Source organism: Perognathus longimembris, chromosome 2 (genome assembly GCF_023159225.1).
Source record: "Perognathus longimembris pacificus isolate PPM17 chromosome 2, ASM2315922v1, whole genome shotgun sequence".
Taxonomy (NCBI): domain Eukaryota; kingdom Metazoa; phylum Chordata; class Mammalia; order Rodentia; family Heteromyidae; genus Perognathus; species Perognathus longimembris.
The window spans coordinates 44,349,728-44,410,294 of NC_063162.1; the positions used below are offsets into that span (position 1 = coordinate 44,349,728).

General features: G+C 43.0%; 2 protein-coding genes across 2 annotated transcripts; both read left to right on the forward strand.

Moving 5' to 3' along the window:
- The first annotated feature begins 407 nt into the window (after window positions 1-407).
- Window positions 408-22,251, forward strand: Ddx21 (DExD-box helicase 21). The gene is made up of 15 exons (XM_048338906.1): window positions 408-563; window positions 2,907-3,320; window positions 5,078-5,153; window positions 5,871-6,049; window positions 7,341-7,458; window positions 9,132-9,317; window positions 10,490-10,635; window positions 11,372-11,521; window positions 11,872-12,033; window positions 13,298-13,417; window positions 14,695-14,768; window positions 16,282-16,441; window positions 17,032-17,166; window positions 19,356-19,400; window positions 20,523-22,251. Exons 1-15 carry the CDS (start codon window positions 477-479, stop codon window positions 20,811-20,813), a joined length of 2,343 nt encoding a protein of 780 aa, XP_048194863.1. The 5' UTR covers window positions 408-476; the 3' UTR covers window positions 20,814-22,251.
- A 2,790-nt stretch (window positions 22,252-25,041) lies between these two features.
- LOC125346401 (kinesin family binding protein) lies at window positions 25,042-40,791 on the forward strand. Its single transcript, XM_048338909.1, has 7 exons — window positions 25,042-25,517; window positions 27,238-27,336; window positions 29,396-29,475; window positions 30,127-30,310; window positions 35,058-35,142; window positions 38,021-38,136; window positions 39,139-40,791. Exons 1-7 carry the CDS (start codon window positions 25,092-25,094, stop codon window positions 40,012-40,014), a joined length of 1,866 nt encoding a protein of 621 aa, XP_048194866.1. The 5' UTR covers window positions 25,042-25,091; the 3' UTR covers window positions 40,015-40,791.
- Window positions 40,792-60,567: the final 19,776 nt, after the last annotated feature.

Here is a 60,567-nt window from a genome sequence, read left to right on the forward strand (position 1 = left end):
AACTGACTGAAAGAACACTCGGGATTTTGGAGCGAGTGCATGAATGAATGTCCCGATCCTACTGAATTCTGGTTCTTATCCTGGATCGGGCGTGTGGCCGTCACCACGAATCGGTGTCCACACACCTGTTTGTACGACGGAGCTGGCAATCTTACAAACGCACTCTAGAGGCAACACGAAAGCAGCTTGACGTCTTCATTATCAGGCAGGTCTAGGCCGGGCTTCCCTCCATTCCACCCTTTGGTGGGCGCCGCCTGGGGCCCGCAAGCTGCCCATCCTCTACACCCAGCGAAAGCCAGCGGCCGCTATTGCCTAGCTACTACCAGGAATTCCGACTTCCTCGTAGACGCTGCCTCCGCCGGAAGTTCTATGCCACCGGAAGTGACGACAGCTGGGTGGGCCTAGGGGGACGTACTACCTCTTCCTCTGCACGCGGTTAAGGAGACCGGTCGTCCTCGGGCAGCTGGTGCTGAGTTATGCCGGGAAAACTCCGTAGTGACGCCGATTTGGAATCAGACGCAGCTGTGGAAAAGATGGAGCCACTGCGAAAGCAAAATGAAAAGGTAATACCGGGGCACATGGGGCAAGGCAGGACTTGGGGCCGGGAACGCCGAGAGGAGCCGGGCCCTGGGGTACGGGACACGCGGAGGCTCGGTACTCCCGGAGGCTGGCGGAGCGGCTTGGCAGGCCGGTGTCCATTAGTGCTGCTGTCCCGGCCCAGCGGGCCCCACGACCTTTCGTGTTGCCGACCTGTCGTGCCGGGTTTTAAACTTCTCTCTAGCCGGGAGGCGGGCTCTGAGACCCTGGAGTGCCGGTGCCCACGTGGTCTTGGGAGATGGAACACCGGCACCTCAGCAGTGCAGTGTTCGCGTTTAGGCCTCAGGGTTGAGGTTCAGCCTTTGCGTCGGGTGTGAGCGGGCACGAAGGGAGTTTGAATTGAACACAAAGCTTTAGAATACTGAGGTCCTAAACTCTCTGCCGCACGTGGCTGAGTCTGCATTGACATTTCTGTTTCCCATAATGAGAGAAGTGGGTTTTGTTTTCGGGTTAGGTAATGGGCTGGTCGCTCACCCCTGTAATCCTATTCCTCAAGAGGCTAAATTGTGGGCTGGGAACATGTGGCTTAGTGGTAGAGTGCTTGCCTAGCATGCATGAAGCCCTGGGCTGGATTCCTCAGCACCACATAAACAAAAAAAGTCGGAAGTGGCCCTGTGGCTCAAGTGGTAGAGTGCTAGCCTTGAGCAAAAAGAAGCCAGGGACAGTGCTCAGACCCTGAGTTCAAGCCTCGGGACTGGCAAAGAAAAAATAAAAGGCTAAATTGTGAGGATCGCGGTTCAAAACCAGCCTGGGGAGGAAAGTTTTGGAGGCATAATTTTTTTTAAAGCCAGAAGTGGAGCTGTGGCTCAAGTGGTATAGCGCTATCCTTAAGCAAATGAAGCTTACAGCTCCGGGGCCCTGAGTTCAAGCCCTGGACCTGACACACACACACACACACACACACCAAAAAATACCTATCTTCTGTGGCAGTGTGAATGTTGTGGTGGTGGGCCCCTACTTTCTTACATAGAATATTAGGGTAACACATTGTTAAGCCTTTTTTTTTTCTTAAGTAGTTGTATAAAGAGGTTTAGTTCCACAAGTAAGATTATGATTACAGCAATGTTGCCCATTTCATCCTTACCGCTAAGTCACATTCCCAGGTCCTCTTTTAAAACTTATTTTTAGTGCTAGGGATCAAACCCAGGGCCTTGCCTTTGCTAAGCAAGAGCTCTTCCACTGCTAAACCCCAAAGCAGCCTTATGACTGATATAACTTGGTTTGAGCCTGAGATAAAGTTGGTGGGTATTCCCTATATTGCACACCCATACAATTCCCTTTTTTCCTGTTTGTGGGTTTTCTGATGGAAGCTCTTACAGAAGTGTTTTGGCCTAGGAACACAGACCTGTTAGTTACAGGTGGTAGGGAGATAATTGTTTCTGGTATACTGACTCATCAGTCACTATAGGATATGTCAGTATATGTCAATTATACAATGCCCAGAAGAGGGACCATACTCCTTTACTTAGGAGACATGAACTCCTGGGACATGAACTCACCCTGGGTACTGTCCCTGAACTTTTTGGCTCAAGGCTTGTGCTCTGTCAGTTGAACCACAGCTCTGCCATATTTGGTGGTTAATCGGAAATAAGAGTCACAGATTTTCCTGCCCAGGCTGGCTTTGAATCTTGATCCTTAGATCTCAGCCTCCTTAGTACTTAGGATTACAGGTATGAGCCACCTGTGCCCGGCTCACATCCATAGTAAATTTTTATAGCATAGTAAGTTTTTATAGCATTTTACTTCATAGTATCCTTATGTTAATCCATTTTGCACTTTTGAGATAGATATGCTTATATGTTTCTCTGTTTTACCTGTTTTTTTACAGGAATTTTAGCAGGGAGAAAAACATGCTTAGCATCTGTCATATATCTGTGGACATATATGACTTAATTTCTCTGTTTGGATTAAATCTAGGCAATATGTTCACTTTGTGAACTATGTAGTTAGGAGCCTATTGGGGTATCTCAAAAACCAATTGAAATGTCTTAGGAAAGTTCAGTTTTACAATGGTTTGACCAGTATGAATTGAGAAGTTGGTAAGAGCCACTGTGGATGGTCCACTCTAATGAAAATGTTTGAAATGTATTTGTATCCATATAGCTAACAAATGGTACTAAAAAGCATTCTGTTTGATTTCTTTCCTTACCACAGTGTGAAAATACAAATGTTGGAATCCCTGAAAATTAAGTTCCTCATAACTACAAGTAATCTTGAAATAGTATAGAATCAGTGGATCATACAAATGGGATAGATGCTCTATTTACTGTTTGATCTTTATTATTATCTTTTTTGTTGTTTTTTTTTAGAAAGCTAAAAAAGAGAAGGCAAAACCCAAGAAGACCGAAGAGTCAGCAGAAATTCAGGAAGAAACTGTGTCCCCTAAAACTAAAAAAAAGAAAGTGGGATCTTCTGAAGTTGATATGAATTCTCCTAAATCCAAAAAGGCAAAAAAACAAGAGGAGTCATCTCAAAATGATAGTATTTCTTCTAAAGCCCAAAATGCTAAAAAGAAAAAAGAGGTTGTTGACAAGAAAGCTGTCTCCCCTAAAACTAAAAAAGTGCAAAAAAGTGAGGAGGATTCTGAAGCTCCTAAGCCAAAGAAAATGAAGAAAAAAGAAGTGAATGGAGAAATTGTAGAGAAAAATCCCAAACTTAAGAATGGATTCTCTCATTCTGAACCTGACTCTCACTCCAGTGAAGAAAACAGTGAGACAGAGCAGGTAAAGTTCCACTGTAATAGATAGCACATAAATACTTTTTATCGTTGCAGAAAAATACATAATTACTACACTTACTGACCCCCACTTTAGTGCTAGGAATTAAACCTTGGTCCTTTTGCATACACATACTAACTTAATAGTAGAAGGAAATTTGATAAGTCAGCACTTTTTTTTTTTTTTTTTTTTTTTTTTTTTTTGGGCCAGTCCTGGGGCTTGGACTCTGGGCCTGAGCACTGTCCCTGGCTTCTTTTTGCGCAAGGCCAGCACTCTGCCACTTGAGCCACAGCGCCACTTCTAGCCATTTTCTGTATATGTGGTGCTGGGGAATCGAACCCAGGGCCTCATGTATATGAGGCAGGCACTCTTGCCACTAGGCCATATCCCCAGCCCAAGTCAGCACTTCTTGAGTGGTAACCTTCAACCTCATGGTGAGACATCAAAAAATTGCAGTTTTAAAGTGTATCATTTGCAAATAATAGGTCTTTTATGTTGTTGTTGTTGTTGTTGGTCATGGGGCTTGAACTCTGCCTGGGCACTGTCCCTGAACTCTTTAGCTCAATGCTAATGTACTTGCACTTGAGCCACAGCACTACTCCGGGTTTTCTGGTGGTTAATTGGAGCTAAGAGTCCCACTGACTCTCCTGCTTGGGCTGGCTTTGAACCTCTATTCTCAGATCCCAGCCTCCTGAGTAGCTAGGATTACAGGTGTGAGCTACCAGCACCCAGATATAACAAATCTTTTTAAGCTTAGGGAAGTCTCACTCTGCTTTATTTGCAAGTCAGAAATTACTAGTAGAGGTCATACACTTGGGTTCTACCACTGAACTATATCCCTAGCCCTTGGGTTGATTTAATTTCTTTTCCATTTTTTGAAACAGTCTCACTGTGTAGCCTAAACTGACTTTGATTCATGTAATCCTGCTGACTCAACCTCTGAGTACTGGAATGATAAGCATGTACCACCACATCTAGCTTCCTTTGGTTGGCCTTTTTTTTTGCTAGTCGTGGGGCTTGAACTCAGGGCCTGGACGCTGTCCCTGAGCTTCTTTTGATTAAGGTTAACACTCTACCACTGGAGCCATAGTGCCACTTCTGGCTTTTTCTGTTTATGTGGTACTGAGGAATGGAACCTAGGGCTTCGTGAATGCTAGGCAAGCACTCTACCACTAAGCCACATTCCTAGCTCCTGTTTGCTATCTTTTGAGGTTGAATATGTGGATTTTTTTCCTCCCTCATAAAAATGGGGTTATTTTCTCTTGTTGGTTGTGGAGCTTGAACTCAGGGCCTGGGCACTGTCCCTAAGCTCTTTTGCTCAAGGCTAGCATTCTACCACTTGAGCCATAGTGCTACTTGTGGCTTTTTCTGTGTGGTACTGAGGAATCAACCCAGGGCTTCATGCATGCTAGGCAAGCACTCTGCCACTAAGCCACATTCCCAGCCCAGACTTAAAAAAATTTTTTTTGCCAGTCCTGAGTCTTGAACTTGAGGGACCCAGGTACTGCCCCTGAGTTCAGTTCTTTCGCTCAAGCCTAGGGATCTACCACTTTGAGCCACAGCTTTACTTCTGGTTTTTTGGTGGTTAATTGGACATAGAAGTCTCATGGATTTTCCTAGCTGGGATCACAGGTGTGAGTCAGCAGCACCCAGCCCTTTGGTTGACTTTAAACTGGTGTTTTAAGAAGAGTTGCTTTACAGTAGGTTTTCTTTGTTTTAACTTGTTTATGAGTTACTGATTTCCTTCTGTGGTTCTTTGTTAGGAAGTACCTGTGGAACAAAAAGAAGGAGCTTTCTCTAATTTTCCCATATCTGAAGAGACTATTAAGCTTCTCAAAGGTAATATTCTTGGAGCTATCATGTATAATGTTAGAAAATATTGGAAAGCATTTGGCATTTTTCTGGACGTGAGCCAAGACACTCTTACTGTAGGATATGTGCATCCATATAGTTATGTAGATGTGTGTATTAACACTATTCAGAAATGTAACACTTCAGCAGTGACGGTAACATGAAATAATTACTTGATGTTATGTCAGTGTTTTCTTTTTTAATCCTTTTTCACTTGAGGCCTATTTAGGTTAAGGATAGCAGACTGACTCAACTTATTTTAGCAACCTATCAACTAGTCAAGTGGTTCTAGATGGCCCACTAGTTGTTTTCTTAGGTATAACAAAGTCTGGATTGCAGCACTAAGTTTTCTAGCTCAAACTGGCCTGTTGATGAGATTTTATGACAACTGACTTACTGTCATTAAAACAATAGATATTTACTATATTTTCATTTAAATAGATTCTCAGTTACCAAAATGCATTTGGAACTGACTTTGTAGATGTGATCAGAGGGAGGAGTTCTTTAATTCCACAGACCAGAAGCATGAGTATGAAGCGTGGATATGCTGGTAGTTTTTTGTTCGTATGTTTTTAACAATTGACATGAGGGGCTGAGGTATAGCTCGGTGGCCAATTGTGTGCTTAAATATGCACAAGGTTTTTGGATTTGAATCCCAAGACCACAAAAGTTGTGATTTAAATAACATGGTTGATTTATTCACAGCCCGTGGAGTGACCTTCCTATTTCCTATACAAGCAAAGACATTTCACCATGTCTACAGTGGGAAAGACTTAATCGCACAGGCACGGACAGGAACTGGGAAGACATTCTCCTTTGCCATCCCTTTGATTGAGAAACTACAGGGTGGGCTGCAGGACAGGAAGAGAGGCCGAGCTCCTCAGGTAATTAAAATGCATGCCTCAGACTTCATTTACATATCCCACTAGTTTATTAGGTTCCCCGTGAGGCCTCCAATTACGTTTACTGTAGATCTTTTGGTACGTGAACATAGGTTCTGGGTGCTGTCCCTGAGCTTCTTTTGCTCAATGCTAGCGCACTACCACTTGAGGCACAGTTCTACTTCTGGCTTTTTTTGGTTACTAATTGGAGAAAGGGGTCTCGTGGACTTTCCTGACCGGGCTGGTTTCAAACTAATCCTCAGATCAGGCATGAGCCATTTGACCCCACTTTTATTATACATCTTCATCTGAGGGTAAACCAGGATAGTTCTTTTATGGTTGTATGCCATAAACTCTGTATGTTTACATATTGCAATCTGTCCCGTGGTTGTTATCACTTGTATTATTCATCACATCCCCTTCAAAAAAAACCAAATGTGCTCAGAGCTGACAGGTTTTTTTTTTTGTTTTTTTTTTTGGCCAGTCCTGGGGCTTGGACTCAGGGCCTGAGCACTGTCCCTGGCTTCTACCTGCTCAAGGCTAGCACTCTGCGACCTGAGCCACAGCGCCACTTATGGCCATTTTCCGTATATGTGGTGGTGGGGAATCGAACCCAGGGCCTCATGTATATGAGGCAGGCACTCTTGCCACTAGGCCATATCCCCAGCCAGAGCTGACAGGTTTGAACAAGTGTCTGACTTGTCTGCCTATATGGCAAAAGTATTTTTATGTTTTAGTAGAACTTGTCTACATATTTTGGAACCTGACCACCTGAGTATAAATCCAAACAGTAAATCTCTGCTACCAACTAGCCTTTTGTTGGTTTTTAATTTTTTATTTAAAAATACTTTATTGTGTCTTTTTGTTTTATTCAAGTTATTTCCCCTCTATATTTACTTCCAAGATGGTGTGGAGAATTGAATCAGAATAATACATATGAAGTAATTAGTAGACTCTAGGAGCAGAGTAGAAGCAGAAATACTAACTATCATCATGAATGTAGTTTCTTGTTAACATTTTCAAGGAATGCTCTTCTGAAAGCCTGCACAGGACCTATAGACCTATGTTTCACGTAACCTTCTGAAGTACTGTGGTTTGGATGCTTACTTCTTGGTGTGGCAGTGAGCTGAGTGTATTTGTCAGGAGCTGTGTTATTTTTATGATCCTTTAAAGCACATTGTAGAGCATATAATGGATGTTTGGAAAATGGATCAACATTATGGTGAATTCTAGACTGATCAAGAAAACATACTGCATAGTACTTTGAGTTCAGTGGTTAGTTTTTCTCTTCTAGGTCCTTGTTCTTGCACCTACAAGAGAGTTGGCAAGTCAAGTCAGCAGAGACTTCAGCGACATCACAAAAAAGCTATCTGTGGCTTGCTTCTATGGTGGAACTCCCTATGGAGGGCAGAGTAAGTAAATTGAAAAGCAAAGAGGTGAAAATGACCTCTTCTAGTGTTTATGCTCATTGTTTTTGTTGTTTGTGGCTCTTACTTAAAGATAATGGTTGGGATCATGGTCCTGAACGATGATGTGTAAATTCTATATATGGTTCTTGGAAGTTTTTTGTCAGTATACCTGTCAATATTTACTTCAAGGGCACAAAGGTAATTTTTTGTGCCTAAATGGAAAGATAGACTCCAGTTTATTTGTTTCTGCACTGTTTTCCATGCTGTAAGCAAGTTTTTGGTAGCTTTCTCTCCCCGCCCCCTTTTTTGGGGGTGGGGGGGGGGAAAGAATGTAGAAAGGTTGTAAAAAGACTTAAGGCATTAAAAGAATTCTACATTGACACACAGACCTTGTGATGATCACTTTCCAGGTTTAATGGTTCTAACTTAGAGTTTCACATCAGAAAAGCCTGGCTTTGAATCTAGACTGATGACATAGTAGATAGTAGTTAGTGACTATGCTCAAGTTGCTAAGTTTAACTTTGACTTTTTTATTTATAACAAGGATTACTAATCTCATGAAGATTGAATTAAATAATGTGTGTAAAGTACCTGATAAAATCTTTAGATTGCAATAGGAGATTTTTTTTTTTTTTTTGGTTTTTTGTTTTTGTTGCCAGTCCTGGGGCTTGAACTCAGGGCCTGATAAGCACTGTTCCTGGCTTCTTCTTTTTGCTCAAGGCTTGCACTCTGCCACTTGAGCCACAGCGCCACTTCTGGCTTTTCCTATGAATGTGGTGCTGAGGAATTGAACCCAGGGCTTCATGTATACAAGACGAGTGCTTTACCACTAGGCCATATTCCCAGCCCCTGCAATAGCAGATAATTTTTGAAAGCTGTGCTTATTATTACCATCTCATCTATTTATATTGAATTCCTCCTTTTCCCTGAGCATTTCTATATCTTGTTGAAATATTTGTTTATCCAGGCTCTTCTGCCCTATAGTTGTTTATTACAAAATAAAAACTTATTCTAAGCTAGGTATGGTGATTCATGCCTATAATCCTAGCACTCATGTTATTTAGACAGAAGACTAAAAGTTTGAGGTCAGCCTGGTCACATGGAAAGACTGCCTCAGGAAAACAAACAAAAACAATAGTTCCTATTTCTTTGAAATTCTTACTTTGTCTGAAACTTTGACATTTTTCACTAGTTGAGGGAGTCATTCTTCCCTGATGCTGACGTGCCCTAATCAGACATTTCCCTTTAATTCACTTAATACACTTGCTGTTGGTTCTTTCTTACAAATTTTCCACACTGGATCAGGAACACCTTGAGTGGTGCTGCCTTCATTAGTTAGCATATTACTCTGGAGCTGTCTAATACATATGGTAAAGTTGAAAATACATTGAAATGGTGTTCCAACCTGACTAGTGTGCTAGTTATTTCTTTGTTTGTTTTGCCAGTCCTGGGGCTTGAACTCAGGGCCTGGGCTCTGGGCTTGAGCTTCTTTTGCTCTAGGCTAGCACTCCCACTTGAGCCACAGTGCCACTTCTGGTTTTTTTTGTTTATGTAGTACTGAGAAATTGAACCCAGGGCTTCATACATGGTAGGCCAGCACTCTACCATTAAGCCACATTCCAAGCCCAAGTGTCTTATTTTAAAACAGCAAAACTTTTTGTTGGTGTTCCCTATAGTTGAGCGGATGCGGAATGGGATTGATATCCTGGTTGGGACCCCAGGTCGAATCAAAGACCACCTACAGAATGGCAAGCTTGATCTCACCAAGCTTAAGCATGTTGTGCTGGATGAAGTTGACCAGATGTTGGATATGGGTTTTGCAGATCAAGTAGAAGAGATCTTATGTGTGGCCTACAAGAAAGGTAAACTCCAAACTTTGATATAGAGAAGGACCAGTGGAAGGGTAGTCTTTCAAGAGAAGTGTACCATTGGGAAATTGGAAGGGCTTAGCTTCAGGAAAAAAACTTGGGAGTTTTTTAAAAGTCATGATTTAGTACCTATAATGAAAACTTTAAAAAGCAAGAGAAATGATCTGTCTTACCAGTTGGTGTACCTTGATTTCTATGTTCTATGTGTGCTAGTTATAATAAATTAACCATATATATTAAAGACTCAGCTTGATATTACATGATTTCCAATACCCACCTATTTCCCTTATTATTGCATGTAAGTCTATTTAGTCATGCAAGGAGATCTCACATAGCAATTTCTAGATTGGTTCTTTAGGACAGATTTCTAGAAGTAGGATTACTAGGTAAAGAGTTGTAAATACTATTCCTCTACGTAATCACATTGCTCTCTTCAACAGGTTCTATCAGCTCATTGCCGTTTAAAATATGAGAATTTTAGTGATAAATTTTACATGAGAAAGGTACACTTTTTATCTGTACAGACACAAAAATCATAGGTGACCTCACAATTGGAGTTCTTTTTACTTGTTTTCTATTTTTTGTGATGCTGAATATATAGGGCTTTGTACATGGACACCTCTAGCCAAGGAATTTTCTTTTTCACCAATACCAAGATTTGAACCCTGGGCCTTATGATTGCTTGGGCACTCTATCACTTGAGCTATGCCTCCAGCCCAACTTTTTCCTACCTATATTGGAGATATCTTGAGCCTGTTTCAAACTGATACTTGGTATCTCAGTCTCGTAAGTAGCTAAGCTTACAGGCATGAGCCATCAGTGACCAGCTAGCTGGGGAATTGTAAATTCACAAAAAAATAATAAACTGGTTTTGTTAGGTTACTTGTTTAGATATTTGTATTTGTGACTACTAGACTTGATGAATTGGTGTTGTACAATTAGTAAGTAGGCCTTACTATATTCCATATATTTCCTTTGAAGAATCCTTTGCATAGGTCTTTCAGTTGTTGGGAAGCTTTGATGGTACATTTTTGTGTCCCCAATGCCTGGCTGGCCTCAAGTGGTTCCTGGTGAATACTGGTGGTGGACACTGGAAGGACTAGGGTGATGTAGAGTGCTCTGTAGGTTTGTTTGAATTACTCATACTGACTTTTTTCCCCCCAAAGATTCTGAAGACAATCCCCAAACATTGCTTTTTTCTGCAACTTGCCCTCATTGGGTATTTAATGTTGCTAAGAAATATATGAAATCTACATATGAACAGGTGGACCTGATTGGTAAAAAGACTCAGAAAACAGCAGTAACTGTGGAGGTAAACAATTTATTTAGTTGCCGGAATTCATATTAAGTCTTCTCATTTGTTTCCTCTTTGATAGTATTAAGACTGGCAAATACAAGTCCTTTGGTCCAAATAAGTACTAAATTTGTATGAAGAGCAAACTAAAGATGCATTTCTATTTGAGTTGTACATGATATCTGTTTGAGTATTTTATCATCTGGTAACATGAATAAAAAAATCACTTGGAACCTAAGTATGCCTGAATTACGTAGACAATGAAATTAAACTTAGGATTTAGCTGGTAGAGAAGAGCAGCACATGCTTTATCTTCAAGCTTTTCATCTTGAGCTCCAATACCTAGATGAATTCATTTCGCCCAAGAAACAGACCTGTATAGTAAATAATAACATTCTTTTTTAAGTGATCAAAGGACAAGACCTACAGAAACTTTTATTGCAATTTACTTGGTTTCCTTTAGGAATCTGAGAGTGGCATTTCTTGTATTTTGTGGTTAAGTGAGAAAAAAGCTAGATACTCTGGAAAAAGGAGAGGCAAGGTGCCAGACCCCATCACATTGCTCTTCACTTTGATGGTGTATTTAGTTTTGTTGTATTCTTTATGCAAAAGTGACACTGTCAGCTCAATCTTGAGAAGTGGTTTATGATACCAAGATATTAATTAGCCAGTTAGAATTGAGAAGATAACTGCAGATTTCCACAAAGCTTGACTAAAAACGTTTTTTTTTTCTTTTTTCTTTTTTCCTTAAAAGCACTTGGCTATCAAGTGTCACTGGACTGAGAGGGCAGCAGTTATTGGTGATGTGATCCGAGTGTACAGTGGTCATCAGGGACGCACGATTATCTTCTGTGAAACCAAGAAAGAAGCCCAAGAACTGTCACAGAGTACAGCTATGAAGCAGGTTAGTCTTTATCATGACTATACAACTGGGACCACCAATAAATCTGCATCTTGTATATATGTCTGTTTTTATCTCATGATTTCCAGCTTTTAAGTTCAGTCCCATCTCATCTCACTGAGAGAAAGGCGACTCAAACCTAAAGCTTTATGACAAAGTAGGACTTATTACTCTTGTCTGAGTTCTCAGCCTTGATGAATGTTTTATATAATTAGTTGATTTACTGACTGAGAATCTGGAGGTAATTTGGAAGTTGCAAGACACGTGTTTGCCTCTCTGTATTATTTTAAGCAGAATCAAAATATGAATGTCTTTACAAGCCATAATTGAGGATGTATTATTGGATTTGGCAGGAAGCCCAGTCATTACATGGCGATATTCCACAGAAGCAAAGGGAAATCACCCTGAAAGGTTTTAGAAATGGTGATTTTGGAGTTTTGGTGGCAACCAATGTCGCTGCACGTGGTTTAGACATCCCTGAGGTTGATTTGGTTGTACAGAGTTCCCCACCAAAGGTATGTGTTCTATACTTAGATTGTAAGATTGGATTTTGTTTCTTTGGGATTCTGAAACAAGTTGTATACTAGCCGTCTCTACAGTGTTATAGGGTGCTAAGGGTGACTTTGAAAGTTAGCCTCTTATGGGTTCCCTGTTGCCCTGGTCTCAGGGCTGACAGAGCAAGAACAGTAGTGGCTAGAATTGGAAAGATGCCTTCTGCTGCCAACGTGCTCTGGAAGTCTTCATGGAGGGCAGGGTAGTATAATTCTTTTTTTTTTTTTTTTTGTCAGTCCTGGGCCTTGGACTCAGAGCACCTTCCCTGGCTTCTTCCTGCTCAAGGCTAGCACTCTGCCGCCTGAGCCACAGCGCCCCTCTGGCTGTTTTCCATATATGTGGTGCTGAGGAATCGAACCGAGAGCTTCATATGTAGGAGGCAAGCACTCTTGCCACTAGGCCATATTCCCAGCCCAGGGTAGTATAATTCTGAGAGGACCTTGAAGTTATGGAGAAGATGAGGTAGATGTAGGAATAAGTAAATGTGCAAGCTAGAAGACAAAATGGAAAAGTCAATAACCTTGTGTTGAAGCTGCTGAGGCTTGTGGATTATGGAACCTTTTAATTGAAGCATAGTTTCATTTTTTTTATTTATTATGTATCCTGAAGATTTAAAAGTTAGTCAATATCATGTTTAATATTAGGATAAACCTATTTTATATAAATAGCATTTTGAAGTGTGAAGACTTGGATGCAGAGTTAATTAAATAAGACATTATAAGTTTTTTCTTTTCAAAGTATATTACGGCTACTTGCAATTGAAATACATGCTTTGTCAGACAATGCTCTTTGCAAATTTGCTTACAGGATAGGAAGGACTACTGTTGAAGAGACATTCTACACCTTCCATAGGCATTTGCTTTGAAGTGTCAGCTGGTTGCTTGCCTCACACATGTAGTCCTCAGGAGGTTGAGGTCTGGGGATCACAATTCAAAGTCAGCCTGAGCAGGAAAGTCCTGAGACTCTTACTAACCACTGAAAAGCTAGAAAGGGGAGCTATGGCTCTCAAGAGATAGAAGTGCTGTCCTTGAGCAATGCTCAGGAACAATGCCCAAGCTCTGAGTTGAATACCCAGGACTGGCACACACATGCAAAAAAAATTGAAGTGTTAAGGGACTTCCTGCCTCAGGCCTGGAGCATGTAACTACACTCACTAGTGTTCACAGGCCTCTGCATAGGGTGTCAGGTAGGTGTCTCTGTTGTGTCACTCATGTTTTTCTTTAATAGGATGTGGAGTCCTACATTCATCGTTCTGGGCGTACAGGTCGAGCTGGAAGAACAGGGGTTTGCATCTGTTTCTATCAGCACAAGGAAGAGTACCAGTTAGCACAAGTAGAGCAAAAAGCGGTAAAATTTCTTTCCTTACTTTGATTTAGTATATGTTGGGTTTTGTTATTTGTTGTTTTTTCCCAGCCTTGGGGCTTGAACTCAGGTCCTGGATGCTGTCCCTGAGTCTCCTTGTGCTCAAGGCTAGTACTTTACCACTTGAGCCAAAGTACTACTTCTGGCTTTTTATGAGTAGTTTATTGGAAGTAAAAGTCACAGACTTTCCTGCCTGGGTGTGCTGGCTTCAAACCATGATCCTCAAATCTCAGCCTCCTGGGTAGCTGAGATTACAGGTGTGAGCCACTGACACCCAGTGTTGTTTGTTTAAATTTATATGACTTGTTTCTAACATGGTGAGTTACAACTTACTACGTACATATTATTTTTGTGTGCTGTCGTGTTATAAAATAGCCCCTTTTAGAACTTTGCATTTGTAAACAGTACTTTCCTTTTCATGTGCTTTAAAAGGCAGTTTTCAGATAACAAATGAGCAAGCACATCAGAAATGTTTAAGCAGATTAAGGGGCACCGAAAGGGGCTCTCAGGATATACAGCCCAGTGGTAGTATGCTTGCCTAAAATGAACAAGGCTTTGGGTTCAGCCTCCATAAAAAAAAGATAAATGGTGAGGAAAGGCAGGCATACCTTACAGAATTTAAATAAATTTTGTAGATTCTTCTTCTGGGGTAGAACTTAACCTACTCCCTTTGAGTAGACTATACTTGGAGATTTATTTAGGGAAAATAGAATACAGTAGAGAGTGAGGACTTTACAGTGGAGAGTCCTCAAACTGCCCAGGCCAGGAAGTCATGGGTCACATCATCTGTATGTGTCCCTGGTACGAGGTGGCCAGATGCATTCACCTCTGAAAATCTTGTTAAATCCTATAACCCTGGTCCCTTAGATATCAGACTTCAAACTAAAATCATTAAGTTCATGGAAAACAAGGAAAGACGTGGAACTCAGTCCTGGATTCTTAGTTCTAACAAATCTACCCTAGTAACGTAAGATGCTAGCTATAGCAGACTTGTGCTCCTTACTTCTGCAACTTTGACTGCATAGGATAAAGCTTATTTAGGTTTATTTGTTCGTGTATGTTTTAGATGAGTATGTAGTAGGTTATACACAGGCTATGTAGCTTAAGCTGCCCTCACCCTTTCTTCCATCCTCCTGAGTGTTGTACTCCTATGCCAGGCCCTGAAAACTTTTTTTGATAACTATAATGCATTTTTTTGGTAGGTATCTATGTGAATACTTGATAGTCATTTCTGTGTTAAATTATGATTCATTTTTGTACAGGGAATTAAATTTAAACGAATAGGTGTTCCTTCTGCAACAGAAATAATAAAAGCTTCCAGCAAAGATGCCATCAGGTATGTTCACCTGTTATTATCAAAGTGTGTTTTAGTGCTTGGTCTGTGTCTTTAGCACAGTAGTGCCTTGATTGATTCCTTTTTATTTCAGAGTATAAACTATGCACACTTTGTATTTAAGTTCTAATTTTTTTCCTAATGCAAACACTGTCATTGTCAACATGTAAAATTAATTTCTTCATTATAAAGAATTGATAACCTACTTATCCTATAAACCCTTAGACTATGCTAAGGTAGCACAGCCTAATCACCCCTGCCCAATTCTGTCCCAGAGAGGAAACCACTGTGAGTAGTTTGGTTTATCACCTCAGATATGAGGGCGGTACTTCTATGCTGTGGTTGATCAGATTGGATCACAGTTTACATTCCACATCTAATTTAGTCCCCCCTTGGCAAAATAAAAACTAATTGTTTAAGTCAGCAAGTATTGGGTTAAGTAGCAGTGGTGTTACTGACCCACTACTGGTGCACGCATGTGCGCACGCACACACACACATGGAGTTTGGGGTCCAGCATGTTGTGAAGGACTTAGCATTCAATATGGTGAGCAGGTCTGCTATTAGAACATTAGGCCAGAGGCTGGTTAGTATTAGTAAATGGTATTACAGTGTTGTCAGGCTTAAAGAAATGAGTTAATTTGAGATGTCACAATATGTGAAAATGATGGTATGAAGGAAACCATAAGAAAAATATTTGTTGGTGTTAGTACTGGCATTTGAACTTACGACCTGGGTTCCTTAGTTTTTTTTTTTTTGCTTAAGGTTGGTGCTTTACTACTTGAGCCATGTTTCCAATGTGGTTATTTTAGAGCTGGAGTCTCAGACTTTTGTGCCTTCTGGGTTCAACCCTCTGTCCTCTCAGGCTCCATTTCTTAGTAGCTAGAATTACAGATGTGAACCACTAGATATATATCAGATTATATTTTGCTTTTGTTTAAAGCTTATCTTGCTACATATAACGATCTCTATTATCTCAGCATTTTAACATGTCATCTTTTTTTTTTTTAATGTCTTTTTTTTTTTGCCAGTCCTGGGCCTTGGACTCAGGGCCTAAGCACTGTCCCTGGCTTCTTTTTGCTCAAGGCTAGCACTCTGCCACTTGAGCCACAGCACCACTTCTGGCCATTTTCTGTATACATGGTGCTGGGGAATCGAACCCAGAGCTTCATGTATAGGAGGCAAGCACTCTTGCCACTAGGCCATATCCCCAGCCCTTTATTGTCAGAGTTCTATAGGGTACCAATTCAGAAAATTTGAGGTTATGTGGCTGAGAAGGAGACAAGAGATGCTAGTGGTTTATAAGAGACAGCCTCCAGTAGCAGCCCTGTCTCAGAGGCATCTCAGTGTGGTTGTGGTCTTGCTCATTCTAGTACTGGAGAATATCTTTCAACTTGGAGACCTGATGGGTTCTATTGCCAAGTTAATACTCACCTCCTAACAATAATATTGTCTCGTAAGTCATCATTAAGTTCTAAATGTTTTCCTAATTGCAAACACTGTCATTGTAATCATAGGCTTTTAGATACTGTGCCTCCCACTGCCATTAGCCACTTCAAGCAGTCAGCTGAGAAGCTCATAGAGGAGAAGGGAGCCGTGGAGGCCCTGGCTGCAGCCCTGGCTCAGATTTCAGGTGCCACATCAGTGGATCAGCGCTCCTTGATCAACTCACAGGCGGCAAGTTTTGAACATATTATAATTTGGGGTTTGAGCAGACTTGAGTTTATTCAAAATTTCCTGTTTCATTTTCTAATGAAGAAAAGGTATTTTTTAAAAAATCACTTTCCTGATTAAGAGCATGCAAATTTATAGATACAAAATGATGATTGGTGTCAGGGAGAGAGTGGAGGAGAAATAGTGACTGCTGCTAGACATAGGGTTTATAAACAGAACTGATTTGCACACTTGAATATGGTGAACTTTATAGTATGTGAATTATATCTTGATTTTTTTGGATTCTTAGGAGCCCAAAAATATATATCCATAAATGTAATATAAGTACATTTAGCAGCATGTATAGATCTTTAGAGGATGTTTGCTTTTTTTTCTTTTATACATTGAAAATTTTAAATTCGAGTAAGATGATTGTAGATCCACATGTAGTTTTAAGAATAATGTACCAATTCCTTGTACACCCCACCCATTTCCCTCCATTGGCAATGTTTTAGAAAAACTATTACCATGACCAGATGTTAACATTGATATAATGCACCAATCTTACTGAATCCCATAGTTTTACTTGTATTAACTGTTCCCTTCTACCATAGGGTTTTGTGACCATGATCCTAAAGTGTTCAATTGAAATGCCAAACATTAGTTATGCTTGGAAAGAACTTAAGGAGCAGCTGGGCGAGAGCATCGATTCCAAAATAAGGGGAATGGTTTTTCTAAAGGGAAAGCTGGTAAGTCTAGGGCCAGTGCTGTGACACATTTTTGTGTGTGTGTGTGTGTGACACATTTCTTAATGTGGTCAGGGATACAGGGTTGTGTTCTACCTCTTCACATTGGGCACACTTAAGCTTTTCAGTCTCTGAGTGATATTTTCCATGACATTAGTTGCCATTTGGTTACTGGTAACTACTGTCTATATCCATTCCAAATCATTCTGTAAATAATGCCAGACAACTCTACATATATTAACTGAGTAACATATATAACTACACCTTTACAATTAAAATCCCATATTCTTACTTATTGTAGACTTCACTGTAACTCTGTGGGAGAATAAGAAGGGAAAAGGCAGGTAATACATAAATACGCTGTGAAAATAGTTTGACTTTGTGGGATCCTTGAAGGGTTAGAGGTGCATGGGAACCAGTTTAGATTTATCCCAAAAGTTATTGTGGACGTGCTTGTAGAGGTAAGCCAGGCCTAGTGAGTTGTCTTCTCATGTGAAGTGCAAGCTGGACCTGTACTGTTGAATGTTTGTCCCACTATGGTGTTCTGTTTTTTGTTTTTTTTTGTTTGTTTGTTTTTTTGTTTTGGCCAGTCCTGGGCCTTGGACTCAGGGCCTGAGCACTGTCCCTGGCTTCTTCCCGCTCAAGGCTAGCACTCTGCCACTTGAGCCACAGCGCCGCTTCTGGCCGTTTTCTGTATATGTGGTGCTGGGGAATCGAACCTAGGGCCTCATGTATATGAGGCAGGCACTCTTGCCACTAGGCTATATCCCCAGCCCATCCACTATGGTGTTCTTAATGACTTTGCTTCTCAACTCTATGAGAAGCTTACCGGCCAGGGTTAGCAAGCATCCATATCTGCACTTCAGCATTCTTAGGATAAAACTTTTATTCAGTTGTTTTTACTTTGCTATGCTTTCTTACTAACTGAAAGCCTAGTGAGCACTGTGGCATACTCTAGGGAAAATCCTGCTTTGTAGTTACTGACTAACCAATGCATGGTGTTCTGTGTGAAATACTTATGTGAGTGAAGAGACCCACTAATGGCAGAATCCATCAGTATTTGGTATACCTGTGTTGGGTAAATGGTTGGATGCAATGAGTGTTTCTCATAAAATTCTGCAGGAGCTAGGCACCAATTGGTCAAGTCTATAATCCTAGCTATTCATTCACGAGGCTGAGATCTGAGGATCAGGGTTCAAAGCCAGCCCAGGCAGACTCTTTATCTCCAATAAACTACTCAGAGAAAGCTACAAGTGTCACTGTGGCTCAAATGGTAGAGCTCTGGCCTTGAGTACAAAGAAATTCAGGGAACAAGCCCTGAGTTCAAGCCACATAACCAGGGAAAAATGCTACAGTAATATTTTCAGTTGTTTTGGGTTTTTTTTGGTGGAGCTGGGGTTCAAATCCAGGGCATTCTACATATTAGACATGTGCCCTACCACTCAAGTCACTCATTAGCCCAAAATACTGCAGTTAAAGATGGCAGGGAGAAGTGTGGCACCTGTACAGCAGTTGTTTAACATCTTGTTCTTGACTTCCTTGCCTGGCAGGCAGGGAAAGCACTTATCAGAGAGTGATCCTGGAAACTATTCTTTCTCACATTGTCTCAGGAGGCTGAATTATGAAACATTAGAAATTAGCAATAGATCTTTTATTTTTCTGCTTTAAGTTTAGCTTGTTTGAGGGAAAATGGAAAGGAGTAGGTGGTAATGATTTTAGAACCTTACAAAGAATGGCTTTTTATTGTTGTTTGTTTGCTTGTTTTTGTGCTGCTAACGTTCACCACTAACACCTAACCACTTGAGCCACAGCTCCAGCCTGGCTTCTTGCTGTTAAACTGGTGATAGAATGTCACAGACTTTTTTGCTTAAGCTGGTTTTGAACCTCGATACTCCAGGTCTCAGCCTCCTTAGTGGCTAGTTTTACAGAAATGAGACACCAAGGCCCCAGCTCAGACTGTGTTTTTAAGTACTGCTCCATTTCACAGCTATGAGCCTCAGTACCATGTAGTTACTAATAGACTTTTTGTGCTGCCTAAAGAGGAGGCCATTCTATGTTCTTGTCATAACTTGAAGGACTGACAATGTCTAGAGTGATAAAATAAACCTTTTCATATATGTGTAGAAAAGCATATAGCTACTTCAGGGGTTGCACAGTATGTTCTGCTTGGAATAACTTTATTTTCTTCCTAGGGTGTTTGTTTTGATGTACCTACTGCAGCTGTCACAGAAATACAGGTATTCGCTCTTAAACTTACAGTTAATATGCCTAAATTGTAAAGTGTTTATTAGAAAATACAGAGTTGATGAGACACAATTGCTAAAATCAGTCCCCTAACTAAAAGACAGTCAAGTTTTACATTTACAATTTTATTTCCTCTTTATTCTGCTATGTATTTGTTGAGTCTGCATTTTGTCCTTCCTACCATTTTGATCAGTATTTCCCCCCCAAGGTTACTCTGGGTTGTTTGTTTGTTTGTTTGTTTTTGCCGGTCCTGGTGCTTGGACTCAAGGCCTGAGCACTGTCCCTGGCTTTTTTTTTGCTCAAGGCTAGCTAGCACTCTACCACTTGAGCCACAGCACCACTTCTGGCCTTTTCTATATATATGATGCTGAGGAATCAAACCCAGGGCTTCATGTATATGAGGCAAGCACTCTTGCCACTAGGCCATATTCCCAGCCCCTTTATATACATTTTAAAATTGATCCATCTTAATACAGTATTCCTGGGACAAGTGTGTCTGTCTATATGTGTCATATTTGGACTTTGGGGGGGGGGTGCGTGCACGCCTGTGTGCACTAATCTTAGGGTTTAAATTCTGGGCCTGGGCAATGACTGTCCCTTATTTTTTGCTCAAGGCTAGAGTTCTGACACTTGAGCCACAGCTTTTTGGTAGTTCATTGGACATAAGAGTCTTACAGACTTTCCTGCATGGGCTGCCTTCGAACCTCAGTCCTCAGATCTTAGCCTCTTGAGTAAGAGTACAGGCTCAAGCCACTGGCACCCGGCCTCATAGTTTTGTTTTATTACTTCTGACTTCCATAGAGTCTTAACAAAAGGCTGGAATATAATGTAGTGATGGTGAAACAAGTGTTTCCAGATGTCATTGGCTTCTGGACTGAGAGAATCATTGTTGCTAGTCTAGCAACCTTTAAAGCACTTGTTATCTCCCTAGTTGCTGTTGTGCGTGTGGGAGGGTGTATAGATGTGGCTTTCTTTTAAAAATGTGTTATTATAAAGATGTACAGAAGGGTTACAGTTATATATTGGGTCCAGTTATTTTGAAAAATACTTTTCTCATGCCTTTTTCAAATTTAGTAAAAACCAGAGCAGGTGAAAACAAAATCTTTTCTCAACAGGAGAAATGGCATGATTCACGCCGTTGGCAACTGTCTGTGGCTACAGAGCAACCAGAGCTGGAAGGACCACCAGAAGGATTCCGAGGTGGCAGGGGTCCACGAGATGGCAGCCGAGGTGGCAGGGGACAGCGAGATGGCAGCCGAGGTTTCAGGGGACAGCGGAATGGAACCAGAAACTTCAGGGGGGGACAGCGGGGTGGAAATAGAAGTTTCAGGGGACAGCAGTCAGGAGGTGGCAGCCAAAGTAATAGAGGGCAGAAACGGAGTTTCAATAAAGCGTTTGGTCAGTGAGGAGAAGTTGAGGACATATAACTATGTTTGACCACATGAACTCCATTTCTCACACAATCCAAAGAAGTTTGTGCTGCCTTTGGTCCCATGTCCAGTCCCCATCCCCTAAAGAGACAGGCTTCTTCCAACCATCCCATCTGACATTACCACTTGCATCGTTATTTCTACCACTTTTCTTAATTTTTCATCTTGAGAAGGAATACAAATCTATTGCAATATATTTTCTAATATATTGCCTGTAGATTATAAGATTGAATCAGTCATCATGTTTCTTCCTGTATTTATAAGTTGGTCTTTTTTCATAATGCTGGGAATTGAACCCAAAACCTTACATATACTAAGTATGTGCCCTTTGACGAAGTTTTATCCCCTGTCCCCCTAAGTCTCTCAATAATGTTCTCTAAAGTAAATATTCCTTGGCCTCCTGCCAAGCAATTCCTCCTAGTGTCCTATACTGTACTTTCTGAGAATTAATAATGAGCAATGTTTTGAAACAAGGTTTCAGACTTAGATGAGTTGTATTATAGTTTATGCCTGCCTCTTTTGAATTTGAGGGATGAAATACACTATGGATTACCCATAGTTTTGCTCATTTTAGTATGCTTAGCTTCTCTTTACAAGGTGATTCAGGCTCCAGCAAAAGTGTTGACAATAGTGTATATAGAAGTACCTTTGAATATAAAGCCAGTGTTTTTAAGATTAAATTCAAATGTATATGATGGCTCCATAGCTTCCTTTGTAAATTAGGAGGCTGGTTAAATGCTGTTTAGATACTTGTACTGCAGTTTCAAAAGTTTAGCATTACTGTGAGGAATTAAGAGACCAAGGGGCCTAGTTATATATTGCTGAAAACATTCTTATGTAAGGAAGTGATCACAACTAATGCACAAAAAAAGGAATGAGTACATGCCAAAGCATTTTTTTAGTGAGTCATGAGTGTTCAAGAGGTTAACTTCTAGTGTGCAATCTGGGTTTTTAGGTAGTAATACAGTCCTAATTTTTGTTTCTCAGTAGCCTAGATCTTAAGCCACAACATAGTATCTACTCTGTTAAAAGTATTTCTCCATCAAGAGGTGTCCACTGATTAGACACTTCTGTTAATGACAGCTCCATGATTATTTTACGTTGTTGCTTCACAGGAACTAAAGAAATGTGTCTAGTGCTGGACAAATGACTTGGACATAATTTCTCTGGAAAACATTCTACATAGCCTAGAACCTTAGTTTCTGGAAATTCTACTGAGCGTCAGAACATAGTCTGTCATTCTCAGCCAGTTAGTTTGAACAACTAAACTCTTTACAGGCTCTTGTTTCTGTATCTGGTTTCGCTAACTGCCTCCTACTTGGTCTTGGTCCCCTTGCAGTAGGAATTCTGACAACCACTTTATCCTGGTCCCTGAGGCAAGTTCCTATCCCATTTTCAGAATTCTCTTAGCTTTTTAAGAAATTGTTATTGTAAAGATGATTTTTACAGAGAGATTACATGTCAGGTAATTAAGTACATTTCTTTGGACAGTGTTGGACCTTCCCTTGCTCTCTCCTGGCTTTTATTTTCTGATCCTCGTGTCAGTTTTCACTTTATTCCTGTGCTTTGTGGCTTCCCATCAAGCTACAGGGAATTAGGAAAGGTGTTTGATAGTAGTCCACATGTGCCTTGTGGTTATAATTTATGGGATTTTGGTTTTTCCCCAAATACTGGTCATGCTATAACAGTAACCAAATATCCAGTCTGGATAAGTTTGTCAAGCAAATTAAAAAGGTTACAGTACCTGCTCTTTGTGAAGGAGTAGCTAAAATAAAGATGTGGATTATGGAATAGCAGAGTAAAATGACCAGACATAAAGAGATTAATAAGAATTTTAAGTATACAACTTAATTTTTTTTTTTTTGGCCAGTCCTGGGGCTTGGACTCAGGGCCTGAGCACTGTCCCTGGCTTCTTCTTGCTCAAGGCTAGCACTCTGCCACTTGAGCCACAGCGCCACTTCTGGTCATTTTCTGTATGTGTGGTGCTGGGGAATCGAACCTAGGGCCTCATGTATACGAGGCAAGCACTCTAGCCACTAGGCCATATCCCCAGCCCCCTTTTTTTTGGCCAGTCCTGGGCCTTGGACTCAGGGCCTGAGCACTGTCCCTGGCTTCTTCTTGCTCAAGGCTAGCACTCTGCCACTTGAGCCACAGCGCCACTTCTGGCCGTTTTCTGTATATGTGGTGCTGGGGAATTGAACCCAGGGCCTCATGTATATGAGGCAAGCACTCTTGCCACTAGGCCATCTCCTCAGCCCCTACAGCTTAATTTTAAGAGAAGTATTCTCCCCCGCCCCCTCTTTTGGTGTTAATACCAGTGCTTAAACTCAGGGCCTCAAGCAAGACTCAGCTTTTTCAATCAAGGCTGACGTGCTACCACTTGAACTGTACCTCCAGTTCACCTTTTTTGCTGGTAAATTGGAGTTAGATTCCCTTGGACGAATTCTTTCCTAGGCTGGCTTTAAACCATAGTCCTTGGACCTAGGATTATAAGCATGGGCCACTGGCTCCTGACCAAGCAGTTTTTTCAATAAATGAAGTTAACTTTTTTTCTAGATTTGAGTTCAAACCATATTTATAAATGTGTAATTCATCTACTATTGGTTTAAATGGGCTTATTGGTCTAAATGGGGAAATGTTATCATTTTGCTACAGAGAAAATATTTTCCAGTTTATGTATCAACTCGATGTACTTTTAAAATTAAACCCATTTTTTTATGTTAGAGCAATTTGTGTAATGGATTCTCTGCAGTTGTACATAAAATGTTTTTACAGTAAACTGAGTTAATGTGTAAAATACTGCTTTAATGCCATAATAAAAAATTAATACGTTATGGGCTTGGTGGCTTTTTTAAATGAAAAGACTTGAAATTTTTATTATAAAAATGAGGTATAAAAAGCTAGTGCCAGCAGTGTACAAATGGCGGGTAATCAAGGCAGAGGATAAGTGGGAAGATTGCCAATTCCAGACGTCTGGGTGCTACACCAGCATGCACACCTGTGAATCCAGTACTTGGGAGCGATGTCAGAAGGATTGAATTTGAGGGGAACCTGGGCTACACAGGGCCAATGGTCTATAGATCTGTCTGAAACCAAACAACCCCCCCTCTCCCCAAAGCTAAACCCATTTGGGAAAGCAACAGATCTAGTGTCAATTTTTCATAAGTGCTATATGGATATGCCACTGGACATTTAACCAAGACCACCAATCTTAGTGGTTCCTATTTTAATTTCACTGTTAAAACAACTGTAAAGTTAATGTGTGAATGTTTGCGTAGTTGTCATTTTACTAGGTTTTGTGTAGATAAAAGTTGTATGGTGGAAGTAAATATGCTTCAGATTTTGGTGCAAATCACTCCAAAAATAATTTATCTCCCTTTAGTTTTTCCCATAGTACTGCAGCAGCAGATTGCACTTGGTGTTTACTAGGGACAAAGTAAAATTGGGTCTTTTTGATTTGGTTTTTGCTGGTACTAGGGTTTGAGTTCAGGGCCTCACACTTGATAGGCAGGTGCACTACCAGTTGGGTCATACTTCCAAGCCCTTTTCCCAGATGGTCTGGAACTTTGTACCTTGTCTGGCCTTGGACACGGTATACTTCTCATGTATCTTGAACAAGCATTGTGGGTGTTCCCATGTCTAGCTTGTATGTTGAGGTGGGACTTGTCAACTTCGTGCTAGGATTATAGACATGAGCGCCCGACATCACCAACCCCTCACCCTCGGTCAGTCGTGGGGCTTAAACTGGGCGCTGTCCCTGAACCCTTGCTCAAGGACAACGCTCCACTAACTTGGGAGTCATAGCCCCACTTCTGATTTCCTGTGGTTAATTGGAGGTTGGAGTCTGGCCGGTCTGGTTTATAACCACCATCCTCAGATCTCAGTCTCCTGAGTAATTGGGATTTCAGACGTGAGCCATAAGCTCCCTGCTTGCTGCCGATCGTTTTTATGTACAGTACACATCCATCTATCCAAAAAACAGTGAACCTAGAAGTCACACTGCAGGGGGTAGTACTGGAGGAGGAGAGGTCCTCATTGGCAGCCTCGTTTCCATGGCCATAGCTGCTATAGAGACCACTATGCCTCCCTATTGGCCATTGCCCAGCATACTGCGGCTCCATTGGTGGACTTCATTGGCTGCCGTTCCACAGCGCTCTCGCTCTGCCTCCGGCCGTAAGTGAAATGTCGTAAAGCAGGCGGAAGGCGGGAGTCCCGACGGCAAGCTTCGAGACAGCCCAGTTTGTGGAGGCCGCTATGGCTACCGCTCCGTGGGCCGAGATCCGCGAGAAATTCCAGGCGGCCCTGGCCCTGTCGCGGGTGGAATTACATAAAAACCCGGAGAAGGAGCCGTACAAGTCCAAATACAGCGCCCGGGCGCTGCTGGAGGAGGTCAAGGCGCTGCTCGGCCCCGCGCCGGAGGATGAGGACGAGCGGCCTCTGGCCGACGAGGGCTTGGGCGCGGGGGACCACGCCCTGGGGCCGCCTACCGAGGCCGTGGAGCCCGAGGGGCCCGCTGCGCAGCGGGCAGTGCGGCTGGCGGTTCTCGAGTTCCACCTCGGGGTGAACCATATCGACACGGAGGAGCTGTCGGCCGGGGAGGAGCACCTGGTGAAGAGCTTGAGGCTGCTGAGCCGGTACCGGCTCTCGCATCGCTGCGTCTCGCTCTACGTGCAGGCGCAGGTGAGAGGGCCGCGGCGGCCGGCCTCCACACCCGGGGCCCACTTTAGAGGCTGCTGGGTAGCCGGGCACCAGAGGCGCGCGCCTGGCAGCCCAGGTACTCAGTAGGCTGAGACCCGTGAATCTCAGCACCAGGCTCTATTGGAAAACTTCAGGGACAGATCCCAGACCTTGAGTTCACGCCCCAGGAGCAGAACGGAAAATTTACAATCTTTCCCATTTTAGTATCTCTGAACCTCCTTATGAGTTGACCAATGCTGTATTACAGTTTTCTTGTTCATACAAAAGTGATGTCCTACAGTTGTGACTTATTTTTTATTTTGTGACAGTATCTCTATAGCTCTAGCTCCCTTGAACTTTTGATCCTGGTGCCTCTGCTTCCCAACTTGTGGGTTTACAGGCATGAGACACCCCCACCTGACAACTGTAATATCTTACTCATGGTAAAATATCAAATTCTCCCCCGATAGCTACGAAGGATTACTTGTGGGATAAAATGTTTGTTTTCATGGGAATTCATGATATTTAACTACATTGCCTCAATCTGTTATCTTTGGAGAACTACCGGACCCACCATAGATTGTTAAACCTTCATCAAGTTCTGGAGGCCTAGGAATAATTTTTCTCTGGCATTCCTTCTCATCTTTGCTGTTTACAATATATACTGGTATTTATCTGTGGTAGCAGAAGAAAGTTGGTACAATGGAAACCAAGCCAAAGAGCTCAATAAGGAAAAGAGAAAGAAGAATCAATAACTTTGATGGATGGGATTTTGTGTGTGTGTGTGTGTGTGTCTGTGTGTGTCTGTGTGTGTCTGTGTGTGTGCGCGCATGCGCGCGCATTAACCAGGCATGGTCCCTATGCTTTTTGCTCAAGGCTAGTGCTCCACTTTTGGTTTTGCTGGTTAATTGGAGATAAGAATCTCACAAACTTTCTTGCCTTGATTGGCTTCAAACTTGGATCCTGGGATCTCAGCCTTTTGAGTAGCTAGAAATATAAATATGAACCATCAGTGCCCAACAATTTTATAACAATTTTAAGAACACTCAAAGCCAGTGGTGGTCATGAGTTTGAGGCCAACCTGGATTACATAGCAAGATTTTGTCACAAAAACCACTCTAAAGTATAAACATGTTTTATTATTTAAAATAATAAATGGATGCCAAAGTATTTTGTAGCCTGATCTTAGTGTGATTTTCTATCACCTCTCCCAAATTGCAGTTTTAGCAGCAAGTCACTCACTGCAGCTCACGCTCATGGCAAAGAGACAGCACAAAGGGTAGGAGCACCAGAAGGCAGGGGTCACTGCAGATCCATCTTAGCAGTTGTCTACCACAGTATGTTTGTCAGTATTATGAGTAACTCATTGTTACTCAAACTCCATTACTGGTTAGTAAGTAGTATCATTAAAATTATGGTTGGTAGGGCTGAAGGTGTGGTTCAGGGATATTGAACCAGCCTAACAAGCTCCAGGCTCAGTCCAAACCCCTCCCCAACCAAAAAAGACCTCTGAAATTACAAATTTAATTTTTGTTTGTTAGCATACATTAGTTATACAAGAGTGAGAATTCATTGTGACATTTCCATATTAAATAATGGCATAATGTACTCCATCAATCTCAACCTCACCTCCTTTATCACTTCTCTGCCCCCTTTCTAATACAATTTGTAGATATTGCTTTAATTGTAAGTCTTAAGTCATCACTGTTTCTCTTCTTTGCAGAATAACCTGGGCATCTTATGGTCTGAAAGGGAAGAAATTGAAACTGCACGGGCTTACCTAGAATCATCAGAAGCTCTGTATAATCAATACATGAAAGAGGTGTGTTGCAAGTCAGATTAAAATTTAAATTTAGGCTGAAAGTAGTCAAGAACTGGTCGAAGAATTCCTCATTCACGATGAGGTAATTCTTCAGTGCACCCAAGAATTTCTCTGGAACTTCTGGGAAGTTACCTGAAAGCTGAAATGACTATATAGTGAAGACTTTGGGTTTGTAAAAATAATACTTGGGTAGGGTATAATGGCAGCCTACACTTGAATGTAGTCATCAAGGAAATAGTTTGTTATCCCCAAATACCACTTGGATATTTTTTGTATTTGTGTTCAAAATTTTCTACTTTGATCCCACTAGAAATAGCAGAGCTAAAAGAAAACAAGGGAAATATGTGCCCTAAAGATTTCAGATACATTGCTCATATTAAGCCACCAGCTCTTGGCGTAATAAGTTTTTTACATGAAAGGAATCATTAGGCAACATATTTCCTTTTTTTCTTTCTTTCTTTCTTTTTTTTTTTTTTTTTTTGCCTGTCCTGGGGCTTGAACTTAGGGCTGGGGTACTACCCCTGAGCCTCGTTGTACTCAAGACTAGCTCTCTATCACTTGTGCCACGTACCACTTCTGGTTTTTTTGAGTAATTTATTGGAGATAAAAGTCTCATGGACTTTCCTGCCCTGGCTGGCTTTGAACCATGATCCTCAGATCTTAGCCACCTTGAGTAGCTAGGATTATAAGCGTGTGCCGTGCCACAGGCACCCGGCTAGGCAACATATTTCTTGTCGATTACTATTTGTTATGGTTATCTGCTTTAAAAGTTGCTTATTAAAATGCTATTTCTACCTGAAAAAAAAAATGTTGTTCTAGTACCAGGACTTGAATTCAGAACCTCTTGCATTCACTTGGTAATTTTGTTTATAAATGCACTCTACCAGTTGAACCACACATCGAGTTCAGCATTTTTGCTGGTTAATTGGAGGTAGCATCTGAATGATTTTTCTGTCTGTATGGGCTAAAACTGTGATCTTCAGATTTCAGCCTCTTGAGTAGCTAGCATTATAGACATGCGCCACTGGTATCCATATGAAAGAAATTTAAAATAATATTATATATGACATAAACAGGCCCATGTTCAATGGTGCATGTCTTTAATCCTAGCTACTTGGGAGGAGAAGATTGGATAGATCAGGACCCAAAGCGAGCCAGCCCAACAAAAAGTTGGTGAAACTGTCTCAGCAAATAAGCCAAGTATAGTATTATAAGCCTGTAATCTCAGCTACTCGATGAGTGACATAAATAGTGGATTTCTGATCTAGGAAGGCCCAGGGAAGAAAATGACCTTATCCAAAGCATAGAAAAATAAAAAGGACTGGAGGTGCCTAACATACAAAAATGTACTTGCTAACCATCAGGATGTATGACTACAAAAGAAACAAAACTCTCATATTTTCCAAAGTAGTGACATTATATTCATAAGATTATCCCCCCCTCCTTTTTATTTTTTTTTTGCCAGTCCTGGGGCTTGGACTCAGGGCCTGAGCACTGTCCCTGGCTTCTTTTTGCTCAAGGCTAGCACTCTGCCACTTGAGTCACAGCGCCACTTCTGGCCTTTTTGTATTTATGTGGTGCTGAGGAATTGAACCCAGGGCTTCACGTATACCAGGCAAGCACTGTACCATTAGGCCATATTCCCAGCCCCTATCCCCCCCTCCTTTTTTTTTGAGGTAGAGTCTATGTAGCCATGTTACCCCCTTACCCCCAACTCATGATCCTCTGCCTCAGCTTCTCAAGTGCTGAGACTATAGCCATACAACACCACACTTAGAAATTTGTAGTTTTTCTTTAAGAACAGTTTACATATAAACTGGGAGTAGTGATGCATGCCTTTAATCTAAGAATTTAAGAGTCTGAGGCAGGAAGGAGGATAGTGTTCAAAGCCAGCATGAACTACATAGTGAAACCTTTTCTCCAAATATCCCCCTCAAAAGATGGAAAAAAAAAACCCCAAAAACGTAACAACTCAAAATTGATTTCTTCCATTCCCCAGAAGAGGGTGCTTGATGTTCACAGTTTGAAATTTTAAAGAGTTTTTGTTGTTTAATCATAGATTGGGAGACCTCCTCTTGATCCTACAGAACACTTTCTTCCTGAAGAAGAGAAGCTAACTGAACAGGAGAGATCAAAAAGGTTAGTTGGTATAGAAATCAACAGGTGTTCCTACATAGTATAAATAAAATGATTGTTTCAAAAGAGCCTGATGTTTGCTGCTTGCAGGTCATCCAAGTGAAACTGTGGATTACCCACCCTTACCCTCTATAGCACAAGGTTTGAACTCAGTACCTTGGGCTTGCTTGGCAAGCTCTTTATCATTTGAGCCACACTCCAGCCCTACTCTGTGGAATAAACTTCCATTTGCCACTTACAAGTGATGTCATCTTGGTTAGGTCTGAGACTCTTTCCTATCATATAAATACATGTACCAAATACAACTCAAGGATTGTTGGGAGGATCAAGAAAACTACATATGAAATTTACTTATAAGCCAGGCACTGGTAGCTCACGCCTGTAATCTGAGCTACTCAGGAGGCTGAGATCTGAGGGCCACTGTTCAAAGCTAGCCCAAGCAGGATAGTTCATGAGACTCTTATTTCTGATTAACCACCAGAAAACCAGAAGTGGCTCTGTGGTTCCAAGTGAAAGAGCACTAGCTTTGAGCAAAAGACCCTGGGACTGTGTGCAGGTCCTGAGTTCAAACCCCATGACCAACCAGAAACAACAACAAAAAGAAATTTACTTATAAATGACAAACCATTATGCAATACGGACTTTTCTTCACAGATTTGAGAAGGTTTATACTCATAACCTGTATTACCTGGCTCAAGTCTACCAGCATATGGAAATGTTTGAGAAGGCCGCTCACTATTGCCACAGCACACTGAAACGCCAGCTTGAGCACAATGCTTATCATCCTATGGAGTGGGCTATTAATGCTGCTACCTTGTCCCAGTTTTACATCAATAAGGTAAGTAATTACCTAAAAGAATATAAAAAGGAGCCAGTTATAGCCCGAAGATACCATCCTTTAAAAGCTAGTGGCTTAGCACAAAGGCACAACAATATTTACCAAAACAAACTCCAGGAAATGGAAACAAGAAGTTTTATCTATGCTACTTTTTCTTTTCTTTTTGTCTTGTTTGCTTATCTGCTTTGGGAGTGTAAGTGGGGGTTCAGAAATGGAGGGAGGGGCTGGGGATATGGCCTAGTGGCAAGAGTGCTTGCCTCGTATACAGGAGGCCCTGGGTTCAATTCCCCAGCACCACATATACAGAAAATGGCCAGAAGTGGCGCTGTGGCTCAAGTGGCAGAGTGCTAGCCTTGAGCAAAAAGAAGCCAGGGACAGTGCTCAGAACCTGAGTCCAAGCCCCAGGACTGGGCAAAAAAAAAAAAAAGAAATGGAGGGAAAAATGGTGAACAAATGCAGCAGTGGTACTCACTTGACACTGTTGAAAATGAACTATACAACTTGTGGGTGGGTATTGGAAGGAAAAACTGGGAAAGAATGAGGGAAGGGGTGGTGTTCTCTAAAGCAAAATGTAGTCACTACCTGACTTACGTAACAGTAACTCCTCTGTACATTATCTTTATAATAACAATTTTTAAAAAGGCTTGTATTTTGTGATGTAAACTAAGCAGAAAAATGCAGCTCAATTTGTTACTTGCTAGTATATTAAGTTTGTAACGTGGGTGTGGGTGCCAATCCTGGGGCTTGAACTCAGGGCCTGGGTGCTGTTTCTGAGCTCTTTGGCTTAAGACTATCAGTTTACTACTTGAGTCATAGTTCCACTTGCAGCCTTTTTGCTGCTTAACTGGAGATAGGAGTCTCATGGACTTTCCTGCCTGGGCTGGCTTCAACCTTGATCTTCCAGATCACAGATTCCTGAGTAGCTAAGGCTACATGGCTTCAGTTCTTTTTTGATTATGGGTGTACTATTTAAATTCACCTTAGTGATAAATTACCTTTTATTGCAAATTTTTTCTTGTGGTAGACAGAATTTTATCTATGTAATGGTAATCTGTAATGAGAATTTATCTGAGGAAGTTGACTGTTAAATGTGGGCTTTGGTAAAAGCATGTGATACATTTCAGTTATTTCTCAGAATGAACTGTTCTGTAGTAATGTGGATATTGTAAATGTCTCTGCTGATTTCCATAATTCCAGGGTTTTATGACATGCTTTCTGGACTGTTACATAGGGACAAATATGTGTTCCTTATTTGTTTAATTCGAATTCCTCAGAATCAATTTGCTGTACTTTTGCAGACCCATTTCTTCTGTCATCCTTCAGTTTCTAATGCTAAGATTTTTTTTTTTTTTTGGCTAGTCCTGGGGCTTACACTCAGAGCCTGAGCACTGTCCCTGGCTTCCTTTTTGCTCAAGGCTAGTACTTTACCACTTGAGCCACAGTGCCACTTCTGGCTTTTTCTGTATACGTGGTACTGAGGAACTGAACACAGGGCCTCATGTATATGAGGCAAGCACTCTACCATTAGGCCATGTTCTCAGCCCTGCTAAGACATTTTTTAAAAAATTCATTAATTAAACAAATTTTTTTGACAAGGTGTTGTGCAAAAGGGGTTCAGTTACATAATAGGGCAGTGTGTACATTTCTTGTGATATCTTACACCCTGTTTTTCTTTCCCTTCCCTAGATCAGGTAGACATATATACATTACACAGTGTACCAAAAACATATACAGTAGCCACATGGCCTATGCCAAAGGATATTCACCTAGGACTTTAAATGTAACGTCAACAATAGAGTTTGCTTATCCTTGTCTTATATGAACATACATACATAGCTTTTGAGCTATTGTGCTCCACTGAGAGGTCTATTTTTTGCCTTTATATGTTGAGTAGTTGTTTGGTTTTAGTTACATAATGTAGGGTCGCTGACCCAAACCTGTGGGAAATACCATTTGACAAGAAGTTTTTGGTTTCGCAGACCTGGTCTCTACTGTCTCCCCTCCCCCCACCTTAACAGTCATATATCAAGGAGATCATGCCCCTTTGTTTTCTGTGTTCTAGGCTTGTCTCGCTCAACATTATTTGTTCAAGTTCTGACAATTTCCCTACGAATACCAATATATCACCATTTCTAATTGCTATGTAGTATTCCATTGTGTATAGGTACCATATTTTTTGGATCCATTCATCTGTGGAGGGGCATCTGGGTTGTGTCCATATTTTGGCTATTGTGAATTGTACAGCGATAAACATGGAAGTACAGATGTCTTTTTGATATCGTGGGACTTGTTGTTCAGGATAGATGCCTAGGAGTGGTATGGCTGGGTTATAGGGTAGGTCTATATTGAGCTTTTTGAGGAACCTCCATACTGCTCTCCAAAGTGGTTGTACTAATTTGCACTCCCACCAACAATGGAGAAGGGTTCCTCTTTCCCCGCACCCTCTCCAGCATTTGTTGTTGCCTGAGTTCAGAGTATAGGCCATTCTAACTGGAGTGAGGTGGTATCTCAGGGTTGTTTTTATTTGCATTTCCTTTACTGCCAGGGATGTTGAACATTTCCTCATTGTTTCTTTGCCATTTTTATCTCTTGTGAAGTCTCTCTTTAGCTCCTTAGCCCATTTCCTAATTGGTTTACTGGGCTTGGAGGGGCTTAGTTTTTTGAGTTCTCTGTAGATGATGGATATTAGGCCTTTGTCTGTTGCTGTGCTGGTAAAGATCCTTTCCCATATGGTTGGCTGTCTTTCTAGTTTGGTGGCTATGTCCTTCGCTGTGCAGAAACTTTTTATTTTGTAGTAGTCCCATTTGTCAAGTCTCTCCCCTATCTGTTGTGCCCTTGGGACTCTATTCAGGAAGTTCCTTCCTGTGCCTGTAAGTTCTCTGCTAAGACATTTTTAAGCTACATTTCCAACCAGATAGTTTAGTCTTAGTAAGATACCTCACCAATAGATTACTTTTTATTATATTTCTCTCTCTCTCTCTCTCTCTCTCTCGCCAGTCCTGGTTCTTGAACTCAGGGCCTGGGCACTGTCTCTGAGCTTCTTTTGCTCAAGGCTAGCACTCTACCACTCGAGCCATAGCACCACCTCAGCTTTCTGTTTATATGGTACTGAAGAATCAAACTCAGGGCTTCATGCATGCTAGGCAAGCACTCTACCACTAAGCCACATTTCCAGTCCCTTATTTATATTTCTTATTCACAAGCCACAAGAATTATGGAAATTCTCTGCTTGTCAGAGTTCCAACTTCTTTCATCTCTCTAGTTATCCTCTGCCTTATACTTAGACCTTTATTCTTTCCAAGATTTTTGTTGTTGTTAGTGCTAGTTCTGTAAATGTGCCTGTCTTTAAAATATTGCTCCACAGAATTTCATTCAGATGAACTATTAGCAGGAGCCAATAAGACTATTTGCAGCATCACTTCTAGGACTTTGGTCTAAGGTCAAGTGTGTAAGTAATACTGCTGTGTATACTCAGAACATCCAGTTAAGCCTAATTCTCATGAATCCGTTTTACTGTGGTCCTTAGAAAACCTGCCTCTGCTTATAGCTTCCTGTTACAGTTATTTGAAGAACCCTTGTTTAGCAGCTTTAAAAGTACATATTCATTATGGTTTAATTCACACTTAAAGCTCCATTTGCGGGACTGGGAATATGGTTTAGTGGTAGAGTGCTTGCCTAGCATGCATGAAGCCCTGGGTTCGATTCCTCACCAGCACATAAACAGAAAAGGCCAGAAGTGGTGCTTTGACTCCAGTGGTAGAGTGCTAGCCTTGAGCAAAAAGAAGCCATGGACAGTGCTCAGGCCCTGAGTTCAAGACCCAGAACTGGCAAAAAAAAAAAAAAGCTCCATTTGCCAGGCAGGCCTGTAAGTGCAGCTACTTGGGAGGCTGAGATCTGAGAATTGCCATTCAGAGACAGCCTGGGCCAGGAAAGTCCATGGGACACTTACCTCCAGTTAACCAGTACAAAGCTGGAAGTGGAGATGTGGCTCAAGTAGGAGAACACAGCCTAGAGCCCAAAAGCTCGGAGACAGCATCAGGGCCCAGGGTTCAAGCCTCAGGACCCACACAAGAAAACAAAACAAGCTCCATGCATGTTTATATTGTTAATACATGTAGATATTAATGTGTGAAGAATCTCCCTTTGAATGGTGGGATATAAAAAGCCCTCTTAACCTAATAAAAATTGAATCTTCTTACTCGGACAGAATATAAGAATTGGAGGGGCTGGGGATATGGCCTAGTGGCAAGAGTGCTTGCCTTGTATACATGAAACCCTGGGTTCAATTCCCCAGCACCACATATATAGAAAATGGCCAGAAGTGGTACTGTGGCTCAAGTGGCAGAGTGCTAGCCTTGAGCAAAAAGAAGCCAGGGACAGTGCTCAGGCCCTGAGTCCAAGGCCCAGGTCTGGAAAAAAAAAAAAGCAAGAATTGGAGTTTAGGATGAGAGTTGTTCCCATCTGTGTTCTGGTTATGGGAAGACAGCTGACTTTCAGTCCACAGTTAGCTCTGTGCCAGTTTAAGTCAGTTTTAGGAGTTTGGCATTGTCATTTTAATCTCTGAGGTAACTTTTTAACATATCACTGTAATGTGCCTTTCATACCTTTTTGCTGTCCAGCACCTGTACAGGCCTCCTTCATAGTGGATCACACCTGATAGTATAGTTTTCCCATAGAAATATTCAAATATCAATTGTAAATAAGACTTTGTGAGACTTATATTCTTTCTCATTTATTTTTCCAACAGCTATGCTTTATGGAAGCCAGACACTGTTTGTCAGCTGCTAATGTTATTTTTGGTCAAATTGGGAAAATTCCAGCCACAGAAGACAGTAAGTTTATGTGTGCATGTTTCCTTATGTAGCTGTTTTCTGAGACAGGGTCTTGCTATGTAGTTCAGGCTGACCTTGAATGCATTGTCCTGCTTCAGCCTTCCAAGTAATGGGACTACAGACTACTAGGTCACTGTGTCCTGGTACTATAAGCTTTAATTTTTTTTAGTTTTGAAATTCAATCTTTTAATATTAAACATTTTAAATTTTAGGAAAGTAACAAAAGTAGAACAAGAAACTATTTTCTCAACTAAACTCACCAATTTTGTTGTTGTTGTCATTGCTTTGATTTTTGGACAGGATCTTACGGTCTAACCCAAGCCTGGCCTTCAAATCAAGATCCTTCTGCCGCAGCCTCTTAAGTAGCTAGAATTACAGATGTGTGCCACCAGGCCTAACTTATTCACTAGTTTGCCTCATTTTCATCCACATATTAAGTTAATATCTAGATGTTACTTTTTTTTTTTTTTTTTGCCAGTCCTGGGGCTTGGACTCAGGGCCTGAGCACTGTCCCTGGCTTCTTTTTGCTCAAGGCTAGCACTCTGCCACTTGAGCCACAGTGCCACTTCCGGCCATTTTCTGTATATGTGGTGCTGGGGAGTTGAACCCAGGGCCTCATGTATACGAGGCAAGCACTCTTGCCACTAGGCCATATCCCCAGCCCTAGATGTTACCTTTTATTGTTGTTGAATGGGGCTTGAACTTAGGACCTGGGCACTGTCCCTGTACTCTTTTGTTCAAGGCTAGCACTCTGCCGTTTTGTGCCAAAGCTCCACTTCCAGTTTTCTGATGGTTAATTGCAGATAAGAGTCTCCTCAACTTTCCTACCAGGGCTGGCTTTGGTTTTTTGTTTTTGTTTTTTTGGCCAGTCCTGGGGCTTGGAATCAGGGCCTGAGCACTGTCCCTGGCTTCTTTTGGCTCAAGGCTAGCACTCTGCCACTTGAGCCACAGTGCCACTTCTGGCCATTTTCTATATATGTGGTGCTGGGGAATCGAACCCAGGGCTTCATGTATATGAGGCAAGCACTCTTGCCACTAGGCCATATTCCCAGCCAGGGCTGGCTTTGAACCGAGATCTCTTCCTCCTGAGTAGCTAGGATTATAGGCATGAGCCACCAACACCTGGCTTAGATGTCACATTTTATTTTTCTTTCTTAACCACTGAGAAGTGATTGCATATACATTTCCTAACAAGAATATCTTCTTGCATAATCATAGAACAGTTAGCAAATTCAGGAAATGAAACATTTGCTACAATTTTTAAGAATCTTATTTCTCTTTATACAATTGTCTCCATAATATCCATTATAGCAATGTTTTGGGTTTTTTTTCAGTCCTAGCTCACTGAGTTTAAGATTGTGATCAGTTGTCACACTGTCTTAGTCTCTGTCCTCTGGAATAGTCCTGTCAGCCTTTCTCTTCCATCATTAACGTTTAAGCAGGATACAGTTATTTCATAGGATTTCATCAGTTGGGGTTTGTGTGCCATTTCCTTTAGCCAAGATTGAATTGATACATTTTTTTATTAGAATACTCCATGCATAAGTGGTGTGAGCTTACATCTATCATTTTTAAACTTTTTGTTTGCTTTACAATGATGGAGATGGAACGTAGGACCTTTCGTATACTATGCAAATACTGTACAATGGACCTACATCCCCAGTACTTAACAGTGTTTCATTTAGCATGCAAAAAATCATGGCTATCATGTATATTTGAGGTATTTAACAAGTTTGGCAATAAATTCAACATCTTTTTAATTCTCTGATTTTGTCACTATCATTGAACAGTCTGCAATCTTAAAGAGGTTTTAGATTTTGAAATACCATGTTTTCTTTACAAATGAATGTTCTATAGCTGGGCACAGTGACCTATAATCCCAGCTGAACAGGATGCATTAGTAGGAGGATCACCCTCCAGATATCCCTGGGCAAGAAACCTGAAGCACTATGTGAAAAATAAAGCTGAAAGGACTGGAAGTAAGAGTATGGCCCAGGGGGTAGAGTGCCTATCTAGCAAGCTGGAGGCCCTCAGTTCAAGCCCCAGTACCACCAAAAAAGAAAATGAGTAAACGTTTTAATTGTGAACAATGCAGAGCCTCTGAAGAATTAGAAAGAATGTGCAGTATTAGATTGAATAGTTGTTTTGTTTCATTTACTTACTATCTTGGATTAATTATAGATGAGTTGAAATTCTAAGAAATTTTATCTAAAAATTAAACCTCCAAGAAGCACCATTTTGCTTTTACTTCTCAAAATAGAAAGCTGTGGGGGCTGGGGATGCAGCTCAGGTAGAAGCTGTGCTTAGATGGCCAGGGCCCTGGGCCTGGTCCTCACTACCAGAAAGCAAGAAGTGGAAGAAGTGACAATGTCTTCAGAACAGAATGCTTCCTGCAGACATCTTAAATATGGTTGGGTAGTGTATCTATTGAGAATTACTCAGCCGTGTTAAGAAATTTAAAATTTTATAAATTCTTTCACATTCTAGGAATTCCATTTCTAGGATTCTATTCTAAGGTTGTAATTCAAAAGCAGACAAATTTAGGCACAAAGACTGTCATGTTATATAGTAAAGAACTAGAAACAATGAACTCCCTATATTAGAAGGGCTAAAGTATAAAATAGCTAATGGTTTTATAATGCTCTACTAAAAGAGCCAAAGGGTTGGTAAGTGTTGGTATAATGTGTGAAGGAAAAGTTGTGTTCAAGGTTGGCTACATGTTATGTCCTTAATTTTTTAATATAGATAAAGCACAAGAAAATATATAGAAAGTAATCTACAGCGATAATAGCAACATCCCCAGGTGCCACTGAATTCAGTACACATTGAAAACCATACTTGGAACTTCTAGCCTATACAAGTCATGTGTGTTTTTTAGCTCCTGAAGCAGAAGGAGATATGCCAGAGCTTTATCATCAGAGGAAAGGGGAGATAGCAAGATGCTGGATCAAGTACTGTCTGACACTCATGCAGAATGCCCAGCTTTCCATGCAGGTAATACAGGCCAGAGTTGCCTTGTTCTCTCTTCATGAGCAGAATATAAATGAAAGCTGACCCTGGGGATTGTGATTCTTGGGTTTATTGTGTGTTAATTATAGAGGTATGTAGTATGTGCTCTCACAAATAATTGTTTCTTGCCCTCATCACCTCCTTTGAAAATCTTACTCATCAAATGCTGGGTACTGTCCCTGAGCTCCTTCTGCTAAAGGCTAGCACTCTTACCACTGGAGCCACAGCACCACTTCCAGCCTTTTCTGTGACTATTTGGAGATAAGAGTCTCATAGACTTCCTGCCTAGGCTGGCTTTGAACTGTGAGCCTCAGATCTTAGCCCCCTGAGTAGCTAGGATTTTAGATGTGAGCCTCTGGCACTGGAGATTTCCTGAATTTTTAATACATACAATTGGAAGAAAGAAGTTTTTTAAAGTTTAATGCATGTGGCTTAGTGGTAGAGTGCTTGTGTAGCATGCATGAAGCCCTGGGTTTGATTCCTCAGCACCACGTAAACAGAAAAGGCTGGAAGTAGAGCTGTGGCTCAAGAGGTAGAGTGCTAGCCTTGAGCAAAAAGAAGCCAGGGACAATACTCAGGCTCTGAGTTCAAGCCCCAGGACTAGCAAAAAAAGAAGAAAAAAAAAACAGTTTAATACTTGGCTGGTGTTCATGCCTATAGTCCCAGAACTCCAAAAAGACTGAGATAGTATGATTGAGAGTTCAAGGCCAACTTGAGCTACGTGGTAAGATTGTTTAAAAAAAAAAATAAAATAAAATGGAAGATTCTAGTGCCTTCAGTGGGCTGGTACTACAGCTTAGTGGTGGAACATTTGCCTAGTTTGCTCCAGGCCTGTGGTTCCACTCCCAGCACCAAAACAAAATAAGTTATAATTTCTCCCTCAGCTAGGCTGGGAGGAAAGAGTTTTCTTTATTTTTAGTTTTGCTTTTTAAATTTTATTGGACAGCAAGAAATATCCTATTTAACTGTAGCACCTTTTACTTTCAGGACAACATAGGCGAGCTTGATTTTGACAAACAGTCTGAACTTCGAGCTTTAAGGAAAAAAGAACTAGATGAGGAGGAGAGCATCAGGAAGAAAGCTGTGCAGTTTGGAACAGGGGAGCTATGCGATGCCATTTCCGCAGTGGAGGAGAAAGTGAGGTATTTGAGACCTTTAGACTTTGAAGAAGCCAGAGAACTCTTCTTACTGGGTCAACACTATGTCTCTGAGGCAAAAGAGTTCTTCCAAATCGATGGGTATGTCACTGACCATATTGAAGTTGTCCAAGACCACAGCGCTCTGTTCAAGGTCCTGGCCTTCTTTGAAACTGACATGGAGAGGAGGTGCAAGATGCATAAACGCAGAATAGCTATGCTAGAGCCCCTCACGGTGGACCTGAATCCACAGTATTACCTATTGATCAATAGGCAGATTCAGTTTGAAATTGCACACGCTTATTATGATATGATGGATTTGAAGGTTGCCATTGCTGACAAGTTAAGGGATCCTGATTCACACATTGTAAAAAAAATCAATAACCTTAATAAGTCAGCCCTGAAGTACTACCAGCTCTTCTTAGACTCCCTGAGGGACCCAAATAAAGTATTTCCTGAGCATCTAGGGGAGGATGTTCTTCGCCCCGCCATGCTTGCTAAGTTTCGCGTTGCTCGTCTCTATGGCAAAATCATCACTGCTGATCCCAAGAAAGAGCTAGAGAATTTGGCAACCTCATTGGAACATTACAAATTTATTGTCGATTACTGTGAAAAGCACCCTGAGGCTGCCCAGGAAATTGAAGTTGAGCTAGAACTTAGTAAAGAGATGGTTAGTCTTCTCCCGACAAAAATGGAGAGATTCAGAACCAAGATGGCTCTGACTTAAATGTTTTTTTAAAAACAAGAAATGTGCACTACTGGTGATTTTTTCCCCCCAGTATTCAGGCAGACCCATTTCCATTGTGATGCTTCCCTACAGAGCAGATGAGTGCCGTGTAAGGGGGGTACAGCCAGACCACCTCGGCAACAGAAAGTTAATAATTTATACCTAATTATGTAAATTGTCTTGTTCAAGTGACATGTGATTTGCACTCTAGATTGCTTGTTTCCTATCTAAATAGAAGCATTCCCTGTGCTAGGCATGGTATTACATGCCTGTAATCTCAGATCTTGGAAGGCAGAGGCAGGGAGATCTGGAGTTTGAGACCAGCCTGGCTATACAGTGAGTTCAAAGCCAACCTGAGCTACATATTGAGATCTTGTCTCAAACAGAAAAGAAAACATAAACAATAACATGTATGTTATATATGTATTGTTATATACATACATATATACTATAATGCATATGTAGGTATAGATGAACATTTTTTGCCTCCATTTCTAAACATGGATTCTTTGGTGGCTGATGCTTGCTAGATTCCTCACAAGGAAAAATACTGGGTGATGTACCTGGTAGACAAGTCTGTTACTGTACTAACTTTGAAATAGTAACTTTCTGTAGTTTTGCTTTCTAAAATATTTACTAAGTTCCAAAGAAATCTTTCCCTTTTCAAAATACTATAAACTTAAGTTATATTGTTGTAAAGTGTTGTAAAATGGTTTATATTAACTATAGGGTAAAAGCCTTGGAAATATAATAAACACTTATTTCAACTAAGAAAAACTTGATTTTCTCTCTTGTTTCCTTGTAAACAATCAGTCTTACTTTTTGACACCTCAAAAAGTATTAGCTAGGCTCACACCTATAATCCTAGCTACCCAGTAAGTGGCTATCAAGAAGATCAAGGTTCAAAGCCACACTAGGCAAAAAGTTAGCAAGACTCCATCCGTCTCCACTAGCAATCTGGGCATAGTGATACATACTTGTTATCTTGGCTACACGGGAAGCCTAAGTAGGAGGATCTCCGAGGCTAGTAGTCCCAGAGGTTAGCCCCTGCAAATAGGTGCTCACTGAACAAATAAAAAAGGCTGGGATGTGGTTCAAGTAGTAGAGCCTGGTGGGTGCCTAGTAAACACAAGGTCCAGAGTTCAAACTCCAGCACCTCAAAAAAAGAATAGAAGCTGGGCATTGGTGGCTCACACCTGTAATCCTAGCTACTCCGGAGGCTGAGAACTGAGGTTCAATGCCAGCCCAGGCAGGAAAGTCCATGAGACTCTCCAGTTAACCACTCAAAAACGGGAAGTGGTGCAGTGGCTCAAGCAGTAGAGTACTAGCCTTGAGCAAAAGAGCTCAGGGGCAGTGCCCAGACCCTGAGCTCAAACACCATGACAAAAAAAGAATAGGAGATAAAGCTAAAGAAGATTAAGGAATGGGAAGGGATGGGATGAGGCAGGCATAGAAAGTCAAGATGGAGGGCTGGGAATATGGCCTAGTGGCAAGAGTGTTTGCGTGGTATACATGAAGCTCTGGGTTTGATTCCTCAGCACCACATATATAGAAAATAGCCAGAAGTGGTGCTGTGGCTCAAGTGGCAGAGTGCTAGCCTTGAGCAAAAAGAAGCCAGGGACAGTGCTCAGGCCCTGAGTTCAAGCCCCAGGACTGGCAAAAAAAAAAAGTCAAGGGGCTGGGGATATGGCCTAGTGGCAAGAGTGCTTGCCTCGTATACATGAAGCCCTGGGTTCAATTCCCCAGCACCACATATACAGAAAATGGCCAGAAGTGGCACTGTGGCTCAAGTGGCAGAGTGCTAGCCTTGAGCAAAAAGAAGCCAGGGACAGTGCTCAGGCCCTGAGTCCAAGCCCCAGGACTGGCCAAAAAAAAAAAAAAAAAAAAAAAAAAAGTCAAGATGGAGGGGCCTTGTGGGTAAAGCTAAAGAGTTTTACTGGCATGATCTAAATGGAGTTTTTAAGGGGAGAATGGTTAATGGTTCCTATGGGGAGAGCGGATTGAAGAGTGGAGAAGCAGAGAGAAACTAGTTTTTATTAAGATTAGTCTAAATGAGAGAGTTAGGGAGACTACAAAGTGGGGTAGGTATGGGGAGATGGGTAAGTGCAGGATCTGTTTTTGGAAGCAAAACTACATGACTTACTAGAAGGTTAAGTGTAGGGCATGAGAGGCAAAGAATCAAGAACCAAGCGGAGGTGAGGAAGAGTTCAATCAAAGTGTGTTTACATTGGGGGGTTTCTATTTAGATCATGGTGAGTTTAGCATGTTAAACTTGAGTTGAACCCGGCACCAGTGGCTCACACCTGTTCAGAGCCAGTGCAGGCAGGAAAGTCCATGAGACTCTTGTCTCCATTTCACCACCAGAAAACTGGAAGTGGCCACTGTGGCTCAAGTACTAAAGTGTTAGCCTTGAGCTGAGGAGCTCTGGGACAGTGCCCAGGCCCAGAGTTCAAGCCCCATCTCTGACAAAAATAAAGATAATGATAATAAAAGCTTGAGTTGAAATGATTGCTGCTTAATTTTCTTTCACTAGGCATGGTAGTGCACACCTGTAATCCTAGCACCCAGACGTCTGAAGGATCTTAGTTCTAGGCTAGCCTGGTCTATATAGCAACATCACCTTGACTCAGAAGAAGAAAAGAAAGTGGGAAAGGTGGAGGGAAGAAGGACTTTTGTGTATGTGTATGTGTGTGTGAGGCTCGAACTCAGGGCCTAGATGCTGTCTCTGAGCTCTTTTGCTCAAGGCTAGCACTCTACCACTTTGGACCACAGCTCCACTTCAGTTTTCTGGTGGTTGGTCCAGATCTCCTATCCAAGGAACAAATTGAATCCTTTGATTACTCAGAACCCACTGACTTGGGTTGAGTCTGGAGTCATGGCAATGCCATGTTTTTACTTGTTACTTTACCACAGACTGTATTGGATTTACTGGTAATGCTGGATTTTTACATCCTATCAGTTTGAACTCTACCTAAACTATGTGTTTGCTTGTTTTTGTTTTTCCATCTCTGTTACTGTAGAGTTGCTAAGGGGTAATTAGGGGTTCTTGTTCTCACTTAGACAGCTGGTTTCTTACTCTATGCTAATTCAGGAAAATCTTACATGAAGGTCTTATGCCCAGAACAGTTAGAAGTGTTGGCCACATGGTAGAATTTGGGTCAGAGTTAATCAACTGCCAGAGCCACAGAATAAATTTTTTGTCCCTCCTTCCTCCATCCCTAAACTCAGTTACTGGGGCAAAGATTACATACCGAGCTCATAAAACTCCTCCTTTGGCACAGAAATCCCTTGCAAATTCCTTCTTAGTCTTGCTAGTTTAGCTTAATAAATATGCTTAAGCCATCATTAATTCATTTCTTCATTCACTTATTTGCTTACTCAATATATATTCAACACTTCTTAACAGAATACTGCATATTACTCACCAATTTTATAGCAGTCTGTGAAATAGAATGAAAACACTCTTGTACAACTAAGCATCAGTCTAGGTGCTGGCCTAGCTACTCATGAGACTGATAACTGAGAGAGTTCCAAGTGAGTCAAAGCAGGTAAATCTGGAGACTCATCTTCAAGTAACCAGTAAAAAGCCAGAAGTAGAGGCATGTCTCAAGTTGTAGAGCACCAGCCTTGAGTGAGAAAACCAAGGAAGACCACAAGATCCTGAATTCAAGCCCTACTACACATACACACTCAGAGACAGACGTTTTCTTTTCTCGAGACCTGGACTCAAACTGAGGATCTGACGCTTTTACTCATTGGCTGGTGCTCTACCACCTGAGCCATGCCTTCAACACTCATAGGAATTTTTTATTCAAGTTAATTCTGTTGAGCACCATCCAGTGGAGCTGTTCAGCCCTGCTCAGGGCCTCACGTGCGTGTTCTGCACTTGTCTCAAAAGCCCTGTGACAAAGGTTCTGTTACTCTCCATGTGCCCCTGGTGACTCTGAGGTCCAGGGCACCTTGGGGGGACATCCAAGGACATAAAGTGAACAGCAGGCCTCGCTGAACCAAGGTCAGTATCCTGCAGAGTTAAGCCACGTGTTTCATCAGTTTAGTTTGGATGTGCTGTGAGAAGGGACAGCCACGCCTCAAATAAGATTGCTGAAATCCACTAAGCCAGGTGGAAGCCATCAGAAGGGGAAACCTGCCCAAACCACACAAGGTCCTAACCAGCATTACAGCTACTTACAGAAGTTGTTGTGAATTCTCCATGTTGTTTTTTTTAAAGTGCACATCTGGTTTTTGATGATCACAATTGGTTATTAATCATGAGTGATGAAGACAGAAAACTCAAATATGCTGCAGTGACAATGACATTGTTTACAAGGGCCCAGTATATACATCGATATATTTATATTGTAAACAGCAGCACACAAGCAGGCCTTTGGTTATTTTATTTTATTTTATTTATTTATTTATTTTTATTTATTTATTTTTTTGCCAGTCCTGGGCCTTGGACTCAGGTCCTGAGCACTGTTCCTGTCTTCTCTTTGCTCAAGACTAGCACTCTGCCACTTGAGCCACAGCGCCACTTCTGGCCATTTTCTATATATGTGGTGCTGGGGAATCGAACCCAGGCCTTCATGTCTACGAATCAAGCACTCTTGCCACTAGGCCATATTCCCAGCCCTGGTTATTTTATACTCCAGGGAGATATAATATCCTTGAAAAAAATAAATGGAACACATTATTTCTATTTTGATCATTTATCATCATCAGGCCATGTGTGTGTACATGTATATAGGTGTGTGTTGGAAATTGAACCCAGGACTTTTTGCACATACTAAGCACAATCTCCCCTGGTGCACCCCTAGCCTCTATTATTTAAGATTTATCAAACAACTAGGACAGGAAAAAATATTGCAGAATTTGCAGAGAACTATCAAGAAGAAAGTCTGAAGAGATAACATCTCTCCATATCTCACCTCTAGCCATAATCCAGCCAGAGTCATCAAGGCCAGCAATGTCCTCCTCAAGGTCATGACCAAAATGAATTTCTTTTCATCTCCGGGAAATGACAGCAAGGCCTTATAAGAATGCTCTCTGTCAAAATGGGATTGAAAAGTAGAGTTAAAGAAGGCAAATGTGAAAAGGTGTTGATAGTGAGTTGCCAAAGGTGCCATAACTTGCCCTCTCCTCCACTTCCTTGGCAGCTACTGTTCACTTTCCCCATGCCTATCTTCATCGCTTTGCCTTCCTGTTACTACCCTGGTATCCGGCTCATCACCATCATCAGCTGTAATTTCGTGTGGGTAATTTTTACCCTCTTTAATATTCATCAAAAGCTAATAGCTGGGATATGAAGAGAATGGTCCAATCATGGAAGAAATGCTAACAGTGAAAACCAAGTAATCTGTAGACTGCTTGCCCTCCTGCTTATGGAAGACTGTGGCAGCTTTCCGTTGTGAACTTGTGCTTTTCACTCAGCAGTTGTGAATTCTGCTTCCGAGCTGTTGTCTGGTTTTCTCTGTGTATAGCGCCTGTAAAATCCAATTATTCACCAATAAAGGAAACATTTACCAAGCAGACCAGGAAAGCAGTTTCATTCATTGGGGTTGTGTCAGAGTACCCCCAACTTGGGAAAAGTTATTAATCCCACAGGTGAAAGACAATTTTACCTTCTTGAATCAAAAAAATAACATATTATGCTGAGTGCTGGTGTCCTATAATCCTAGCTGCTCAGGAGTCTGAGATCTGAGGATCATGGTTCAAAGTCAGTGGGGCAGGAAACTCCATGAGACACTTATCTCCAAAAAACTACTCAAAAAAGCTACATGTGGCTCTGTGGCTCAAGTAGTAGAGTGCTTGCCTTGAGTAAAAGCAGTTCAGGGACAGTGCCCAGGCCCAGAGTTCAAGCCCTAAGACTAGCAATCAATCAGTAATAGGGCTGGGAATGTGGCTTAGTGGTAGAGTGCTTGCCTACTATGCATGGAGCCCTGGGTTCGATTCCTCAGCACCACATAAACAGAAAAAGCTGAAAGTGGCTCTGTGGCTCAAGTGCTAGAGTACTAGCCTTGAGCAAAAGCTCAAGAATAGTGCCAAGGCCCTGAGTTCAAGCCTCAGGACTGGCTAAATAAACAAATAAAATAATAACCCTAACATATTACTTAATTCAACAGGGCATGTGACCCAAATCTAGGGAATATGTTTGAAATTGTTTTTTCACAAAATACACATTTTAAAGGCATCACTTAAGAGTTACCTCTGGATGCTTAGAGAACCAAGCAGATCCCCAAAGAGCAGATTGCAGTAGCTGCCAGGGGCGCCCCACTCAGCACTTTGGCTCCCACTTCCTTCTGAGTTGCCCCACTCACTTTTTGTCCACTGGTTATCTGTTTTCCTCTCTTGGCAGTACTATGGTTTGAACTCAGGACCTGGCACTTATGAGGCAGTGTTGAGCCATACCAGTCCTTTCCACTCTAGTTCAATTTTCCAGTAGGGTCTCAGGCTGTATATTCTTTAGCGGGCTTGGACCATGATTCTTTATATAGTTGCTGTGTAGTTGGGATTACAGGCGTAGGCTACTGATAGGCGTAGCTATCAGTTGAAGCTGAGTCTTCAGCTGTTTTGCTCAAGCTGGCCTCAAGTGCTAGCCTGATCTCCGTCTCCTGAGTGGCTTGGTCACTCCCAGCCCCTCACTGGGTTCTGCAGGCCATCTTAATCACTTTGCCTTTAAGCAGAAAACAAATAGGTCTCACCTAGGAGCCAAATTAAAGTACTGCTTGCTGTTAGTGAAGCTGCTTCTCACATGGGTGGTGGTGTCCCGGGTCACCATAGGTTTCTGTATGGGATAACTGATTGACAGTAAATAATAATTATGCTTGAGATCATATTATTTTTAGGAGTAGTTATGTGTTATGGTAATTTATGTCATTGTTTTCTAGACACAAGTCCTGGGACTTCCTGCTTCAGTATCATTTGACAGCTTAAAAATGCAGATCCCCAGGCGCTAGCCAGCCTTTGGAAACTCAACTCATCTTGAATGAAACTCATTGAAAGAAACTCATCTTGGGTTTCATCTTTCTTTTTTCCTTTTTAAAAATTTTTGCCAGTCCTGTGGCTTGAACTCAGGGCCTGGGCACTATCCTTGAGCGACTCTTGCTCAAGGCTAGCACTCTACCACTTGAGCCACAGCATCACTTCCAACTTTTTCTGTTTTTGTGGTACTGAGGAATCGAACCCAAGGCTTCATTCATGCTAGGCAAGCACTCTACCACTAAGCCACATTCCCAGCCTTGGGTTTCATCTGAACAAAACTCAACATCTGGTGGAGTCAACATCTTAACTAGAATGCTGGGTGGCTCGTCACAGTGCTGTAGTGCTAGAACACCTGCAGTGGAGTTAGGAGAAGAAAGTGAGAGCACAGACTCAGTGTCTCACTGGGACAGGTATCCTGGCCTAGCTCCCCAGGGGCCCCCGTGTGGGCATGAGCATTCCCAGCTGCTTTAGCTAGCCTGGCCTCAGGGCCCCCTTGCTGGTGCTCTGCCCTGGGAGAAGGACTCTGCTGAGCCCATGCCAGCTGGGGCTGAAGTGGTAACCATGACACTGGGTCTCAGCACCCAGGGGGAGGTCTCTTAGATCAAAAGTATTCCCGGGTGACCTCTGAGGAATATTCTAGGTTGCCTCAAGGGAAGTGAAGAAAGGCAAAGACAAATTGTTTGGGAACATAGTAAGCAAGCAGAAATCCTTGTGGGATTTGATTTTGTTTGCTCTTTGGAATTTTTTTTAATTTTTTTTTATTGTCAAAGTGATGTACAGAGAGGCTACAGTTTCATACATCAGGCATTGGATACATTTCTTGTACTGTTTGTTACCTCCTGGAAGTTTTTTTGTTCTGTTTTTGTTTTAGGTATAAGTTGCTATGTGGAATTTATTGAATTCTCTCTGTCTCTAGCTCCCCCACACCCCCAATCCCAGCTCTTGGGAGGCTAAGGTAGGTTAATGAGTTCAAGCCTGTAATCCTAGCTACCTGGGAGGCAGAGACCAAAATGTCACAATCTGAGACCAACCTGGGCAGCCAAGTTCACGACACTGACATGACCATGTGGTCATGAGACCAAAGGAAGCACAAAGGGGAGAATTGGTAGCCCAGGTTGGAGTGCTTAATTTTAAAAAGAAATTTCAAGAGTTTAAAATAAAAAATAACATTCCCCAGAATTATTGTTCCTGACTTATTCCACTTAGCCACTCCCAGGAGGGAGCCGTTTAACTGTCTTTTGGTGGTTACTTAAAGATGTTGTAATAATATGCTCAGTCACCTTTTTTTTTTCCATTCCCTGTGTAGTCCAGACTGACCTCGAACTTGTGATTCTCAGCTTCTCAAGTGGTGGGATTGTGGCATGTGTCACTATGCCTGGCCAATCCATTGTTTCCTTGTTTATTTGTTTGAAACACTGTCTTGCTCAGTCACCCAGGCTGGCCTAGAACTCACTATATGTGTTAAATTTAATTTCAACTATTTTAGGACAATACTAATGTCTAGAAACTTGGATAGTGCAGGTCTAGAAACTTCTCTATACTTTGAATGTCAGTTTTTAAAGAAAGAATTTCTTTTCTTTCTTTTTGTTGTTGTTGATCATGGGGCTTGAACTCAGGGCCTGGGTGCTATCCCTGAGCTCTTTTGCTCAAGGCTAGCACTCTACCACTGTGAACCACAGCTCTACTTCCGGTTTTTTGAGTAGTTAATTGGAGATAAGAGTCTCATGGGCTTTCCTACCTGGTCTGGCCTTGAACCTCAATCCTCACATCTCAGCCTCCTGAATAGCTAGGATTAGCTGATGAGCCACCAGCACCTGATGAGAAAGAATTTCTTATCCAGATTTAATGGCCTTAGGCTGGAGTGTCAGTGTTCAGGAGATTGAGGCAGGAGGCTTGCTAACTCAAGGCCAGCCTGGGCCTGGTAAGAGATCCAGATAAACAAAACTCAATTTCCTTTCACACATTTTTCTTGTGCTTTTTTAACCTTACCAAAAGGTTCACCAAAAGGTTCACCTTTTGGTAAGGCTTTCTTTAATGGCTGCAACTGAGGGCCTTGTTTTTTGGGGGTTTGTTTGTTTGTTTTTTGCCAGTCCTGGGCTTGATCTCAGGGCCTGGGCACTGTCCCTGGCTTCTTTTGTTCAAGGATAGCACTCTACCACTTGAGCCACAGCGCCACTTCTGGCTTTTTCTGTTTATGTGGTGCTGAGGACCTGATCCCAGGGCTTCATGCATGCTAGAAAAGCACTCTACCACTAATCCACATTCCCAACCCAAGGGGCCTAGTAACTGATTTGTCATTGGAGCCTGAGGCCCTCTGGCTCCAGCTCCTTTCTGTGGATGCATTGCCACTGCTGTCCTCAGGGAGGAGCTCTAGAGCAACCCCTGCCTCTGAAGACAGCAGCTGCAGGCAATAGAAGCAGAGGGGCACTGTTGTGCCCTCCTCCAGGCTGCCACTGACACACAGCCTGAGTCAGCCCTTCCCATTCTGACGCCAGGGACCCTCTCTGACCTAATAAGATTCATAACCCACAGACTGCTACACACACCCATGTGCCCCTTGTCAAAGCCTTCCAAATCCTTTCTAGAACTTGCGTTTTCTCCAGGCCCAGTCCTAAGCCAGGAGGCTTTGGTGGCGATCAGTGTGTCAGCCTCCCTAGGCTGCGGTGCAGTTATTCATTGTCAAGCATTGGTCTCAGGCTGAGAGGGGAGCTGAGGGGAAAGCCCTTGCTTGTCGCTTGTGTGACATTGTTCTGGATGCTTTCATAAAGGTATTTAGGGGATGAGAGTAACCTTCAGCAGTAGACTTATATAAAACAGATTGTCATCTACAATGGGGTGGACCTCACCTAATCAGCTGAAGGCTGAAAAGACTGAGAGGAATTCTGGATCCAGGTGGCCATTGAAGTCAAGATTGCAATATTAACCCTGGATAGAACTTCCATTCTCCCAGACAGCCCTGGGGATTTGACTTGTCAGTGCCACAATGACACAAACACTGCCCCCAAATACATAGCTGCCATGAAGACAGGGATATGTTCTGAGAAACTTCTTGTTGGTTGGGCCAACACTATAGAGTGTACTTATACAAGTTGGGTGCAGTGGCACAAGCCTGTGATTTTAGCTACTGGGAAAGCTGAGGAGGGAGGATCACAGCAATTTAGTGAGACTGTCTCAAAAAAAAAGAAAAGAAAAGAAAAGAAAAACAAGAGGCTGGGAATATGGCCGAGTGGCAAGAGTGCTTGCCTTGTATACATGAAGCCCTGGATTCCATTCTCCAGCACCACATATATAGAAAACAGCCAGAAGTGGCGCTGTGGCTTAAGTGACAGAGTGCTAGCCTTGAGCAAAAAAAAAAAGAAAAAAAAAAAAGAAGTCAGGGACAGAAGCTCAGGCCCTGAGTCCAAGGCCCAGGACTGGCAAAAAAATAAATAAATAAAATAATAATAAAAACAAGAAAAGATGAACGGATGTAACTCAATGGTAGATTACTTATTCACCACACACAAGTATTGCCAAAATAAATAATCGGTACAGAATATGTTTGCACAGACTGAGATGGCACATAGGTTCACTGATCAATGTGGCTTTTTTTGCGGGGGGCAGAGGGAAGGTTTGAACTCAGGGCCTCATGCTCAATTGGCTTGCTTGCTTGGCTGAGCCACACTTCCAGCCCCACTGTTTTGCTGATCATTTTAGAGGTGGAGACTTGAAAACTTTCTGTCTAGGCTGGCTTTGAACCATGATCTTCTAGATCTCACCCTTCTGAGTAGCTAGTATTTCAAGTGTGGGACTCAGGTACCTGGTTTCTGTTATGGCCCATGACCCATGATGCTGTGTGTGTACACACTATATAATTTATGTAGGTACGTACATATACATATATAAATATATATGTATGTATATGTATACATGCATTCATACATATCATAGAAACTCTCCTGACCAATACAAGGCCTGAGCTGGGCTAGAAGGCCCCACTTGGCCTTCCAACTGCTGACTGCCAGCTCTTGACTTGCAACAGTTAAACCAGGGCTTAACCAAGCAAAGTGTGGGGATGAAATGTGCACACAGCTGTGGCCTCACCCAGGGGGCCTTCTAGGCCTTCTGATTCCTCCTCAGCTCCAGCCTTCTTGAGGTCAGAAATTAGCCTTCACCCTAGGAAGGTAGCGTGAGCTCCTTGACTCTTCTGCCTTGCCTTGGAGCAGATCTGATCTTGTTTTTGTTTTTTGCCAATCCCAGGGCTTGAACTCGGGACCTGGGCACTGTCCATGAGCAGCAGCAGAAGCTGCTTCTCCTCCTCTTCCTTCTTCTTTTGCTGTGTGTGTGTGTGTGTGTGTGTGTGTGTGTGTGTGCGCGCGCGCGCGCATGTGTGAGATGGGATTCAAACCCAGGACCTTTCACAGTGCCAGGCAAGCACTGTACTAATGAGCTTCATCTGTGATGTAGACTTCCTGAGTTGAATTGGAGTCCCATCACTAAGCAGATGCCGGATGCAGGGCTGAGCATGTGTGGGCCTTGGTTTAACTCTGTGTATGACATGGCTCTGTGGGTCTTGGGGCTTGCCTTGGATGGAGGGGTAACTAGAAGGGGTGCAGACACAGGCCTGAGTGAAGGCTATGGTCAGTAAGGTTTGCATGAGAAACAGTTGGGACTGGGCATGGCGAGCCAGTAGCAGAACCTCCCTAGCTCCTCCAGTGAGCGGGAGCGAACGCAGCTGCTGAGCCACACCTGAAGGAGGCTTCTTTCCTCCATGTGTCATTCATGATTGTGAAGTATCAGGAACCCACTGGCTCCCTTGCTGATTCTGCACACACAGCAGGGCCTGCTCTGTGCCAGGCACTGTGCTGGATCCCGAGCCCCCACAGGGACACACACACCCCCACCCTACCCCTGCACAGCTGCTCCCCTTGGGAGCGTGCAGTCCATGTGTCTCCTAGGTGTGAAGGGAAGTGATGAACATCAGTATTGAGGCCAATGGGGAATTTAGTTAGACAGGATATGGTTTCACATGTGTGTAATCCCAGCACTTGGAGGCTGAGACAGGAAAGCCAAGGCTGAGGGGAGAGCATGACTCAAGTGGTAGAGGGCCTGCCTAGCAAGCACAAGGCCCCTGAGTTCAAACCCCAGTACTACCACAAAAAGAAAAGTTTGCAACTCACAGACTGAATTCTTTATTGTTACAACCAAGGCCTGATGAAGTTAATAATGCTTCCCACTTGAATGGAAAACATTAGCATTGTTTTAGAGTAGGCTGCAAGAAGAGTCCCCTCTGGCTACCAGCTCTGTGCACCAACTCTAGCACCTTCTTTCTCTACCCTCATGTGGTTTTGGTCGATGAACTCTGAGCTGTCGTTCCAGCCCCAGCTAGGCCTGGGCTTACATCCTGGCCATACCATTCACCAATTATCACCTTGGCTTGGTGACTTAACCTCTCTCTGCTCTGTACTTTCCCGGATGAAGCTGATGGGGAATTTAGTGCGTGGACTCATAGCACGGCCCCTCACAGAAGTGCTAAGTAAATGTTAACCTCTCCAGGATTATTGCCCGTATTGTTACTTATCTCTTTGTTTACCTACATTACTGATTACTCAAGGACAAGGACCTTTTCCTTGTCCCCTCACCCGCCTCCTGATCCTCTAGAGAATTGAAGACAAATCCCAGATGATAAGAAAAACCTGAAAATGGAGCCAACTGAGACACTCACAGAGAAACACACGCCTCACTTTGGCAAGTTGTAGGATTGGTGCTAAGCTTCCATGAAAGACAGGCGAAAAGGGCACCTGGACCAATAACCCAATTCCACATAGCCTTTCATGAAATAAAACAATGCTAACAACTCAGGAGAAACACGTGGACTCTTTTTTCTTTTATTTTCTTTCTATTTCTATTCTTTATCTGGTGATGCATTTTACTGAAGGGAAGACCACTGGGAAAAAGTCTTCCTGAACATAACAGAGGGTCTGACCCAAGTGAGCCCCACTTCCTTGCCCTGCATCATCCTCCCCTGATCCAATAGAGAGCTAATTCCTGGCCAGAGCACTGATCTTGCAAAAGGACAGTGTTTCTGTATTTCTGAAACCAGAAAGCATCACACACAGATAACAAACAAGATGTGTGCACTGTGGTTAGGCCGTTTTGTAGCAACACTCACTTCCTCTCTTTTGCAATGTCAAGTTCAGCATGACTTGACCTACCCAGGCAGTGTGTGGCCCCAGTCCTCAGGCTGATCTAACTCAGGTCCAGGCCACAAGTGGATTTGAATTTCCACTTCCACTCCTGGGTGCAGCAATCAGCAAAGCTTTACCGAGCATTCCTTCTGTGCTGGGCCCTGCCTGGAAAATTCAGGTTTCCAGCTTCCAGAAACACACGGAAGAGGGGCAGGAAGTCCAAGTGTTGGGAACTCAGAGGAGGAAGTCTGCAAACTCAGGGGGGCAGGAGAGTATGGAAACATCACAGAGAATGGAGAATGTGGGATTTTAGGATGAGGAGGCAGGAGGGAGGTAGAGACCATCTGTGAAGACAAGGACTCAGGCTGTCAGGGTCCAGCCATGTTCAGGCACCAGGAGGAGGTGGGCCTGCTTGGGATGGGGATCCCCCGAGGGGAGGAGGGGAAGGGGATGTGGATATCAGCAGGCTCAGAGAGGTTAGGCTGCTCCTCGTCTCTTTTCACGGTCATCAGGGAGCTCCATGCTTGGCTCTCATTTTCCTTAGGCGATATTTGAAGCTATCCAGAATGGGACTCTCTGAAACAATATCACTTAAGTGTACATACTTAAAAAATATTTCTCTCAGTACGCATGTCATGGTCAGTATTGCCATTTCTGTGCGGTGGAAATCCCAGGGCCCCACCACGGACTGTGTAGGAAGCAGCAGGTCAGCGTTGAATGCCTGGGTCTGTGTATAGGATTGGACCTCCATGTGTCTTGGATTCGTATCAAGATGTTGAAACTGGCCAGGTGTCTGTAGTTCACACTTGTAATCCTAGCAACTCAGGAAGCCGAGATCTAAAGATCACAATTCAAAGCCATTCTGGGAGGAAAAGTTTGTGAGACTCTTATCTCCAGTTAAACACTAAAAATCTGGAAATAGAGCTGTGGTTCAACTGGTACAGCACCAGCCTTGAGTCAAAAGGCTAAGGGACAGCACCCACACACTCAGAGCTGAATTTGACTGCAGGAATATTCTTTCCCATCCTTTGGAGGACAATAACTATAGCTGCCTAGTTTTGGTATCATGGATATGATGGTTTGGATATGACGTGGTCCCCCAAAACCCAGGTGTTGAAGACTGGGTCCCTAGTGCAGCAGTATTCAGAGATGGGGCCCTTCGGGGATGACTGGATCCTGAGGGCCCTAACCCCATAGGTGGATTCATTCCAATCAACCTTTCTCTTATTTAAGTTGCTTTCTCATAAGGCATTTTATTCCAGTGATGGAAATCAAACAAAGCAGGAACCCAAGGAAGAACCTTGAACCAAAATGTGATCTGACACATTCGGGTGCTCATCTGTTGGGACTCCCAGAGCATAATCCCCTGTGAGAAGAGGAGACCAGCAAGGAGGGCGGAGGGGGTTGGGAGGGAGGATCAAGCCCAGGGCAGAGCCCTCACAGCTAGGAATCATCTAACCCCATGTTAACTTTATTCTGCATGGCAACAAATAAAAACCCAAGGGCTAAAGAAAACTTGCCCCTTGCCATGGAGCTGGGGAGAGGCCAGAGTGTGAATTCCACCTTCAGATGACTGCAAAGGCCAGCTTCCCCCAGCCATAGCGGTCTCCCCCAGGAAAAACTCCAAGCAAAGAACACAACCACCAGGCCAGCAGGTTCCCAAGCCAGCGGACAAGTGCTAGGCCCCTACATGACTCTGATGACAGCTCGCCTGGGCATGGAGCACTCTGGCAGGTGTGCCGCTGGTGGGTATGAAAGGTTTCTGCTGGGCACCAGCCTCTGAGAGGCAGGGCAGGGCAAAACCCACCAATGAAACTGGAGGTTGGATGGGTGATAAGGGAAAGCAGAAAGGAGGAAGCTGCCTGCTGCAAGAACTTCTGTGAGAATCACGTTGAGCCCAGAATGTATCACTCTTTCAGGCAGCGGCTGTGGAAACTGACAAAGGTTGACACAGGACCGCCCCCTCATGCCCTCTCTTTGCTGATGTCATTTCGAGAATGTCAGCTGACCCAAGCTGGTGCCTTCTCCCAAGAGAGGAACTCCTTTCTCACACCACAGACTTCTGTCTTGCAGAGGGGAAGACCCCATCTGTGAATCTGTACCTACTGCAGGGGTTCAGCCTTTTGGGGACCCAGACCCCTTTGAAAATCTAATACACATCTCCTGAAGAAAAGAACAGCCACCAAATCCTGGCCAACCATCTTGGAGAAATCTGTGGACTTCCCACAGCTCTGTCAACAAGCCTCCAGTCTCCTGGGGCCATGGGAAGCCCCACCAGTGTGTTGGGGAGCTTCTGCTGATGCCCCATCCAGACTGCCAGCCTCCAGCTACAAGAAGCCATGGAGCACTTGAAACATGGCTGCTCTGAACTCTGGGCTGAAGGGCAAAGCAATATGGAAGAGGTATGCTCAAAGAGTGTGAGCTACGAGCTAGCTCTACTACACAAGACCCTGGCTGACTCCCCAGGAACAAAAATAAATAAATCTCACTGATTTCTATACTAATTAGATACTAAAACACAAGTTATATATTTAGGGTTAAAATAAATGTGGGGCCCGGCACTGGTGGCTCAGGCCTAGAATCCTCGTTACTCAGGAGTCTGAGATCTGAGGATCAGGGTACAAAGCCAGCCTAGGCAGTAAAGTCTGGGAGACTCATCTCTAATTGACCACCAAAAAAAAAAAACTGGAAGTGGAGCTGTGGCTCAAGTGGTAGAGCACTAGCCTTGAGCACAAAAGCTAAGGGACAGTGCCCAGGCCCTGGGCTGTATGTAGCTCAGTGGTAGAAAACTTGCCTAGTGCGTACAAGGCCCCGGGTCCCATCCCCAGAACTGAAAAAAGGAAAAACCCACCCTATTTATTTTTCATCTATTTCTTCTCACTGAAAATGTGGCTGGGACATCCACCTGCAGGCTGCGTGGCCCTGTGTGTGGATTGGCCTGGGGTGCTGAGATGACACCCTGCCCCCTACCCTCTCAGTCTCATCAGTCCCAGTTTTAAAGGCTCATCATTTCCTCTTTCTGGAAGGTGCAGTGACAAGAATGGGCTGGGAAATCCTTGTGAAAAGCTGCTGGAAGTCACATGTTCCAGTGACGTAGAAAGTTCCTTGAAGAAGAGGACTAGCTGGATGTACTGGGTACCAGTTCTGTAGAAACAGGGCTTCCATGCTGTTCCCTATGCCCAGCACCAGGCCTCGCCCACACCACACCCTTGGTAGATGAAGCCTCTGCGTGAACAGGCTCCAGTCCCCAGCGTGGGCTCAAGGCCCTGGGTGGGGATGTCTCCTTCTCTCTGGTTGTTTGGGAGAGTCTGAATTCCCTTGGGGAATTTCCAACCACACTGACGCTGAGGGCCCAATTCCAGTGTTCATATTCTATCAGGTGATTTGATGGGCTGAGCCGGGTTTGAGAATAGCTTTTCTAGAAGTTTCCATATGACTGGAACCTGCAAGGATCCAGGTTTAGAATTCTTAATCTTGTAGCTGTACAGACAAAATTCAAAAAGGAGCACCTGACTTTGAACAGAAATAAAGGACACCTTAATTTTCATGAATCCCTATCTATGTAAATATAGATGTCAAGCTGCAGCAGTGTCCACAGTACCTGGGACTTGGTCTCCAGAGAAATCACAGGTATTTTATCGCTTTATGGTTGTTGTGAGTGTTCTGAAATATTTAAGCTCATTCCTGCTTTCAGAATTGAGATGTGGCTAAATGGGTAGAGTTTGTGCTTAGCATGCATGAGGTCCTGGGTTCTATTTTCAGCACTGATGTTCTCCCAAACCTCAGTGTTCTGAGAAGGGGGTGGTTCCATGGGTTTCCCACACAGCCAATAGATCCCTGACCAAAGAAAGCAGGGGGCTCCCTGTCTCCATGGGAGGCACAGTGACATGTGGTAGTAAGTTCCTGTCTTGTCCTTTATGGGTTGCAGGTCACACCACACATGACTGGTCTTCCCTGGGGGTGGGTACCCCATTCATACTGCTTCTCATTTCTTGGAGGAAGTGTGCCCAATGGCTTGTCATAGCAAGTTCTGGAGGAGGCCCAGTACAGCCTTTCCTTTCTGCCAGTGGGCAGGGCCCCCCAGACAGGGAGGAAATAAGAACAGTTGAACAGGAGAGCGATCCCAAGCCTCAGCTGGCCCTATCTGCCTTTCACATCCTATCTTCTCAAGTTTAGCAGCATTTGGGCTCAAGGATAGAAAGGGCAGCCCTGCGTGTGCGCTACTGGCCACCCCAGGGAACTCAGCCAGGTCAGGAAATCAGGGCTAGGAGAGCCCAAGATGAAAGGTACACCAGCTGGGGCCGGTGCAGGTGTGCCACAAGGCGAAACCAGCTGGGCTGACTTCCCAGGGCCCCCATTCTCCATGTGGCTGAGACTTTGTGGGTGGGGGGCAACGGGGAGCTGAGGCCTGCAACTGGCCTGTGCTGCTCTGCTCCTGCAGAGAGATACCAGGTCCAGGCAGCCGGTGTGAGCCTTCTGGCCCGCTTCCCTTTCAGGTAGGGAGGGTAGACACGCAATCTGGGGTTCCCTTTCTCATTTTGGCCCTGAACTCTTCTCTGCTTGAGGAACAAGAGCTTGGGTAGAGAAGAGGCTGGAGGCGGTGGTGTCATTATGGGGGAACTTGACTTCCCAGGCTAGCGGGCAAAAACAAAGCTTTGTTCGAGCCTAAGAGAGAGTGGTGGATGGCAAGAGCTCTGGGCATCTGCAGGCATAGCTGAGCTTCCATGTGATCTGCAACCAGAAAACAAGGTCCTGAAACTCCACCTTTCTCCTTCTTGAGGTCAGAAAACTATTCTAGCCCCTGGAGCCAAGCATATGTGTCATCTGAATTCTGTGCACTGGCGCAAACCATGTCATCCAAAGGTGATAAGGAGGAAGAAGCAGAAAGAGAGCAGAGAAAGAGAGGTGGATGACAGCACCATGGTTAGCTGATGGGCTGAGCCTGGTGGTACATTGCCTGTCTCCCTGCTTTCTCCTTTCCTTCACTGTCTCAGACAGGAGGAAGTAACCTGGGAGTAGGGCTAGCCCATACTTCTGGTTCCACACTGGGGTGTGTGTGTGTGTGTGTGTGTGTGTGTGTGTGTGTGTGTGTGTGTGTGTTGTTTGCACATGCACTCGTTGTTAGAAATAAACACAGGACCAAAGGAGGTAGCAGCCTTGGGTCCTCTCTGGTTCTCAGCCTCCCCCTGATGTCTTGATTTCAGAACCAGACCAATATAAGAACTAAACCACAGCAACCTCAGCATGTCCACCTTTGTTGGAACCTGAGAGGGAAGTGGCCAGAGGTGAGTGCTCCTGGCTGCCTGGAAGTGGTGTTCTTGCAGCAAGAGCTCCGCAACCAGGCCAGACTCCTCTTCCCTCTTCTGGGACTCCCCTTGGCAAGAGTAGAAGGGCTGCTACCAACAGGAATTACGGAAACAAGTGGGGTGTGGTTCCCCCCCCCCCCCCCCCACACACACCTCAAAGGGCTCCAGGCTGGGCTTTTAAGGAGCAATGCCTGAGGCTCTGCATTTTCTGAGTCTCATTTTATACATGCTATTACCCTCCAGTTACTGAGTCAGAAACCATTGTCATTCAGGTTCAGCCAAGTCCTGGGATTTATAGAAGGGGATACAGAAGCCCGGGATTAAAGGGTTGCCCCCAGCCTTCCTTCTCTGGGCCTCATCAGTCCTGGTCATTGTTAGATCATGGTGGACCAGTTCATTCCTCTTCTGCTTCCTGTCTTCCTTCTCACTGTCCATTGTGAGTCACCAGCAAAGGAGAACCGCCCCTTTTGGGGGGCCTTCAGTCAGTTTTTTTAATATTAAGGTCCAATTTTATCAATTTTATCAATTTTATCCAATATCCTTGAATCATGAGGCCCAGGCTCTGTTGCCCTGGTTTGTAAATACATTTATTCTGTCTCATAAGTTTGCTAAGCAAAGGCCCAAATGGACAAGATGTCTCTGAGCCTAAACTCATATTCCTGGCCTTCTCCTGTCCTTGTGTCTGCAGTCTAGGGAGGAAGCAGGCCCTACTTCTCAACAGCCCCAAATTCTGAAACAATAGCCCTCTCTGCCTCTTGGAATTTCCACAGAACAAAAATGAAAACCACTTCATTTATCTCTCTATAGCTTCCATTTTTTAGATTCTTGCTCATTACTGTGGAAAAAGGTCTGTAATTTTTTTTTTTTTTTTTGCCAGTCCTGGGGCTTGGACTCAGGGCCTGAGCACTGTCCCTGGCTGCCTTTTTTTGCTCAAGGCTAGCACTCTGCCACTTGAGTCACAGTACCACTTCTGGCTTTTTCTGTATATTAGGTACTGAGGAATTGAACCCAGGGCTATATGCATACTAGGCAAGCATTCTACCAGTAAGCCACATTCCCAGCCCCTGTAATCTTCTTTTTAAGACAAATAAGCAACTCCTTGGTAATGAAGGTCATTTGAAGAAGAGACACCTCACCCACCCCCATCTCCAAAGGCAAGCATGTGATTCATTGTACCTTTGTGAAGACTGGATGTGAACAGTGCAGTGACTCAAGCTGTAATCCTAGCTACTTGGGAGGTGGAGATTAGGGAGGATCATTGTTTGAAGCCAGCCAAGACATAGAAGTTTCAGCGATTCCATCTTAACCAATGGCTGGGGTAGGTGATACACATCTGTCACCCCAGCTAATAGGGAAGGAAGTTGAATACCATGCCTACTCTCTAATGTCAGCTTTTCTACAGCCTTCCAAAAAGGAGGTCCCAGCCTCGTGAATATTCCATGGGCATTATTCTCTTCATTTATGTCTACCAAAGATTGATCTGCTCTTCTATGAGGTCAGAGCCCTCCTCTCACTTGCTCATCTCCCCAGAATTTCCCTCAGTCAGTATTTGCTGATTGAATGAAGCATTCTGACTTATTCTTTTGAGGAATTCATGTGATGAAGGGACAAACTGGCTTCCAAGAACATGGTGGCCCCTCATTCCTGGCCTTTTGGAGAGGCTTATTCCTGATTAGGTCTAGGCAGCCTTTGTTCTGGAGAAGGCTGACTGTATCTTGGGCTGGAACAGGTATTCTTTCCGTTATCTCTCTCAAGGACAATGGTTGGAGATGTTCACTGATCACCCTCCAGTACCGCCAAGACTGCATGTCTGCTTCCTTCCATATGTGATCTCAGACAGCTGTGGGTGGGTGGTTGGATGGGTGAGATTCTAGAATCACCATCTTTGAGATGTGAGAGGGATTCAGGGATCTTATAGCCAAGTAAGTCTAGAGAGTTCATCTTATAGATGGAGAATCTGAGTCTTGGATTAAGGAAATGCTTAAAAATATAAGAATAATCTCATGGTTATAGTCAGTTGCTGAGTAGAGAGTTTATCAATGCTTTGTGGTGTGTGTGTGTGTGTGTGTGTGTGTGTGTGTGTGTGTGTGTGTGTGTGTGAC

Excerpts from the sequence above, each read along its gene's own strand:
- Ddx21 (XM_048338906.1), top strand. The coding sequence starts at position 477 with ATGCCGGGAAAACTCCGTAGTGACGCCGATTTGGAATCAGACGCAGCT. Across the intron at positions 10,636-11,371 it reads AAACAGCAGTAACTGTGGAG|CACTTGGCTATCAAGTGTCA; the intron begins GTAAACAATTTA and ends TTTCCTTAAAAG. Across the intron at positions 16,442-17,031 it reads CCTTGATCAACTCACAGGCG|GGTTTTGTGACCATGATCCT; the intron begins GCAAGTTTTGAA and ends CTTCTACCATAG.
- LOC125346401 (XM_048338909.1), top strand. The coding sequence starts at position 25,092 with ATGGCTACCGCTCCGTGGGCCGAGATCCGCGAGAAATTCCAGGCGGCC. Across the intron at positions 27,337-29,395 it reads ATAATCAATACATGAAAGAG|ATTGGGAGACCTCCTCTTGA; the intron begins GTGTGTTGCAAG and ends GTTTAATCATAG. Across the intron at positions 30,311-35,057 it reads CCCAGTTTTACATCAATAAG|CTATGCTTTATGGAAGCCAG; the intron begins GTAAGTAATTAC and ends TTTTTCCAACAG.